At 54.7% G+C, this 69,040-nt stretch overlaps 1 protein-coding gene and 1 long non-coding RNA gene across 3 annotated transcripts; one reads left to right on the forward strand and one right to left on the reverse strand.

The window, feature by feature from the left end:
- Window positions 1–24,947: 24,947 nt before the first annotated feature.
- LOC132355368 (uncharacterized) lies at window positions 24,948–48,030 on the reverse strand. Of its 2 annotated transcripts, XR_009499596.1 has the most exons (4): window positions 47,892–48,030; window positions 29,313–29,388; window positions 27,859–27,958; window positions 24,948–26,094 (listed from the first exon to the last, which is right to left on the reverse strand). It is a non-coding gene; the product is annotated as an uncharacterized LOC132355368 (long non-coding RNA). The 2 variants fall into 2 exon arrangements; XR_009499595.1 differs by lacking the exon at window positions 29,313–29,388 and having other exon boundaries at window positions 47,892–48,026.
- An 8,790-nt stretch (window positions 48,031–56,820) lies between these two features.
- TAC4 (tachykinin precursor 4) lies at window positions 56,821–60,468 on the forward strand. Its single transcript, XM_059907691.1, has 2 exons — window positions 56,821–56,919; window positions 60,367–60,468. The coding sequence occupies exons 1-2, from the start codon at window positions 56,821–56,823 to the stop codon at window positions 60,466–60,468; spliced, it is 201 nt and encodes a 66-aa protein (XP_059763674.1).
- Window positions 60,469–69,040: the final 8,572 nt, after the last annotated feature.

Here is a 69,040-nt window from a genome sequence, read left to right on the forward strand (position 1 = left end):
GGATCCACCCCTCCCACCTGCTGCTTCCCCATCAAGGATGCTGAGTCATGACTTGATGTTGGACTCAGTGATGTCGGACTTGGTGACTGGCTGAATTATGGACCCTGTGAAAGCAGGGTTTAGAGTCACAAAAGCTGCAGTGAAGCAGGTAAACGAGCAGGCTCTGCAGTCGGACAGACCTGGGCTGGGCTGCCTGTCCCAAGGCTCTCGGGGATGAACAAACTTACCCCCTCTGTGCCTCAGTTCCCTCACTGTGGAGCAGTAAATGAGACCATGCATGAAAAGTTTTGTAACAGTGCCTGGCGCTATTATTATGATGGCAATTATTCCAATCCCAGTATCTCAGGACCACATCAGCTCAGGATTTTAGACTCTTAGGATCATAGGACCACAGTCTTAGCTCAGAAGGAGCCTTGGAAATCATGTGGGGCAACTCACCTTCTCACTTTCTGGGTCTCCTCCCCCAGCCTACCCTTTCTAAAAGCATCAGACATGAGTTCCCGAGATCACGGACTCCTCTGTGATGGCCGTTGCCATGGCACCTACCCATGGGTACTTTAATGACAGGAATGACCCAGGTGGACGAGTAAGCCTCTTCCTGTCCCACTCTATCTCCCAAAAGTTTTATCCCTGGTCCCAGGGAAGTATTTGAACCAGGAGAGTCACCCCCAACCCCATGCTGAGCCTGTCAGCTGGGGCCCAGGGCCTGTAGAGGCCTCAGCCTCAGGACCCTCTCCCTCCTGCTCAAAGCTCTGCTCTCTAGGACCCTAGGGCTGAGCAGAGTAGGATAAAACAGGATACTGCCTCTTTCAGGCCTGGCCCATGATGGGGGCTGGAGGCCAAGACCCGTGGGTGTCTGGCTCTCCCCTTCCCAATCCCTGCCCAACCTGGTGGGTTTCCTACAAGAAGTGGGCTTGGGAAAAGCTTGTTTATGGTCTGAGTGGTATGCAGCATATGCAGAAGCCAGTCTGGGCTCTAAGGAGGTGGGGGCACGGCAATGGGCAGTCTGCAGTGGGAGGGATGCGGAGGGAAGGGGGCAGGAGAGACACCCTCAGAGGGCCTCTGGTGGAGCCCTCAGCCTGGACGAGGATAGAGTCCTGTTGGTATCTGGCTGCTAATGCAGAATGTGGTGTCCAGGAAGCCTCCAGTCCCTGCCCCCCGGGAGAGGTTGTGTCCAGTGGGTCCCAGACCTGGGGGTCAGGGATGTTCCTTGAGCCTGGCCAGCTCTCGGGACAGGGGTGGCCCAGCCCTAACCACTCAGGTCACTCTGGGCAGTCACCACCCCTTGTTGGGCTCCCTCGTTCTTTTCCTATGGCATTCCTGCCCTGTGACCCACTGGCACGAGCATGGGACATGCCAGGGGGGTGAGTGAGGTGGCCTGGGTGGGTGCGTTCAGCAGCTGCTCGGGCCAGGGGAGGAGGTGAGAGGGGACAGGCAGAGCTGGCAAGTTGCCCCCCCGCCCCGTCTGTGCCCAAAGCCCACTTGTAGATCTCATCCCACTTGCCAGATCAGAGCCCTCTCTGTGTAGGCCTTTGAGGGGCTTTGGGCTCTGGAGGAGGGGTTGGGGCCCCAAGGGGGTGTCAGAGAGGACTGGGAAGAAACTCTACCTGACAACCCTGCTCCTCTGGTGGAAACACCTGGTGCAGCCCCTCTGCCCTCCCTCCCTGCTTGGCCTCACCCTCTTCTTTCCTTCCTTTCCAGGGCGGCTCTTCGACTTCCTCTTCGGGCACCCTTACAGATTCCTCTTCCCTCTGGCCAGGCTCAGCTCTCCGTCTTGCCCCCAAGTGTGTACGTGTCAGGTGCCCATAACAGGTACCTGGAACTGTGGGCTTTGCCCTATCCCTGGCTGCCCACTAAGGACCTCTAGAAAGTAAAACAGAAACATGCAGCTCTGCCAGGTGTGGAGCAAGCGGGTATGTCCCTGGGCATCAGGCCTGGCAAACAACCTTCCACTGCTGCTGCTGGAAGCAAAGGAAACAAGCCAAGCTCCCTGCACCTGGTGCCCAGAGCCCTCAGGAAAAAGAATAGGAAGGGGCCAAGGGGAGCACACTCCCTAGGGGCAATAGGCATTCCCTCCCAAACATCGGGGGCTGCACCAGGCTCTGCCACCAACCTGCCTTCCCAGGAGACATGCCACCCACCAACTGGGCAAACAGCCGCTTGCCCCAAGCCACTTCTCCGGCTGCAGCCCGCGGGCAGGACATGTTCATCTTATAGAGACCGGCCTCCTTCCTGGCTCCTGCCTCTCCGTCCCCTGACCTTCCCCTCCAGGAGGCAGAGACACCCTCTCCTTTTTCCAGTATTGCTCCCTTCACTCCTTCTTAACCCTGCTTGCTCCACATTCCCCTCCTCCGAGAAGTCCACCGGGGTTTCTCCCCTGCTCCACGCTGTTGGCTGCTTAACTCCTCCCCCATCCCATCCCCAGCACGCTGGATTTCCAGCACAAGCACACCTGTGTACAAATGATCTCTCATGGTGAAGAGTAGGGAGTTGGGGGAGTTATTCTTGGTATTTATTATTCCTCTGACGGTTTACAGTTTTCATAACACTTTCCCTTACATTGGCTCAAATCATCTTTAACATTACTAAGAGAGGTAGGCAGAAAGAGTAAAATATCTGTATTTTTGTAGAGGACACTGGGGCCCAGAGAAAGGAGGAAATTTGATCAAGGTCACCGAGCCTATTAGAGGACTCAACCCAGATCTCCTGACCCTCTGTGACTCCGGGACACCCAGACTGTCAGCGTTTGTCAGTCTGGGAGGGCCTCCTGGAGGAAGTGTACGCGTGCGCTGCCCGAGGAGGGGAGGCAGAGACCCAGGTGGAGAAGGGGCGCGGGCCTCGGCCTGCTGGGCGGCGTGGGAACAGAACGGCCGGAGCGCGGGGAGGGGGCGCCGCGCTCACCGCAAGGCTCCGCCCCTCGGCGGGCGCAGACAAAGGGGTCGCTGTGCCCGGCCGCCCCCTCCCCTTGCTAGGCGCCCTGCGCCCGCCCCCTCTCCCCAAAGCTGCTTTCAATTTAAACGCCTCCAACCAGCGGGCGCTGCCCCGGGGGGCGCGACCGCAGCGCCAAGCGCCCCTGTAATTTCCGCGGGGAGCTGACCGGCTCAAACACGGCCCCGCGGTGCCCCGACCGCAGGCCCAGAGACCGGAGACAGCGCCCAGACGGCCTTGCCCGGGTCGTGGGAGCGCCGCTGGGGCGGCCTCCTCCGCGCACCCAGCCCGGTCCCGCCGCCTCCTCCAGGCAGCCCAACGCCACCAGGGAGCCTGCGTGCCTTCCCCAACCGCTGCTGCCTCGCGGTCCCTCGCACCTCTAAAAGCCCAGCTCCCTTTTGGGGAAGGAGGGACTCAGTAGGAGATCGGGTCAGGAGTGTCCATTCTGTTTGTATGTTGTGTCTCCCTCATCAGACTAGAGGCTCCCTGAGGGCAGGTATTGGTTCTCTTCAGACTAGAGGCTTGTGAGGGGAGGTATTGGGTCAGGGCTTCCCCCATCAGACTGGGGAGATCTCAGATGGCAGGGGTTGGGGTCTCCCTAAAAGACAGAGAGCCAGTGAAAGAATGTTTGTAAAGCATGGAAGCCTGGTACTCAGACCTGCAGTAAATGTTTGTGTTTTAATTGTTAGCTAATACGACTACTGGTTACATGATAGTTTCCCCAAAGCTGGGGTCACAGGAAGCAGTCATGTCCCGCCTTTCTTCTCTTTCCCCCAGTCCACAAGGGCCTACTCCAGAACAGTCAGGAAAGAGAGGACACTTTTCACATGCTGCCCCCTCTCCAGGGGCCTTCTTGGAGGGTGAGTCTGAGTGACCCGAGCTGTAGTTCCTACTTGCCTGGTGAGGAAGTGGGAGGGAGGGTCCTGCCCCCAGGTTAGAGAGGAGGGGACCCCAGCCTCTTGGCCTCCAGAGAAGGCCCTAGCATGGATTGTCTCAAAAGGAGTGAGTGGGTGAGGGCCATGGACATGGCAAATTTATCTGCAGATCCTCAGCTTAGCACAGATCAGGCAGAAAGGGCAGCTGGACACGGGGAAGAACTTTCTGAGTCCTGGCAGGGAGCTCTGGGGACTTCTCCAGGTTGGGCCCTGTGTTGGGATGGTGGACATGCCTGCCAAAGCTCCCTTCTGGCCTGAAGGGCTTATTCTGTTTCCTGCTCCCCTCTGCCTAGAAGCTCTGCCCACCCACCTTCCCTTGCAAGAAATCTGGAGGGGGCATTTTGAGTTAATACATATGGGTGAGTTGTCTAAAGTGCCTGATGTCCCTGGATCATTGCTACTCTCAGTAGATGGGGCTCCATTGGAATTTTCCAGATCATGGTGTGTGTATGTATGTGTGTGTGTGTGTGTGTGTTGAGCTGTGGGGAGGGAACACAGCTGGGGGCCCTGCTTGTCCTGAGTGCTCTGCTCTACCTTGTCCCCTCCCCCATGTCCCAAACACCCCTCTTTCCAGCCTGGCTTTTGTGGTGAAGCTAATCAGAAGTAATTATGGGGGAAGGAGGGATCCTTAGAGGGACCCCACAGAGACCACCTCATCCGCCGAGGCCCAGCCTTGGTGGCCCTGGCCCCCAGGGCCTAGGCCCAGCTCAGCTCCACCTGGTGAGGGGGAAGCCACCAACGCCAACCCTGCCCACTGCTCTCCCCTCTCCCTGCTGACCCAAGCCCCGCAGCCGCAGGTAAGCTCACACATCCGAGTTTGCCTCAATTGGCCCCCAGCTGTTCCATCCTCAGTCATTCATCCAACATTTATTGGGCACCTTCTCTGAGCCAGGGCCCGTGCTGGGCACTGGAAGCGACTGGTCCCTGCCCTGGGACGTGGGTCAGTGTGGACACTGCAGAGGGGAAGGCAGAGGACCCCCTCCAGGATCACAGGCCACTTCAGGGAGGCCCTCCCTGGCCACCATCTTGCCGCTGCTGCGGGGACTGGGGGGACAGAGCCCACCGGCTCCAGAAGCCTGTGAGGACTTCCTGACTTCTGCACTCCTGACCCGGCAGGCCGCCCAATCCCGCCTCCCACCCACTGTTGACAGGTGTCAGGCCAACCCCGCTCTATCTCCCTGTCCTGGCCCCCTGCCCTCCTCTGGCAGCCTCCTCCATCCACTTCTGTTCTCCCTGCTTCTTTGCTCAGGGGTCCCTCAGCCGTGCAGAGACCCTCAGTTGGCACCTCACAGTCACCTCCCTGGGGTTCAAGGCCCCAAGCGGGAGAGCCTTAGAGACAGCTCTCCTCTCTTTCATGCACAAGGAAACTGAGGCCAGGACGGGTGGCGGGGAGAATGCAGGCAGCCAGGGCAGCAGAACTAAACCCTGGTCTTCTGACTCGCGGTCCAGTGCTCTTTCTGGGGAGTCCTCCCTGACCTGCACCTGAAGGCAGTTCGGGTCTGTCCTTCCTCAGTCCCCTTACTGTGCCCAGGAGAACCGAGGAGCAAACAGGGGTCTCCACCATCTTGCCTCCTGCCCTGCCCCAGTAGCCTGGGCCCAGAGACTGGGTGGTGGGGTGGGAAGGCCCAGAGTGGGTCTCAGTTGAGGGTCTCTCATTTGCTCCTGCCCCTTGATGTCCAGAAGAAAACAGGCCTTCTGTGCCCAAGGGACTTCCAAGCAGAAGTGGAGGTCAGTGCCCCCCGCCCAGCCCCAGAGGTGCCAAGGTGGTAATTAGGCTTGGGGGTGGGTCCTGGAAGGATGGGGGTGGGGCGGCCATTATCCCTGGGAGCTGAGCCTGGCAGAGGAGCTGTGTGGTCCGGGCAAATGGGTGGTTTGTAGGTGGTCTGGGGAATGAATGAGTGAGTGTTTGGGAGGGAAGCTGGTGGGGAGGGAGCAGAGAGAGGGGGCGAGCAGAGAGAGGGGGGGAGCAGGCGGATTGGAGAGCAAAGCTGGGTAGTCTCTCCCTGGACTCACTGGTCTGGGTCCCTGCCCATGTTCTGAGGCATCATCAAGGAGAGGCCCGTGAGGCACCTGGGGGGTCTCAGGGATGCTTGCCCTAGGCCTGCAGCAGTGGGACGCCTGGGCCACCACACAGGGCAGGGCAGGAGTGGGGGCACCAAGCTCTCCGCTGAGGTCATGGCTCTGGGAGCCACCATCTCTCCACCTGCTCCCTCAGCTTCAGGAGGAGTGAGGTGAGGAGGTGGGCGGAGGTTGTTCAGTGCAGGGTCCCCGGCATGCTGTGGGGTGCTGGCCTGCGGCCCCTCTGTCCGCACCCCCAGCCCATGTCTAATCCCTCTCACTGTAGGGAAAAATTCCTTCTTGGGCTGGGAAGGGTCCTCTGATTGAATCCCTGCCCCTGTCTCAACCTCACAGGAGCTAAGAATCCAAGAGAAGACCTCTTTCTCTGACCCTCAGGATCTCCCATCCACTGCTTCTCCACGTAGGGGCTGCACAAGGTAAATTCTATCAGTGACTTCATCGCCCTGAGCTTTGGTTTCCCTACCTGTAAAATGGCAGTAATACAGTATTTAACTATGAGGATTAAATAAGCCAGCCCAGGGTCCATGTTCCTAAAATGGCAGTTGTGGCAATGACTAATGCCCCACAAGATGTCCCTTGTGTCTGGAGGCTAATTCTCCGCCCAGAATGGCTACCTGGAGCCCAGGACCTGGCTGTGACTCCTGGCATAGGGACCAGGATTGTGATAGGCAGGAAGTGAGGTGAGCAGGTCACTGGGAAAGGGTGGGGTTACTGGACTGTCCAGTGGCATCTGCCTGAGCCTGGGGCACATTCCTCCTCCCCTGCTCTCCCCACCTGCCAGCTGCCACCTGTGCTGCCAGCGCCACGGCTCACCTGGCCTCTGCAGCTGCTCTGAGGGAAGGACTGAACTGAGGGAGCAGCCCAATCTGTAGAGCCGGCTGGGGCATCTTAGCAGCTGGCCCTCATGGCGGGGCTAAGCGTCTCTATCCCGGTTTCATCCTGTGACCCTCAGCACCCTGGGAGTACCCTCACAACAGGGGCTGGATCTCCACTCTCAGACTGGGGTCTCCCTGAGGCAGGGGTTGGGCCCTCACCATCAGACCAAAGGATTCCTGAAGGGGGAGCTTTCCCAAAGAACCTGGCCCAAGGGGACTGGGCTGGGATTTGATGGGTCGGCCTGGAACCTTCATGGGTTCAACAGCCTTACCCCACTCCTTGTTCACATCCAAAATTTTCCACTGATGGGAAAGTCTGCAGGGAAGCTGGAGAGAACTAGAAAACCTGGGAGATTGTCTGCTGCCCTGCGATCTGGAATGGCTGAGGTAGGGGGAAGGGCAGTTTTGTATGGAGAGGCAGCCTCTAGGGTCATTCCCGAATCAGTCTCCCTCCTCCCCCCTTCCCTCATCAAAGCCAGGCAGGCTAACCCCTTCTCTCCCTCTGTGCCCTGCCCCCAAGGAGCTAGAGCGGGAAGGGACTGCTTGGCATTTAGTGGTGGGGGTGAGACCAAGGGGAAGAAGGCACCTGTATCCCCCAGACCTGCAGTCAGGCTGGCACTGCAGCCTGCAGGGCGTGCTCCTGGGTGGCTGAGACCTTGGGGGTGGGGGATGGTAAAGCCCAGATTTGGAGCTGATGACACCCATAGCTCCTAATGTCAGCACCCACTCTCCCAGCAGGAAAAAGAGCCCCTTCCCCACCATTCCACACTCAACCCAAATATGGATCATCTAGGGTTAGGGGATGAAGGGGGAGGGGGAGCTGGGCGAAATGGAATGCTGTTTCCTAGGAACTGGGAGGATTCTGAGGCACGTTGGGAAGTATCGGTTGGGAGTCATTTAGACAGAGAGAGGACAGAGCTTTGGAGAGAGGGGACGACTAGGAGCCCATTGTGCCCACCCCTCCCTTCCATGCCAAGCCTCACTTAAGTCCTCTCAGAGAATGTCTCCTGTTCTCAGGTCTACCTCCATATGCATTCAACGCAGAAGTCTCCACATCCTCACTTCAAAAATAAAAACACTTTCATTGAAGGCCTACCATGTTCCAGGCCTACAGTGTGCTGAAGGGTGGTGTTCTAAGCATGAATGAGCGACACGCCCCTCCCTCACCTGCTCACAGTCTAGGGGCTGCAACACACAAGACAGATTCCAGTTCAAGACAGAATGAAATACAAGCTAGGCAGAGACGCCAAGAAATCTGGGTGTGCAGACAGGGAAATTCGTCCTGACAAAAGATCAAAGATAACCTCCCCAAACATCCAAAGGGTAATGCAAAAAGTAACTTGGATCCAATACCCTGAAGTGCCTCTTCTGCGTAGAAGCCTTCTCTGAGTCCCCAGCCTAAATCTGTCCCACCCCCATTATAAGTTCTCCTTGAGTTCCTAAAGACACCCTGAACTTATCACAGTTTGTAAGGATATATTTATTTATGAGATTATGTGATTAATTCTTCTCCCCCACAGCACCGTAAGTGCCAGGAACAAGCTTGTCTGTGAGCTGAAGTGGTGGGCCATGAAAGCATGCAGCACGACTAGGGTGAAACAAGCCACTGGATATGGCTGGAGTTGAACGGGGTGAAGTATATAGTGGCGGCCCAGGCTGGCAAGGGAAGTTGGCACCAGATCAGGGCAGGCTGTAAATGCCAGGCAACGTTGGGACTTTATTCTGCTGGCAGTGGGGAGCCATCAAAGGTTTCTGAGCATGAGAGTGGCATGTTCCAACCTGTGTTCTGAGATCCCAGGATCTCTAGTATGATGCGGAGGAGGGATTGGGGGGGTTGGGGTGTGCCCCCCTGGAGCCAGGGGGAGCAGGCCTTGTTGCAATAGTCTCAGGGACTGGTTTAAAAAGGCCTCAGTTGAGGGACTTCCCTGGTGGCGCAATGGTTAGGAATCCGCCTGCCAATGCAGGGGACACAGGTTTGATCCCTGGTCCAGGAAGATCCCACATGCTGCGGAGCAACTAAGCCTGTGCACCACAACTCCTGAGCCTGTGCTCTAGAGCCCGCGAGCCACAACTACTGAGCCCATGTGCCACAACTACTTAAGCCTGTGTGCCTAAAGCCTGAGCTCCGCAACAAGAGAAACCACCGCAATGAGAAGCCCACGCACCGCAACGAAGAGTAGCCCCCACCCAATGCAGCTAGAGAAAGCCCGTGTGCAGCAATGAAGACCCAACGCAACCAAATTAATTAATTAATTAATAATTTTTTAAAAAGGCCTCAGTTGAATCCAGAGCAATCAGAGTGGGAAGAAAAGTGGGCACTACTAATGCTGCTAATGCTTGAACTACTAATGCTGCTGAAAGGATGGGGATTGGTGACCAGTTGGGTGGTGAAGGGAGTGGACATTAAGGATGACTTGCAAATTCTAGTCACACTGCCTTGGAAAAGGTGATGCCTTCACGCTGGATAAGACATACCCAAGGTACCAGTTTTTGAGGGAGATGAGCTATATTTGGACACATAGTCCGTCCTGATGTCTACTCTCCAATTCTCCTACTATAGCCAAAGCCGATGTTCTCTTACCCCTCCGTGCAAGCTTCAGGGTGGCGTAGCTTCCCCCAGGGTGATGGTGCTCAGAAACACCACGGGGAGTGGGGGGTGGGAAGGTGGGGGTTGGAGCTGGGTGCTGGGCCTCCTCACTTCTTGCCCCCACTTGGCACTGCCTCCTGACTGGACCTCTGACTTCCTGCCCCTCTTGGAGCTCCCACCCCTCCTAGGTGGCGAGGAAGCTCCCCAGGGAGGCTGGATAAGATGGGGAAGAGATCTGGGAGGAGAGATCTGAACTCTGAGGCAGGTTTAGCTCCTAGAGGTTTGCCCTCCTCACCCCTGCCCACCAGATACCCCTGTGCACATCTGGACTCTTGGAACTCTTAGCACAAGAGAAAAGGGGTGGGTGTCTGAGAAACACATAGGGTTGTGGGGAGGCATTGGGTCCAGCAACATGTGGAGTATAGAGAGGGAGTGCAGCCCCAGGACATGGACCCTGAGCGATAAACACAAGGTCGAATGTGCAGCTCTCTATGGAGGGCTCAGGACACAGCCCCCAGACCCTGGAAGTGGGAGCCCAGACCTCAGGGCATCACGGAATACCCCACAGTGAGCCCTGTACACAGAGCAAATGCCTAGTTGGCAAGGCCCCCAATGCACAGAGATGCATCTGCATCACCCAGCAGATGCAGACAAAAGGAAGCGAAAGCTGTCAGAGCCAAAAAGGATCTCACACCTTACCTAGATCTCAGAGCTTTCCAAACCGCATTCCCTGGAATCCTCCCTAGGTGTTCTCCTGAGATGGATGGGAAGGAAAGGAGACCTCACCCCCTACTCCAACCAGAAACTCTCCACTTTGTTTGATTTATATACTAGGCATCTGCCTGAGACTCTGCTTGGGGGAGAAAGGTAGATTGCTACTAAAACAGATACAAATAAATAACCCCACATTTTAAATTACCGACCTTGTAATTCTGCACACTGGAGAAACTCAGAGCCCACTTTCCCTTAGTCTAACAGCTGAGCTGACCCTCTCAGCTCTTCAGATGTATGCACTGCATGAATATATGAAATCCTGGACTCTCGGTCCAGTGCTCAAGAGCTACAGCGACTTTCCAGGAGAGGGCACAGCAGCCTGGGAGGTTGGCCCGCCCCGCGTAGAGTCCTTGTGGGGGAAGGGGGAAGAGGCATCATCTGTTATTGGGAGACCTGTCTCTTAGGTGTGTCAGCCCTAGAACCAAAGAGGCCTGAGGCCAGCGGGGTTGGCGGGGTTGGCGGGGAGGTGGGGGGGAGGAGTGGGGGACCCCCCTCCAGCGTCCGCACGCCCACTCATTAGCCGGCGCGCCCAGCCTCCGCTCCAGCCTCCCGCCCCTCTGCCCCTCGTGGTTGGCGACCACCCGGCAGCTGGCGGCAGCGAGGGGGTGCGGCCAAGAAAGGGTTAATCTGCAGAGCCTTTCATCAGCAGCTTGGCGGGCTCCCAAGGCCCACAGGCTGGGTACCTGGGCGCCTACCTCCGTCGGTGGGGCGGAGACGTGACCACAGGGCAGCCCTGCCGTCTGCATTCCTCCCGCGTGAGTGCGTGAGTGACAGCCGCCGCCGCGCCTGAGCCCCTCGCCGGCCCGCCCCACCCGCCCGCTGCGCGGGGCAGAGGTGGGGGCCGGCCCCCGGGGAGGGGAGGGCCTTGCCCCCCTCACCCCCCACACCCCTCCACACATACACCCCCCCCACACACCCGCACCCGCGCCTGCTCTTTTCTCTCCTCTCCTCTTGCTGTGACCCGTGCTCTGGGGGGAGTCCCAGGCCGGGAGGGAGACCAGGAAAACCCTGCTGGGGACACAGAGGAGGAGCAGGGCTCAGCCTCTGCCATGAGGTCAGGATCCAGGGATGGAGAGGTGACCTGGGCTTCCTGGAGGAGGGGGCAGGACAGGACAGGCACAGCCAGACCACGGCCGGGGTCCCTTGGAATTCTGCCTCTGTTCCCTTTATCCTCCTCATGCCCCAGCTCTCCACATAAATTTCAACCCTCCCATTACACAGTGGCGGTACAGGCCAGCCTCAGTTCCTCTTCCCTGAACTCAGGGCTCTTGCCTTTGATCTCCCCTGAGGCCTGTTGGTGGAAACAGGAAGTCACCTTTGGCTTGAAGCAAACTCAGACAGGGTGTAAACAGGCAAGCACCCCATCGTTCAGGCTTTCCCCAGGTGGAGACCAAGTATCAGGACAGTGAGGCGCATCTTCGCTCTGACACAGTGGTGGCAATGCGCTCCCCCCCCCCACTAGCCCTGGGGGTTCTCCACAAAGGCCAGTGGAATTAGAGAGGGGCTTCATAGAAGGGTCCTCGTCTTAAGGAAGAGCCTGTCCCCAAAGTGGAGCCCAACCCAAGGCCCAGCACCACTCCACTCCACCAGACTAGTGTACAAGGCGCCACTTCTGGGAGAGGAACTCCCCCCAGGGGACAGCTTGTCCACCCAAGCCCTCTGGGAAAGGGGCACTTAGGGCTGCCCAGAAAAAGGAACTGGGCAACCTAGCCCTAAACTACAGCTCCCCAAATGCCTCAGTAGCCCCAGAGTCATCAGACCCAGGAAACCAGCAGAGAATCCTGAGAATTTTCCACCTCCCCCTTCAAATTGGCACTTCAAGCACAGTTTGAAGCGCAAGCTCAGCTGTTGCTTCCAGCCTCTCTCTGTTTGAGCTCCAAGGGCCCTGAGCTTGTGAGCAGAGGAGAGGGAGGGAGGGGCTCAGGGGGGAAGAGGCATGTGGAGGAGAGGTGGGTCAGGGCAGGAGCAGGTGGGGACCAGCCCCAGGGCAGCCCTACTTCAGGACCACAGAAGCACCGCTCTGCCCACTGGTCTCCAGGCCGCTCAGCCATCTCCTTTACATCTTGGCTTCTTCCGGTTCTGTCTCTGGGATGCCAGTTGCTAGTGTGAGAGCAGGTAGAAGTTTGGTCCGATATCTAGATTTTCACAAGTCTTCTCTGCCTTTGGAATCCTGCCAGGGTGACCTCCTCCCGCTCTCTGTCCTCAGTTAATTATGTAATTAATGTCTGGGGAGTGGGGTTGAGGCCACTTTCAGGGGAGGAGCAACCGACTCCCCGACTTGGGGCAGAGGGCTTATTCCTGACCTCAAGAAAACAGCCGTCTTTGCCTGAACAGGAGATGGGGTGAGGGAGCAGATATCCAGGAGACCTTGCTTCACTCTCCCCCAACTCAGCCCTGAGGCCAATGACTCCATCTCAGTTCTCGCATCTCTGAAATGGGATCATAACTCCAGAAACCACACACAGGGGGTGTTCTGAAGGTTCCTCTGTTAATTAGAGATGGGTGTTGGGTGGTCGGTACCCTGGGAGAGCAGGCCAGCTTGGCTGCCGTGATCATACCCCAAGCCTGTGGTCCTCAGCGTGAATGAGACGAATGACTAAGCTACGCACCGCCTGCCCCAGTGCCCCCCCCCCCAAGTCAGGGTATCCTTCCAACACCCCAGGCACTACCTTGAAAAGAAGGCTGAGGAACTCACAGATAATAATAAGGCATCAGGCAAAATCAGGTAAGAATGAAATAAAATCAAATGAGAAATCAGGCAGCAGACCTCAGAAGAACTGGTTTCTTCTCCATCTCTCTGCCTGGTCTCTGTGACTTGTGCTTAGGTAGGGTGATCAGCTGGCCCAGTCTGCCCAGGACTATTCTGGCTTTAGCACTGAAAGGCCACATCCCTGGAGACCTCTTAGTCTGGGGAAAACTGGGACAGTTGGTCACCCTTTCTCAGGGGGATTTGGAGGTTGGAGACATCACAGATGTCTGATTTCCTTCACTCCTCCTGATTTTCTTTAGGTATCCGTGTAGCAATGAAAAAATGCAGGAGGCCTGAGAAGCTTCCTCTGCCAACCTCCCAAACTATATGACATCACGATGGAAAGCAGTCCTCCCCCACGCTGCCGGCTAGGACCCATTTCCCCAGTCATCTTTCTTCCAGGAGAATTCTCATCCAAGGACTGAGGTCCTGAGCCCCTGCCCCCCTTCGCCCACTCCAGGCAACAACAGAGCTCTGGTGCTGCTCCTGGCAACCAGGGAGAACCTTTGAGGAGACAAGCCCCAGGTTGCCATCTGGTGGTAATTCCCCAGGGAAGAGATTTGCCCAGGTGACCTCTAGGTCAGGCTCCTTTAAATAGCCCCAAATTGCCTTTGACACAGGCAACCTGGGGTCACTGCTGGGGGAGGAAGACCCAAGACTTTGAAGGCCATACCCCCCAGTGGTACTACCTTGAAGCCACTTGTAGGGCGAGCCTTCCAGCTGCACAACAGCCATCCACAGGCATTCCTGAGGGGTAGCTGCTGCAGCCATCTCTGCGACGGGCAGGGAAGGGCTGAAGGAAGTGGGGGCAGGCCCTCCCTTATACACGCCCAGCTGTTTTCTTTTAGGAAACACCAGACCCCTGCCTCCCCCACCACACACACACACACACAAACACACACACACACACACAAAAAATCTCTGTTGATCTCAAAGCATAACCATCACTGCACAAGATGAGAAACCAAGGTCCAAGGGAGACCTGGTGGAAAGCTTAGAGAATGCTGCTCCCCAGGCCCCACCCAGCTGTTCATCTACACGCACACACACAGAGCAGAGATACGGGGCATACAGGTGCCTGGGCCCTGTTTGGAGCATGGCATCCCCCGTGGAAGCAGGTTAAGGGGGTGGTGGGCAAGCAGCCTAGCCTTGGGCCTCTCACTCAGAGCCAGGCCCCCCAGGCTGGCCAGGGAGCTGTCAAATCCCCCACTACAGAGACAAATGGAGCCGTCAGAGAAAATAGCTTCTAATGGGGAGCAGGAGCCAGGCTGGGCTGGGGGTGGGGGGAGGACTCTGCTGGCCAGATGTGAATTCTTCACTAATCACACCAAATTGGCCCAATTTGTTCACTGACACGTGGGGGGACCGGCCTCATCTTTCTCCCACCGAGCAGGCTCCCTCCCTCCCGCATGGAAGTGCTTTTGCTCTAGGGATGGGGCTGGCCAGCTGATAGCAGGCTGGGGGGAAGGGGATGAGTCCAGATTTACACACACCCCTCCCTGTGGGAGCCCAGAAGTTGGCTTGGGCCTGCCTCCCCTCCATCTCTGCCAGCCCACTAGGCCCTAGGTGCTGAGGGCCACAGAGTTTAGGGACCCTGGGGAAGGGGGTGAGGAAGAGAAGGGGGCTAAGGCATCTGCTCCCTTGGAAACGGGTACCATAGGCAGGAATTAGGGAATTAGAGATATTCTTGGGAAGAGTGGGGAGGGGTCTTGGGAAAGGCTAGGGGATCACTTCAGGCAAGATGAAGTCACTTCTTGGAAGCAGTGGAGTTTACCAGGTCCCATTAGGGCCACAGACTCTGAGCCTGCTGGTTGCGGGGGGGCAAAGGAGGGCCCTTCCCCCTCTCTCCAACTCTGAAGGAAACTGACCCCTTAAATGCTTCTACAAAAATCATGTACTGAAGGTAGGCCTAGCAGGAAGGCTGCCAGTGAGACTCTGAGAAGAACTTTCTCACCTTCCACTTCACGTGCGCCTCTCTTTCTCCATTGCAGATCAAAAGGCAATAATGAGATGAGCATCTACTGGGGTTTGGGGGTTCCAGGAGGTAGGATAGGGGTGGTGATGGGGGCTCAGCCAGGGCAGGAGCATAAATGGAGGCCCCAGCCTCTGGACTATCTCTCTTCTCTGCCCTGCACCAGGAAAGGGAGCCACGCACGTGGGTCTGGGTGCCCTAGCCCACCATCCGAGGTCCACCCTCCCCCTGCCCCCTGACCACACACCCCCACCCAAACAGCCACCCTGGGGCCTCGGAGTTTCAGTGGGCCTGGCCTAGGGAAGATGGAGTGAAGGGGAAAGCCTGTGTAGACCCGGACAGCAGGCTCAGGGCTGCTCGGGCAGGGGATTCTGAGGTTCTGTGGTCTAGAAGGAATTGTGCCGAGTCTCCCCCTTAATTTCATGGAGTCCTTACTCTTGGGGAGGGGGATCTGGCTGGAAGAGGGCCAGAACAGGGCTAGTAACCTTGGGGCCTAAGGCAGGGACCCCCCATGCCCAGCCCAAGAGTAATACTGCTGCCAGCACTTACTTCCTGCCTGAGGGCTGGGGAGAAGGTGAAGGGCATCCAGGTGCCCCAGCCCAGCTAGCTCTGGGGAAGAGGACACCTCCCATCCCCAGGCCCCCTTCCTTCCTCTTGCTCCCGCCCACCTCTGGGCTAAGCCATTGCTGTCTCTGGGGATGGCCCTTAAGAACTCTCCCAGGTCACCTTTCACCCCAAATCCCAACCTTCCCAAGGCCCAATCCTGTTGCAATCCGTGCTACTCCCTTAGGGGGAATTCCACTCGGGAAACCAGGGAGGGTGGGGCCAGCCCTGAGGGGGAGAGGTCACCTGGTGTGATAACCTGTGGGACCAGGTGTGGCCTGTTCCAGGAGGGAGGAGCAGGACAGAGTTGGAGCCGGGGTCTCAGGAGACGGACAGAGATGATGGAGGCAGGCAAACCCTGTAGGCGGAGTCAGGGGGCATCCTGGGGAGAAAGGGCAGAGGGAAGAAGGAGCAAAGGGCTGAACAGAGTCCACCCTGCTCCATCAGCAACTTAATTTTGTTTTTCAATAATTCCTACTCCTCCCTACCTTACCTGCCTCCCTAGCTGTCCCTGACTAAGCAGAGTGCCCCCTGCTGGCAGGGTTATCGACCTGGCTTCCAGAGAGCAGAGCCCAAACAGGCAGGGAGGAATGCAAGAAAGTCCCTTTGTTTCTTTTAGAAACACCCTCTACCTTCTGTTTTCTCACACAGTTCCTAGTTGATTTGTGGGCTTATCTTCCCTAAGAATAAGACCTCTTCCTCCCACCCAAAGAGTCACACTGACCCAGGGGTGAATTCTAGCTCTGCTACTTACTTATTCTGTGAACATGATCTATTATGACATAACTTGGAGCTGTTTGTTATGTAACCTCTCAGAGCCTCAGGTTTCTCATCTGTGAAGTGGGAAACCTACCACAGAGGATGCTGTGAGGACTATCGGAGGTCATGGAAGCCTCTGGCCTAGTGGCACCCAGCACACAGAGCTGCTGGGTCAGTATCCTTGAATGGATGGATGGATGGATGGATGGACAGACTTGAAGAGTTGTTTATGTCTTTTGCCTGATTTCCTTACAGATTCTTGGGCACCATCTGGATTTCCAACTTAACCCCTCCAGGTCTCAGTGTCCTCAGCAGTAAAAAGGGTGATAATGAGACTCCCTGCCTGGCGGGGTCACTGTGAGGCTTGGATGAGTGAACCCAGGTGAAGATCTTCCAGCAGCGCCTGGTACTTAGTAAGAGTCCACTCAGTGTTGGTGTTGGTCCACTAAAGGCCACGTTGTCTCTCCCCCAGCACAGAGCAGGGCCTTCCCTCCAGCCCACACCACCTATCTTCAAACAGCTAAGGAACAAGATGCCCCAGGACACTTCCTCTTCCCTTTATCTTATTGCCCACCCCCCACAGGCCCAGTCCTCCCCCCTTGGAGATCAGAAAATCCTTCCCTCAGTACACTCCTTCTCTCAGAAATACTCTCCCCAAGACTGGAGAAACTCCAGACAAGTTCCACTTCCTCAGAGCCCTCCCGGCCCCACCCAGGACCCAGTTTGGGCCACCTGCCCTCCCCTCCTTCCCTGTCTCCAGGACTGATCCTTCCCGTGTCCCTGCCCTGCTCTCAACCAAGGACCTCCCTCTCCACCCTCCTCCCTGTCGCCCCTCCGCCTGGCAGTGGGGCCTCCCTCTCCTGGGTGGCGGGTGGCAGTTGTGTGCAGACTGAGTCTGCAGCAGGTCTTGGGAGGAGCATGGGGTGCCAAGACCAGCCCGGGCCGGCGGCTCAGGCCTCCTCTTGCTGAAACCTGCCACCTCCCAGCCCCTGTGGACACACACTCATCCCCTTTCGCGGCCGCCAGGAAGCGAGCTCCAAACACCTTTACCTAGAAACCAACACTCCCTACCTACCAGATCCTGTCCTGGGACAGCTCTGCCAGCTTGTCACCTCAGGTGGGGCCTGTGGTCTTTGCCTGGGCTCTGGCCCTCTCTAGACAGTCCTTCCCCACTGTGACTGACCTGCCCCCTTCTAAAGTGGGCCCTATCCCAAATGGCAGAGAGGAAATATGGTGGCTATTGGCAAACAGTATTTCTCCAAGTTCCCCGTGGGGGACCTGTGAGAGCAGGATCCACAGGTGGGCGGGAAGGCCGTTCAGAGCAACTCACTCATAAATACTTTCATTTCAGGCCTCTGGTTTACTTTTAATAGACGTGTACATATGTACATGCACACTTTACTCTATGTTATGTCCAAGTTTGCTTTAATATAAAAAGCATGCTCTTGGGAATTCTCTGCTGGTCCAGTGGTTAGGACTCCACACTCTCACTGCTGAGGGCCTGGACTCAATCCCTGGTTGGGGAACTAAGATCCCATAAGCCACGCGGCCAAAAATAAAAAATAGATAAAAAATAAAAAGCGTGCTCTAAAATATATAGTTGAATTATTTTTCTCCAAAAATCTTTAGGTCAAATAGACATATCAGAAAGATGTGCAATGTCTGGGGTATCCCCTGGCACAGCCCGTGTGGCGTGGGGCACATCAGTTCCTCTATGGGAGAAGCTAGGGCTGAGGGAACAGGGAGGAGGTGATCTGGATGGAGCGTGTGAACAGGTGGTCAGGGAATTTTGCGGGAAATTCTGGTACCTGTTCCTTGGGGCTGGCCGGAACATCATTTCTTCCCTTCCCTTGCTAATCTGACCTTATCTGAGACCAAGTTCTCCAGCCCTAAGTCCCAAACATGCCCCATTTATCTCAGATTTTTCTGCAGTGGGGTTTCCCTCAAGGCTTACCATCCCCAATTCCAGCCAAGCCAAATCTTCGCTCTGATCCAGAGACGAGCCCTTGGCAGTTCCAATCCTGGGGAGCAGCAAAACACAGGCTTCCACCCCAGAGCACACCCCGACGCCATCCCACACAGCAGCGTTCTTCATCTTCCATCGCTCCACGCCTCAGTCTCCTCATCTCCTCATCTGCAAACCGGCAGGGTTGAATTTTGGTCTCTGAAGATCTGCCTACAGCAAGAATCTTAACCTCCTTATAGAAACTATAGGCTTCACTAGAAAATCAGTCTCTTTACTTCAAAACGAATATTCTTCCATTTATTCCACAAACACTTATTGAGCAACTACTATATACCCAGCTCCGTGCAATGTACCAGGGCTGCAGGTAAAGCATGGTTCCTGCCCACACAACACGCAAATGTGGGGATTAGCGTGATGTTGGAAGCCTGCCTTTCTTCATCACTTAACAAATCTTAAAGTACCAGAGCCTCTGGAGGCCTGGGGAGGTGACCCAGCCCTGCCCCTGCCCCTGTACTGAGTGAAGACCCCACGCAGGACACAGGAGAGCACTGTGAGTCAGCACTCAGGCTTCAGTGGTGCGTATCCAGTCTCTGCACTCACTACTGAACCTCTCAATCCTCAGTTTCCCCATGTAACATGGACTTAATAATAGTACTTCCCCATAGACTCCTCTCCTGCTGTGCCCCTCACCTCATCTAACCTCCTGCCACCTGTGCTCCCCTGAGCCCTCTCTGCTCCCACACGCTGGCCTTCTTGCTGCGCCACGTGCAAGCAAACACCCGCCTCAGGGCCCTTAAACTTGCTGTTCCTCTTGCCTCCACTGCTGGGCCCTCAATATTCAAATGGCTGGCTCCCTCTGGGAGGCCCATCCCACCACACTCTGTCCCCTCATGCTGCTCCAGGTTTCTTTAGAGCACTTACCCAACATTATATGTCTGTTTTCCCACTTGTTTATTTTCTCCCTCCCTCACTAGAATGTAAGCTCCAAGAGGGCAGAGGGTTTTTTTAATAATAATTTTTTAAATTATTTATTTATTTATTTGGCTGCACCGGGTCTTAGTTGTGGCACTCAGGATCTTTAGTTGCGACATGAGAACTCTTAGTTGTGGCATGCGGGATCTAGTTCCCTGACCAGGGATTGAACCCGGGCCCCCTGCATTGGGAGTGTGGAGTCTTAACCACTGGACCGCAAGGAAAGTCCTGAGGGCAGGGTTTTTAATCTGATCTTTTTTTTAAATTCACTGTATCCTCAGCTCCAGTATCTGGAAAAAATGCCTGGCAGATAGTAGCTGCTCAATAAATGTTTCCTTGAATGAATCTTGAATAAATAAATAGGGGAGTAAACAAGGCAAAGCCTGTAAAGTGCTGCCCAGTCTCTGGCACAGGGTGAGCAACAATAAATGGAAACCGTTAATGTTAAACACACACCAACCAGCCTGTCTGAGAGAGACTGAAATTTCATGAGGAGAAAAACAAAATTCAGCCAAAATTATGCATATTACTTCATGCAATAAACACTTCTGTTGCCATTTCTGTCATCCATCTTGATTAGAAGATGGTTTACTCCATGTGCTCCAAAATCAGCCTGCTCAGCAATCATTAATTCTTCATGTTCTTTAAGCACCTGTCATCCAACCTCTGAGGGAGCAATTTGGAAGAAATCAGTGAGATGTCACTTCTATGGCCACCTGGGCCTGGGGGGGCGGGGGAGTGACTCCCCCAGGGCTGCTAAGTGATCATAAGAGCTGAGACAGCCATGACCATGAGCAAATGGAGCCATTTCTCTTCCCGCAGGGGCCCTGAGTAAAGAGAGGGCCATGGAAGAAGCCCCATGAGGGGACTCCTGCCTCTCATTGGGAGTCCTCCGCCCCCAACCTGCAGTCATGTCAACCTAGGGCCTGGGAAGAAGGATGCTACACCCCATCCCTACCTTCCCAACTGCTGAGAAGCCCCCAACCCCACATGAGGCCTTTCCTTGTCTCAGCCAGTGAGGACAGGAGATACGCCTGCTTCCAATGTCTGGTATGACCTGTGAGGCAAAGGGGTCCCCCGCGGTCCTCCCCCCCTCTCCCAATGGGCCCGTTGTGGACTCAAGCTGGAAGGTGACAATCCCTGACCAGTTTGAAGGTAGAGACAGGTCCCTGCCCTTCGTGGCTCCACCATAAGATCATCAAACACTTACTGGGTCAGGCTCATCTACCACCATAACGCGGCAGGTGGGGTTAATAGTCCTATTTACTGCTGGGCAAACAGTCTCAGACAGGTCAAGCGGCTTGGTTTGTCCAAGGCCAGAACCAAACCCGGGTCTCTGTGACTCGGGCTGAGCATGCCACCCTTCCATCGCCGCCACGGTGTGCGAAGCGTGGGCTCCGGGAGAGAAGGTGTGGCCCTCTGGGCAGGCTTCTCGGAGGGCTGGGAAGGGGGCGGCGAGGGGCAGAGAGGCAGGAGGCCGAGGTCGGGTTCGGCCTGGGCTGCGGGATCCCAGGATTTGAGGGCGGCGCAGGGTGAACCCAGCCCAGGAGGGGCCCCGAGCCAGCCCCGCGACCCGCCCGGCCCACAGCGCGTCCCCGGCCACCCCCAAACTGGCGGGACTGGAGGAGGACGTGGCGGAGCCCAGGAGCCTGGACGTAGGGGTGAGCTCCCTCCTGCAGCGCTCCTCAGCGGCTCCCCGGGACGCGGTGGGAGGTGCGGTCCAGCCTCGGGCCGGGTCTAAGGCATATGTGCGCCCGCAGTAGAAATCAGGCGATGGAGCCAAAACCAAGGGGTCCGCCTGGGCCCGGCGCCCAGGACTGCAGGGTTGGGGCGGTGTCGACGGGAGGTGGGAAGTGGGGGTGGGGGAGGCCGGGTTGGAGGCCCGCAGGGCTGGGGCCCTGCTGCCTAATGGTTTTCCGAGGAGGCTCCTGGAGGATTAGAGGTCTGCTCTGAGCAGGGCGGGGCGGCGGGGAAAGGACGCGCCGGAGCCGCTGGGCCGCGGCGGGAGAGGGAACCGGATTTCGAAGTGGGATAGGCCAGGGCCCTGCATGTGCAGAGTCGGGCCAGGAGTTGGGGTGGCTTTTCGTGCTAACCCAGCGCGCGGTGGCGGCGCTGACAGATGCTAGCGCTGCTGGCTCGAGGCACTGAGAAGGGATGAAGACCCAAATGAAGGTGCTGGGGGGAGGGGATATCACGGGGCTTGTCTTAAAGTTGCGATTGCCCGGTACTTTACATAAGATACAGATGCCAAGTGCAGAGCAATACATGGGGCAGAGGCTGGGGGACTAAAATACCCCAATGCCCTGCTGGAGAGGACTTTTCCATGTGTTGAGTGGGTGAGCGGTTGGGGCGTGGGAGGGGGATGTCTCCTCCCCAAGCCCCCATCGCCGCTAGCAGAATCCCCTCCCCCTCACTGGGCTTTCCCCCACTTTAAGCCTTCTCCCTTCATTAGCCCCCCTCCCCCTTACCAGCCTCCTCCCTCAGCCTCAGCCTCCCCTCACATGGCCCCTCTGCCTCGGCCCCTGCCAATCCCTGCAGAGACCCAAACAAGGAGGCTGACACCTCCTCCAGCCAGGCCCAGGCCTGCCGGTTTCCCCCTCCCTCGCTGGAGCTGGCCCCAGGCAAGAGGAGCTTTCTCCTGAGAGGACCCCAATTCTTTTCAGGGAGTTGACCCAGAAGAGGGGCTGGGCCTTGAGTGCAGGCTGGATGACTTCAAAGGGCGGTGGGTGGGGTTGGCGCCTGGTCACAGGTGCCACTCAGGGTGGGCCAACCTGCCCAACCAGGTCAGGGCTTGCACTGCACCCCGCCCTCTGCCCAGCACATCACGACACAGACCTGACAGCAGCTCCACCCATCAGAGACTTCCCCAGGGCCTCAGGAGAAAGACCTGAGACACAGGATCCAGGATTCAAGGCACAGAGGGCCTGGCAGGTCATCCCAACCGTCCTCCCACCCCAGCTCCCTGAGCCTCCACACACCAATTCATCCATGTGCACACCCACAGAGCTCTCTGACCACATAGGGACACAGACTGGATCCAGGGCCTCAAGAGGCTACACCTAGCTTTGTCTAAAAGTTCTTCCTGCTGTCTACCCTTTGCCTGGAATTCTTAGGAAATGAGCAGAGGGTAAGCCAGTCCCCAGTCTGGCACCAGCTCCTTTGGACTATGGAGCCCTTGGACCTGAGAGAGGAGGCCTAATCCCCCTTCTCTGCATGGAGGTCTCTGCCCCCCTACCCAGACCATATGTCAGATGAACATCTGCACATTCCTGCACGCAGCACCAGGTGCTCAGGACCATGCTAGGTGTGAGGGCTTAAAAGAAGACTAAGGTTTTTTTCCTTCCCGTAGGAAGCTGATAGCCTCAGTTTGCTGATGTGTAAAATGGGAATAATATTAGTATTTACCACATAAGATTATTGTGAGAATTAAATGAAATACCATGTAAAGTTCTCAACACAGAGCCTGGCATATAGTAGGTGCTCAATAATTGGCAGGTGTCATTGATATGAGTATTAATAGTATTCAGGGAGCCCACACATGGAGAACCACATAGGCCATGGACCAGACTGGACCTTTGCAAACTGAGTGGGTCCTGGTCTTGTGCGAATCAGTGTTTGCCCCTGCACCTGCTGCTCCACGTGCAGCTTGCCCCAGAGTAACCCCCAGGATTCAGACTGACCCAGCCATCTACTAGAAGGGACTCCAAGCCCCCAGGCAGAGGCAGGAATGGTCGGTGGGGGCACATGGCTACATATGGTGAAGACTCACAGGGGGAGAAAAGGGCACCAGAGAAAGAGTCTCAGCCAATCAAGTTCCAGAAAGGCCTCAGGGAGGAGAGCACTCACAGGGGGAGAAAAGGGCACCAGAGAAAGAGTCTCAGCCAATCAAGTTCCAGAAAGGCCTCAGGGAGGAGAGCACTCCCAGGAGCAATGGGAATAACCAGAGGGAAGTGGCTCTGTTTGTCCTGGACCAGAGATAGGATGGGGACAAAGGGGGTTAGGAGAGGAGGATGCTGGGGGAATGCAATAGGGGGTCGGGATAGTGAGATGAGAGCAGCAAACAGGGCAGGGGGGAGGGCACCTCACTCTGGCTCTTTCCAGACCCTATGCTGGCCAGGATAGGCTGGGTACCAATGAGCCATGTCAGCTCATGTCATGTGCGGGGAGCCTGGCTTCTCAGCCAGTCCATGCCTCTGCAAGATGTATTCATCTCCATGCATTTTATTCAGCAGTTTGGCAGGCAGGTGGGCATTATTTACTGGGCACTGACTGCCAGGCCCTGAGCATAGGCACTGACTGAGATAGTCAGGGTCCCTGAGGCTGGGGCACCTATAATCTGGAAGGAGCAGTGACCCCTCAATCTGAGAAGCCCTCCTAGAGACAGGGAGGGTAAGGAGGCAGGGGCACTGGCTGGAGAAGGTAATGTGGGAGGGCAGAGCAGGCCAATCTGAGGACCTCCTCCAACCAGGGGGAAGGAAAGGAGGGGTGGCCTCGCCAAGTGCAATGGGATCTGAAAGGCCAGGGCCTTGGGTAGAGTAGGGGAGGGGGCTGGTGGTGGGAGGGATGCTGCTGGCACTCATTCCTGGCCTGAGTGGGAGGGGGTGTCTCTGGATCCGCCAGCCCTGGACTCGGGCTACATCCGACCTCGACCTCGCTCAGCTAGGCAGCAAGAGCCGGATGGGCCACATTCCACAGAGGCCCAGGTTGCCATCCTACTGGGCTTGGATGTGCCCCCAGGGGCAGGCTGGTCTCAGGGCTGGAAAAACTGGTCTTCCTGCCCCCCCAATACACACCAGCCTGGAGTTTGAGGATTCAGGAGAGGGTGTCACAGGGACTGGAGGTTCCCTACATTCCACACTTACGGGCCTGGGAGGGGAGTTGGGAAGGAGAGAAGGCAGGGGAAGCACATGAGAGGAGGAAGCAAGACAGGAGCTTCTCTGGCCAGTGAGGAGCGTGGCTTGACTGGATGGTGGGAGCATTTTTAATAGACTCCGAAGCCAGATGAGATTAGGGTCAGATCCCTTTCCCTCTCCCAGTCTGACAGGGGAGGTGTCCTACTTATAGGCAGGAAAGCTTGAAGATAGACATCAAAAAGAACTTTCCGCCTGGATGAATTAGATGGCAGTGAGGGAGGAGTGAAGTATTCTCTAAGGAGAAAAGGAGAGAATGGCTTTCAGCCTGGGATGAACCCAGGAAGTGCAGCCTTAGGATGTGCTGACTGACCCCACACCAACTCCTCCTTCCTTACCATGGGGGGCGTGTGTGTGTGGAGGGGTGCTCTCCTACTATCCTCTTGGACCCCTGCTGCTTCCCAGGACCCTAGGCCATGTTAGACCTAAGAAAAGCTCCAGCCCCTAGTGCTACCTCTATAGGAATATCCTTTGCAGCAATAGAGATTTAGTGTAGACCCAAAGAAGGAAACTGGTGACCAAAGGTAAGCCCCAAAATTGGCCCAGGGGACATGTCAAGCCCAGCTCTCTTCTCAGAACATTCTCACTCGGTTACCTGGGTCCTTCTCCCGTCTCTGGACTGTGAGGGCCCCCCGCCCCATTCCTTCCCCGGGCCTGCTGTGGTGGCTGGTGCAGAGTAGCCCCAGTAAGTGTGAGGTGGGCGCTAGAGCAGCGCGGTCCCCAACTTTTTTGGCACCAGGGACCGGTATCGTGGAAGACAATTTTTCCACAGACCCGGGTGGTAGGGTGGGGGGATGGTTTCGGGATGACTCAAGCGCATTACATTTATCGTGCACTTTATTTTTATTATTATTACATTGAAAGATATAATGAAATAATTATACAACTCACCATAATGCTGACAGGAGGTGGAGCTCAGGTGGTAATGCGAGAGATGGGAAGCAGCTGTAAATACAGATGCAGCTTCACTCGCTAGCCCGCCACTCACCTCCTGCTGTGCGGCCTGGTTACTAACAGGCTGAGGACCGGTGGTTGGGGACCCCTGCTCTAAAGGACCATGCCTAAGCCCCCGAAGTTTCCATAGATCCACAGAACTTCTTCCGTAGAAATAAAACCCAGCCCTTCTTGGAGCGAAAAATACCAAATTTCTGCTCAAGGTCATTTCTTAGCATTCAGGGAGATAGGCACTGAGCTTTTGTTTCTCAAAATGTAGACCACAGATCACCCACCTGCCTCAGAATCAGGGGAGCACTTGTTCAAAATGTTCCCACAATCTCCCCATTGAAATTCACTGAATCCAGAAGCCTGCATTTTATACTGCTTTCCCCATCAAAGTCCCCACCCCAAGCCCATCAGTGATTCTGAGAAGTTTAAGAATTTCTGCAAAGGACCAGCCCAGTGAGCAGTTCCTAGAGGGTGGGGCTTGGGGATCTCAGACCAGGGGAGCAGAAGCCTTCAAGCCTTCTATAGCCCCAGGGAGAACAGTGTGACTGGAGGCGAAACTTCCCCCTGACAAGTGACCTGAGTAACAAAGACCTTTCCCCAATGTCTCTATCCTTTCACTTGACATTCACTTAATACTCTTTGTTGCGAGCCCACTAAGTGCCACGTGCCGTGGCTGGTCATTTTATTATTTTTTTTAATTAAAGAAAATTTTATTTATTAATTTATTTGTTTATTTTTGGCTGTGTCGGTCTTCATTGCTGTGCGTGGGCTCTCTCTAGTTGCAGCAAGCGGGAGCTACTCTTCGTTGCAGTGCGCGGGCTTCTCATTGTGGTGGCTTCTCTTGTTGTGGAGCACGGGCTCTAGGCACTCGGGCTCAGTAGTTGTGGCACGTGGGCTCAGTAGTTGTGGCACACGGGCTTAGTTGCTCCGCGGCATGTGGGATCTTCCTGGACCAGGGATCAAACCCGTGTCCCTTGCACTGGCAGGTGGATTCTTAACCACTGTGTGTGGCTGGTCATTTTAGAAGAGGTCCTGCTCACCTGCCCGAGGGACAAAGGAGGGGTGAGGGCTGGAGGATGTACACGATGACCTCTTAAGGTCCCCTGGAGACCCAGCGGCATCCCTGCCTGGCCTTCCCACCCCGGCTCTCAGGATGGGCCAGGTTTCTCTCTGCTTCCTCACAGCACTGCCCAGTCCAGACGAGAGTGAAATTTCCTGAAGGTGCCAGACCTCATGGAGGGGAAGGGGCCTCTAGCCTTGTAGTCTGATAACCCGCTGAGAGGTTCCTGAGGAAGCACTACTAAAGTGGAACTCACTGATGGCTTCATCATTCATTCACACATTCATTTATGCACCAGGCCCTCCTCTGTTCAAGACTGGGACTCAAACATGGATAAGACATACTCTGTGCCATCAAGAGATGCTCACATGAAATAGACACTTGTGATCCAGGGTGTTCAGACATTCAATCATTCACTCACTCATGCACCACACGTGTACCGAGGGTCCTTGTCCTGACCCTCTCCAATCACCAGCATTGTTGCCTGCAGTAGAAGGATGTAAAGAGCAAGGGCTTTGCAGTCAGAAGGTTTGCAGTTCAAATCCAGCCTTCTGGCTCCTGGTGAAAACCACCCAGGGCTTTGTCCCTTGCACCTGGGACTTCCCCTGGCTTGTTAGCATGCCAAGAACAGTGTCAATTAGGGGTAATTGAGCTAACAGCACATCAGTGAGTGAGTTTCTAATCATTCATTTCTCCTGTTGCAGCTTCTCCAGTCAAAGCACTTATCACATTGTATGGGCTTGGTCTCCTGGACGCACACACAATACATACATGAGACTGTGGATCTCAGCACCTGGGTGTGAAGTAAGGGTTTTGCTGTATGAATAAGTGCTCAGCGCAAAGATTAAGAGTGAAATCAGTAACAGCCTCCAGAATGGGTTGGGTGTTGCCCTGAAGGCTCTGCCTTTGATTAGATCTATTGGCTTGTTTTTGGCTGAGGACCCACAGCCTTGTGGTTCAGGTTAACACATGAAGGGTTAATGCTGACTCCTCTGACCTGCTGAGTCCCAAGAACCCAGGTATTCTGAGTTGCCAGGTGAGTGTGGAGACAGACATGCACATATAGGACGACTCCAGTCTTCCAGCTGGACCAAAGGGGCAGGGCGGGGGCCAATGCCAGAAGCAGCTAAGGAGAGAGGGACACCTGGCTCTGCTCCCCCCACCACCTCCCCACTGTGGAAGCGACAGTCCCCCCATCTCCCAAGAGAAGCTTTTGTAGTGTCTGGGAAGTGCTTTGAAATTTCTAGCCTTGGAAGGACTTCTGTGCACTTCCCAGACATTAAGACCCAGCAGGCGGAAAGGTGCCTCCTGGGCCCACAACCCCCAGCCCTCCGTGAACATGCCACTGCTGATTCTCCAGACCTTCCTTGGTCTTTCTCCTCTTTTCTGCAAGAAGCTTCCAACAAGGCGAGGAGAGGAATGCTCCCTTACTTCCCAGTGCACTCACACCACTGTATAGGGAGAGCAGAGCCTTCCCTAGACCAGCCAGCCAGCTGAATGAATGGTGCCCTGAAAAGGAAGACCCTGCCCAGGAGATGTGAGGAGGGAACAGCTCAATCCACCCACTGGGATTTGGGTCAGACTTGAGGAAGGTCTTCCTGAATGGGCAGACCCTGCCCCCAGGATCAGATCACCAAGGGGGAGACAGGATGCCTTCCTCTAGGGATGGTGACGCATGTGCAGCTGTTCTACAGAAGCATGCTCCCACCAACACGAAGGGACAAGCATCCTTGTTCGGCGTTACCTGTGATGAGACTGCCCGGATGCCTCCTGGTAAGCAAGGTTCACCAAGTTAGATTTCATCCGCACGGTGGGTGCTCTGCAGCCTTAAACATGAGATCGCTCTGTGAATGCAGATGGGAACAATGGAAACACAAATCAAGGAACTGTTTGTTTTATTACTATTTGTTAGTAAAGTCCTGTTTGTGTTGAAAAAAATTTTTTTGAATGCTTACAAAGGTCTGGTAGGAAGCACACCAACGTTAACCACAGTTACCTGACGGTGGGATAGGATTATGGAGTACTTTGTATTCTATAGACTTCCATATTGTTTACAGAAATTCCGTACTCCAGGCATGTAGCAGTAAGACCACAGCAAAGGCTGGACTGGAAACCCACCCAGGGCTCCGTCCGCTAGGCACGCCCTCCCCTCTCTCTCCTCTCTGCGGCACTAAGAGACCAGAACAAACCAGGGTATCTGCTTCTCACACACAGGCATTGGAGGCTACCCCAGTTCTGCAGGCTCATTCTTGTCTTCCCAAGGCTTTGTCAGGATTCCTCACCCTTCCGTGGGACCCTAGGCGAGCCACATGGCCCCCCTGTGCCTCAGTTTTCCCATGTGTAAAATGGGAGTTGGCAGTACTACTAACTAGGATCAAAGAGATGATGTTTATGAAAATATTAATATTAACAGCTGCTTCTCTTTTCTGAATGAAGGTGGCCCCTTTTCGGGGGGCAGGAGGAGGGTTGGAGTGAAGGTGAGTACCCGCCAGGTCCTTCGGTGGAGGGCCAGCTACAGCTGTTGGGCAGCACCCAGAGGTCTGCGTGGGAACTGCATGCCTCCCGCCTGCTGGCTCACTCCACAGACAGGAGGCTGGGGGAGCGGATGCGAGTCCAGCTGTCCAGCCCCACCCCCAGTGGGCAGCTCTCAGGTCCTCTGCAGGCCTCTGAGGGTAGGGCGGGCGGAGGAGGTACAGAGCGAGAAGCAAGTGGGTCATCCTCCTGCAGAGGAAGCTCTGCTGCTCTGAGGGGCGTTTGGACTTGGGCTGCCATAGTGGGGACCCCAGGGCAGGATGGGGAGGAGGTGCTGGGAGGGAGCCAGGTCCACTTGAGAGGTGGAGGAGGGCAGGGGCCAAGGGCAAGGGCAGACAGCAGTGTCCATGGAGGAGGCAGGCTGAGAGCTGGAGACATGGTCGCTGCTCAAGGGGAGAACTGGACCATTTTGGCCAGCCCCCTGCCTCAAAACCCCTCCCGAAAGGGATGAGTTGTAGTTGGCAGTGGCATTTTTTCCTGCGAAAATCCACCTGAAGCTGAGCTCCCAGCTGCCACCCTTCCCCATTCCCCCACCCCAAGGTCGGCTTCCCTGGGTCCTAGTCCTTCTTGGGAAGTTCCTTCTGGAGCGTGACCTCAGATGTCCCCCTCCCTCCTGCCCGGGCTGGGGGGAGGGAAACCACTGCTTTAGTCACGCCAGATAATCACCTCTGGTCACTCACTGTCTGGCCTCTTCCTCCAAGTAACTCCAAGTATCTCTTAGACATTATCTCACCATGCAGGCCTGGAGGGGGGGGCAGTGGGTAGGGAGGGGAAGAGGAGGGGAGACAGCATTTAAGAAGGAGAAACTGAGGACAGAAAGGACCAACATGCCCCCTAGCCTGCTTCCCCACATAGGCTGGGAAGGTGACACCGCGTCGTACTCTGAGGAGGGGTAGTGGGCAGACAGCAGAAAGAACCTCCAGGAGGGCTGTGAAAATGAGCACTTGAAAGGGGCCTTTGGAGGAACCACTAGAGCCCAGTGGGTGCCAGACTCTGTGAAAAGAGCTTTACAGGAACTATATCATCCCTTCTCCCACTCTCATTCTTATCCTCATTTTACAGATGGGGAAACTGAGGCAACCACTTGTCCAAGACCACTCAGTAAACAAGGGGGGATGCGAGGATTCCAGCCCAGGGGCTCTGACTCCAGAGGCAGCCTCCGGTGGAACAGTCCGGAGACAGGAGCACGCCTGGGGCGACCTCCGGTGAGTCCTCTTGAGGGGCCAATAGAATGACCTTTAGGTGTCCATTAGGGTGAGGGTACACCTCTCGTAATCACTGCTGAAGGTGCCAGGCCTCAGCTCACCGCACTGTTGGCCTTTCTCTCCCCAGTGTTTTTATAGAACCTGATTTTTATGCCTGGGAGAGGAAAATGACCCAGAAGAGGACAAGGGCTATTTCTTTTCGTGTGTTCATATGACCCTCAGGTCTTTTTTGGTGCTAACTCTTGTGCCTCCTTCCCTCTATTGTCCACTGCCTGCCTGCCTTCCTAAACTGCTCAGTGCCACACCAGCAGGGCGGCCCTCCAAGACCTGGAGCAGGGGCTTAATTCCCTAATTCTGCCCCATTGCAGACCTGGATCTGGCAGGTTTATTGTCATGTACCCCCATGACCTGAGAGGTTCTTCCCGGAGTCTGACCCAAAGCCTTCTCTAACAGCATGGCGGAGGATCTACACGGGGTGAGAAAGGCAACCACAGTCCCTGCCTTCAGTTGGAGGCGGGAGGAACTGTCGTAGGCTTTCTTGGACACAGGACGTTGGGGGACCCCAGAGGTCATCTAGCCACACGGGCCCAGCTCAGCCAAGATGAGAAGGCAGGTGCCATGTGCCCAGCTAGACCTGGACCTGCCGGTCCCTCAGCTGTGTCCCTCATTAGAATAGCAAACGGAAGGTAGTGAAGGACTGACTTATCTGATGGGAGCCCACTCAGGCCCCCTCCCCCGGAAAAGCCTCATTACCAGGGCCCCACTCCAGGCTCTGCCTGCCTGTTTACTCTGTCCTAAGAACAACACACTCTGCAGCACTTCAAGGCTGCTGGGAGGGCGGGAGGGAGGGAAGGAGCGGGGTGGGCAGGCAGAGAACAGAGAGGGCCAAGGCAAGGGCAGGGCTCAGGGCCTGGGGCTGTGCTCTCAGTGGCAGCTGAGCATCCTCTGGAAGCAGGAATGGATCCACTGAGGCAGCAGTGCTCCTGCCCTCAGGGAGCCCCCAGTTTACGGGAGAGATAGGCCCTGCCGTGGGAGCCCCTGGTCTGATGGAAGAGGCAGCTCTCTCCTCTCTCAGACACACACGCACGCGCACGCGCACGCACGCACACACACACGCACACACCAGGACATGTAGACTTGAATGTGGAAACTGACTCTCCTGCACACCAGGGCTGCAGACCTCCGGCCGCAAATTGAGGAAAGCAGCCCAGCTGTCCCCTCACCAAATCTGTCATCCCAACTTGAACCCACAGTAGAGCCTGAGGACTCACCGTCTGACTGGCCGCCTAGATTCTCACCCAGGTCTGACCAACACAGCTATTCCCATCCCCTCAGAATCCCCCCTGAGCCCCTCTACCCACCCTGGTCTGGTGGGAAGTCTTCCTGCTGCAACGCCAGCTTTCTATCCTGAAACCCTGCCTCTGGGCAGAGCTTCTGGAAGGTAGAGGGCCTTCTCCCCTCCACCACCCCGCGACAATCAGGATGTGCTCCCATGGGTCACACCTGGGAGGATGAGATGGGTGCTGGCAGGCGCCATCTCCTGCTTCACAGGGGGGCCTCCAAGAGAAGTCCTCGCACCCTGGCACCTTCAGGGGTTTCTCTTCCCACCTGCCTTCTCCACTGCCCCCAGCTTCATTAAGGAAGGTAGTTAACCTCAAACAACAAGCAAATTAAGGTCCTCAAGCCAATCAAATAGCCCAGAGGGTAAATTGAAGGTAACCTGCCCAGGCCTCAGAATTATCCTGTTCCCATTCCCAACTCCCGGGCTCCCTTTTCTCCCAGGTTCATGAAAGGCAGAAGGTTGAAATGAGGGGCTCAGTTGGGACAGGGCATGGAATCTCTGGGATCTGGAGTAGTTAATTCTGGGAAAGATCCCTAGCACAGATGGCCCACCTGCTTCGGTGCCTCGTTGGGAACAGCGACTTCCCACGGATAAGCCGGGTCACAGCGAGCATGGGATCCAAACAGCGCTGACATCTCATGGCAGAGGTACGCTGACAAAGCCATGGTGACAAAGAGGCCAATAAAGATGCGATGATGGTGCCCCCAGGAAGAGAGTATGGGCTACAAATGGGACTGAATTAAACCATGTAAAATATACTTGCACCCAGACAGCATGGAAGGTTCATTTGGGACAATGTCCCACTGGCGGTATGGAAGATCATTTTATACTAATGGTTCATAGTTTTCTCTATTTTTTTTTGGCCGAGCTGGCAGCTTGCGGGATCTTAGTTCCCCAGCCAGGGATTGAACCTGGGGCCACAGCAGTGAAAGCACTGAGTCCTAACCACTGGACCTTTAGTTCCCTATTTTAATGTGTGTGAGAAAATCTAACTGGTAGGCTTCCCTGGTGGCGCAGTGGTTAAGAATCCACCTGCCGATGCAGGGGACACGGGTTTGAGCCCTGGTCCAGGAAGATGCCACGTGCCGCGGAGCCACTAAGCCCGTGCACCACAACTACTGAGGCTGCACTCTAGAGCTTGCAAGCCACAACTACTGAGCCCGTGTGCCACAACTACTGAAGCCTGGGTGCCTAGATCCGGTGCTCCGCAGCAAAAGAAGCCACCGCAATTAGAAGCACATGCACCGCAACGAAGAATAGCCCCTGCTCACTGCAACTAGAGAAAGCCTGCACGCAGCAACGAAGACCCAACACAGCCTAAAATAAATATATTTTTTAAAAGTGAATGTTTAAAAGGTAGATAAAATAAATTCAAGAAAAATGAGTGAGAGCATGCTGAGAAAACTACTTTCCTCTGTCATCCTTTGTTTAGAAGTGAAGTACTATCATGTATGTCTATCATCGCATATCACTTTTTAAAGATTGAGTGTTAATTGTGGAATGGAAGGATAATTAACATCATCGGGTTTGTAGTATGAATTAATCAGTTGCTAATGTTAGCATTAAATTACTAACAAAAATAAATAAATAAATAAAATAAAAGTGAATGTTTAGAAAAAGAAAAGAAAAGAAAATCTAACTGGTGCACCAAGCCACGACTTCACAGCTGTCATTGCTCAGAAGTGTTTATTTACTCATTCTATCTAACAAACATTTACATAGAGCTTTCCATGAGCCAGGCACTCTTCCAGCTGCTTTACAAACACTAACTCATTTAATCCTCACGATAACCGCATGAGATAAGTACTATTGTTATCCCCATTTCATAGGTAAGGAAACAAACGCACAGAGAGATCAAGGGATTTGCCCAAATCACACAGCTAGGAAGGAAGTGGTGGAGAAGCTAAGTTTAAAAAGTGGGTTGATATCAAATCAGTCAACTTCAAAGTTCTCACTGCAGAAATCGGGCCAGTGGTGTTCCCACAGCCGAAGTGTGGGAAGGACTGAATTCAAGGGACATAATTGGAATTTTATGTCCAATTACTTACCTGTTTAATTGTTTGTGAAGATTAATTTAAAAATAAAAGAATGTTTTTATTCATATCACCACCCATTTCCCGTGCTTTCCTCTGCCCAGTCCCAGCTGATGAGAAAAGACCCTGGGCAAGTGATTCATTTTTGCTGGGTCTCAAGCCTGAGTTCACTCCTACATCTGCGCCCCTGACCCATCACAAACTCCATCCCCATTCCTGTCCCGACTTCCTTCCTCACAGCCCAAGGAACTGGATCCTGGCATTAGGTCATCAGCAGAAACCATAGAATTCACATCCTTAGCTCTATTTATGAATTCAAATAATTACTGAATGTCTACTACGGGTCAGGCACTATACTCAGAGCTAGAAAAAGAATACATGGGAAGGAGGGAGAGGGAGGGAGGGAAGAAGAGAAGGACCAAGCTGCTCTTCTACCGATTCCCACTGAGGACAATCCCCTTTTCCTGCAGCTGAGGTCCTGTCCAGCCCCCCTCACCCCACTACCCCCTGACCACCATCAGGAATGGCCACGTGCCCCTCAGGGACACCTCTCCAGCTGGGGTCACCCAGGAGACCAGCCCCTTGCGCACAGCCCCATTCCTGGCTCCAGCTGGGGGTGGGTGGGGCATGCTCCTGAGTGATGAGAGGGGGACCGGCCAGGGAGCCACGAAGCTCGGGGGAGAATGCCCCAGCCTCTGGAGGAGTGAGTAGGGATTAGGGGACACACCAGGGTGGTGCGGGAGCCTCTGTGGACACTTTCATCTCTGCACCTGGGCGGTGGCAGTGTCTCCACCAATCTGTTCACCAAGCCTCCTCTGCCTGCAGGCCTGTCCTCAGCCTCCCACCCCAGGGTAGGTTTCAATCGCGTCCCCCGCCCATCATTCACTTGCCCCCATTCCCCCACCCCTACCCCCACCCCCATCCCCCACCCCCGCCTCTCCTTCTCCTACCCTTCCCTCCTTCTCAGCCCAGCTACCCCTGTCCTCCTGCTGGAAGCCAGCCTCAGCTCCTCCTCACCCAACACCTGAAGACCCTCCACAGCCCGGACAAGGAGGCAGCCCCTTCGTGCCCCTTCTGCACCCTGGCAGCCACGCCCATTCACTAGGAAGGCTATTTCAGACTTTTCCATTTTGCCCCCTTTTCCCCATCTGAGTCAAGTATACATACCTTCTGCCCACCAGGCACCTAGCGGCCATAGCAAAGATGGGCAGGGCACATGGGGGCCTGTGCCCACGGTAGGTCACGGGCTCAGTTCCTTGCTCAGGGCAGCACTTCTCATTCCTCAGAGAGGATGGTGGGTGTGGGACAGGGCAAGGTGGTGAGAAAGGGAGAAGGAAGGGGTCTGGCTAGGAGCCACCAGCACTAATGCAAACACATGGTGCATAATGTGCAGCAGGCACTGCTCTCTGCCCAAAGCACCTTAGGCTCATGAACTCTATCCTCCTAGCAAGCCTATGAGGTTGACACTATTACCATTTCCTTTTTACTAATTAAAAAAACTAGGCACAGAGAGGTTAAGTAACTTGCCCAAAGTCACACAGCTAGGTTTCAGGGCAGGATTTGGACCCAGGCAGTCTGGGTCTCTGCTCTTATTGTGTAACTTTCCTGTTTAAAAGCCCTTCACCTACGAAATCAAGCTGAGGCTTCTCATCGAAGTAGTCAAAGCCCTTCCCAAGCTCCAAGCTCCCTCTGCAGCATTTCTTCCACCTACACCCTCCGTGGAGCTTGACAGACTGAATCCCACCTCTGCCAGCAACCTAGCTGTGTGACCTTGGGTGAGTCACTCTACCTTCTTGGGCCTCAGCTCCTCATCCCTAAAATGGGAGCTAATGATACCTTTTCCCCGGCAGAGTTAATGAGATCACCTGGGTAAAGTACCTATTAGGTGCCAGGCATTGGTAGCAGCTCAATACAGAGCAGGAAGGGAGAAGGAGGAGGGAGAGCTCTGAGGTGGTGAGTTGAGGTGGCTGGGTTGTTGGGTGGGCCTGAAGAGGAGGGGTTTCTTGCCAGGGGCAGGGAGGGAAGGAGGCTGTCACCCAGAGAAAAATGTGCTCTTCAGTGGCCTGGCCAGTCACCAGCAGGGGGCCACATTGGCACTCAGCCTCCAGGGTAAGATGGCACCCGATCCCATCTCCCACTCACCCATGGAGGGGCAGGCCACCCAGTCTGGGGCCACACCCGGACCCCATGCCTCCCACCAGCCCCAGCAAGCCCCAGAGCCAGGATGCAGCCCACAAGATGCTGGCCGGGGCCACCAGGCCCTGTCCCTGGAGGAGAGAGGGCAGCAAGCATGCAGAACTTCCTCAGAAGGGGTCCTGAGTCCTGAGACTGCCGTGGCCCCAGCCCTGAGGGGCGAACGGCTGTGCTGGAATGGGAAGGGGTCTGCACTCAGCCGAGGTGAGCCCATCCACTCTTCCCTGGCCCTGTCCCCCTGGTCTAAACCAGACGCACAGCCTACCCACGAGGGACCCAAGGCCTTCCTGGCTCTGAGGACCAAACCGAATTATTTCCCAAATGTGATAAATAATAAGAGAGTGGGGAAGAGGGGGCCTGAGATCCCAGAACCTGGCACACTTCCTGAACGAGAAGGGCTCTCCTCCTCCATTCCCTCACCTGCAGATGGGGGCACGGCCCCACTCCTGCCTGCGTCTCAGGATTGCCAGGGGCTCAAAATGAGGTCGGGTGTGTGAATGTGCAAACTGTGAAGTGATCACAAACTGAAGTAGTTCCTACTTGAGATGTGTTGCGTCAATCAATTGCAAATATAGCTATTGGAGCTACTGCTATACAAGCTGGTTTGGATCAGACGAGCTTTCAACACCTGGCAAAGGGGCAGCCCACACTCAGCCCTCCAGAACCTTGATCTTCTACTAAGAAGGGAATGGGCTGATCTACCATCAGGATTTAATTCTAGATCTGCCTATCCTTGGTCACACATGCCTCCTCTTCCTGGAACCAGTCAGAGGGGGGCACACATTCCCTGCTTCCAGAGCTTCTCAGCTGATGGGGGAAGACCAGCCTCAGGTCTCAGGACCCGCTCCCACCAGCTGGAGACAAGGCCCACGGCATAGAGCAGGGCACAGGGAGGCAAAGCAGGTCCACGTGGGGGTTGGGATGGTTCGGGGGGCGGGCAGTGGCCTGGAATCTGCTTTCCACCCTCCCACTCACCTCTGGAGTTCTCTGAGCCTGGTTTTGAGGCTGCAGCCAAGCAGGCTACCTGGGAATGAGTGGGTGCCAGACACCCCCAGGGGCTCCTGTCCTTCTGAGCTCCCCAACAGGACCCCCTACAGGGATGACCCAGGGGCCCTTCCCATTGGCATTCACCCCCTTGCCTCCCTGGCTGGACCCGCTGGACAGTGTCAGGGAGCAGGGGCCCGCCCCAAGATTTCCTGGGTCTGGGAGGGAGGGAGGGAGTGGGCCCAGGGGAGTGAGTGGCTGTTGAGAAGGTAGGGAACCCAGGCTGGCCCCGCCACCCCCTGCTGAGGACACTGTTTCCTCTCCTAGGAGGGGCAGAAAGGGGACCCTTCACAGCCCTCTGGGCTTCCAGGAGGGGGTCTCCCCAAAATATTAGTGGGAGACTGAGGCAGAAAGAGAAACGAACTAAGCAGGGCTCCAGGGTCCTGGAGAGGCCTCAATGCTCAAAATAAATGCCAGAGGCCTCAAACATCCACAGTTTCAGGGTGCGGACTCAGCTGTCCCTGTATCCCAGTTGCCTTCAGGAAGCTGCCCAGGGCCTCCCAGCTCAATTCTGTCTGTCCCCTCCATCCCTTCCCGCTCTGATGTCCTCCCTCTACCCACCCTTCCCTCCTTCCTTCCTCCCTCCCTCCCTTCCTTTCTCCCTTCCTTCCTTCCTTCCTTCCTCCCTCCCTCCTTTCTTTCCTTTTTTTCCTTTCATTTTTTCAAAGAATTGAGTAGCTGTCTTCAGCCCAGCCCTCGGTAAGTACTGTGGATCTTGTGGTTCTGGCTGGCTGGGAATTGTGTCCTTATTTCGCTGTGTGGATCCAGCTCTCTGGGTATCCAGTGTGTCGCATCACTCCCATCAAACTGAGGGGTTCCCCGGGCCACGGCTGCTCCTCCGCCTTCAGATTGGGGCTCCACAGAACCAGTGCTGCAATGTCTCCCTCAGAAGGCCGCCCCGGGGAATCCATCCCCCCTTGCAGCAGAGGTGTGCTAGGACAAGTCCATCTGGGGAGAGCACACCCACCCCAGCCCAAATCTCCAGTTTCTAAAGGCAAAGAAAACCCTCCCTCACTCCTCCACGCTTCTCCCCTGCCAAGGACCTCAGACTGGGGGCCCTGCCAAGTTGGCAGCTGGGGGAGAGGCTGAGACCCAGGCAGCAGGAGGAGAAGCTTCACAGGTGAGGAACTGAGGCCCGGAGAGGCAGGGCCCGGTGAGGCTCAGGCAGAGGCTGGCAGGGCAGAGGCTGGAGCCAGCGCCCGGGCCTGGGAGCCGCCTCGCTGACCAATGGGACCCAGACACTGACGCTGGACAATCACTGACAGCCCACTCCCACCCTGGGCCTCAGGATGGTGAGGGGAGAAAGAGGCCAGGAGGCACTTCTCCACTCCTCCTCCGACCCAGGCCTCAGAGGCAGGGGCCGCCACGTCCTGCGTCCTGAACCAACCCCCCCTGACCCCGGCTCTGAGGACCCCTTCCTGCCGGCAAAGGGAGAAAAAAGTGTCCCCAGGGTGCCCCTGGAATTGGGGAGTGGTCCTGGCACTTGATCCCCAAAGGGTGGCTGAGCAGGGAAGGGAGAAAGAAGGGGACGGGGAGGGAGGACAGAGGAGGGAGGGAGGATAGAGGAGGGAGGGAGGGGGTGATGCTGCTGACCCGAAAGATGAGGAGGAAGCCTGGGCGTCATGACGCTCACACAGCCGCGCACGCAGGCACACACACGTGCACACGGGCCCACACCTGTCTGTTCCCTCCTGCTCTTGCTCACGTTTATATATAAACCTGTGTACGTAGATCCTCCCGCATCAGAGACCCAAGTCAATTCCCACACACAAACATACACACACACACGCACACACACACGTCACGCGTACTCAGGACTCACGCCGACACAACCCTCTCACTCATTCACATTTGAAATGACCTCACAGGATTGCAGGCACTCACGAACCACAGCCTCTCACACCCTTATCCGTGGAGTCACGAACCCTCGCTGCCAGGCACACAGCGTGTGCACGCACACGCACAGTCACTCATGCTCGTGTACACACCCTCACACTCGCACCCGGAATCACACACTCCCTCACAGCCGTGCACACACACGCACACACACAGCCACGCATGCTCGGGCTGCCAGTTCAGAGCGGGTGTCCCCCCAGCCGCTCGAGCTCCTGATCGCCTGAGCATGCCCCAGGCATGGCCTCTCCTGGGTCCTGTCCACAAATGCCCCAAATCGGGGTCCCTGCTGAAGTCCCTTGACTCATGAGTTCGCAGCCACGCAGTGGGCGCCCATCTTTGCCTAGAACCTAGAACTGGCCAGAACTACCCAGGCCTGAGGGACGTGAGGCCCCAGCCAGGGCCATGTGTCCTGCCTGGCCCCCACTGTCTGGAGCCCGGACTCCCACAGGGTCCTGAGCCCCCAGTCCAGCCAGCTTGCCTTCCCCCTGAGGAGGGGTCCTGGATAGGGCACGTGGCATCCCTGTGCCTCAGTGTCCTCATCTGTAGAAAGATGGGGTCACCTCATTCCACGCCCCTGTCAGGGGTCACGAGGCTCCCACATGACCAGGAAAGGGCACTGTCAGCTGGAAAACGTGGAGTCCAACCTAGGGGTTAGTCATGTCTTTCTTAGTATCACCCCTCCTCGTGGCATCCTTGCGAAACAGGCCCAGGGAGGCCCCGGGGCTAGTCCAGAACTGCAGCGTCAAGGAAGGGCTCTGTCAGCCCTGGGGGTCTATCCACACCAAGACCACTCACTGCCCAAGCCTTGCCCCTCAAGGCCAGTTTCTCCAAGAGGACCTGGGTCTGTGGCACCAGGTGCCCTGGGGTTAACAGTGAGAGGAGTGTGAGCCTCTTCTCTGACGGGGATGAAGCCCTTAAACCTGATGGGCAGATGCTGCTAGAGATACCTGGGCCCCGGCAGGGGTCAAGGTGCAGCCCAAGCCCCAGTGCCTTGGAGGGGAGGGGATGTGTAGGGTTCTTAATCCCCTATTTCCCATATTAGGCCATGGAGAGGCTCCTAGCAAGCCCCGCCCTCTCCCGGGAAAGAGAATGGACATGGCATTGCCTGCCATAGGGCCACAAAGGGGGCCCGCTGAGTGGGAGGTCGGCCTGGCCAGAAAAACCAGACGCGGGAAGGGCCTGAAAGAAGTCCAGGGAGGGGCAGGAGTCACGGGGGCTGTGCTGGGAGCTGAGGGCACCAACCAGGGAGGAGGCGGACAGCCTGGAGCTGGCCCAGCTCACGACCCTGCGGGCTTGCACTGGGGCAGTCTCCACCAGGGAGGGGGTGGGGCCTGAGCCCCAGGTTCTGGGTGGGAAAGGCCCAGATGAGGACAACCTTCAGGGTGGTGAGGGGATGCAGATCACATTAGAAATAAGGGAGAAAAAAAGGAGAGAGATGGAGACAGAGCTTGGTAGAGATGGAGAGAAGGTATGGCAATAAAGACCGAGAAGTCAAGTCTCCAGTCAGAGTGAGAACACACAGAAGGAGGCAGAGAAGGGGAGGATGCGGGGGAGAGAGCGTGCATCCATGGGAACTGCAGCCTGGGGCCCAGACTAGAGCTGGTCCCTGATCTAGACAGAGGATCAGAGACACAGAGAGCCGGAGAACCAGGAAGAGAGGGAAAGAGAGAGATGGAGAAAGAGAGAGAAAGTAGAGAGATAGAGGCAAGACAGAGAGCCTGAGCCAGATCAACAGCAGGGAAGGGAGTGAGGGTGACAGGCAGCCTGAGCCAGGCTCTAATTATGGGCGGGCGGGCAGAAGCAGAGGGCAGCCTGTTTGAAGTCTGTGGTGAGAAGCATCAAAGGGAGAAGGGGGAGGCCAGCAGGCGAGGGGAGACACAGGAGGGGCCACCCTCTGCCACGGCCCACCTGGACCTCCCAGTCTCCACCCTTCCCTGCCCCAGCCGCCAGCTCCCCTCCACCCAGCTGCTCGGGACTGGCCAGAGGTCTGGTCACCTGGTCACCGGTCTGGAGCTCAGGCTCCCACGAATCCCTGCTGCCTTCTCAGCATCCCCAGGGGCAGGGCAGGCTTCTGGCCTCGGGGACTGCCTGGCTTGGGGAGGGGCAGGCTTCCCTTCTGGTTCCTGCAGCTACCCCTTTCCTGTCTCCCCAGAAATATGTCCTGGTATCTCCCAGCTCCCACTTTTGGGATCCTGAGGTGGGCTCCAAACTGCTCCAGCTTCAGCATCCCAGCACCAGTCCCCATGATTGGTCTTTCCTTGGATCCAGAAAGCTCCAGCTCTCAAGACTCCCAACTCCGACCCAGGCCATTTTGGCCTCTTTTGGCTGCAAGAGGATGTCCCAAGAGGACTTCTGGCCACCCTTGCCTCAATCAGCAAATCAGCTGCGCTGGAACCGCCATAGGTCACCTTCTCCAAAGAATGTATTTTTCTGCCCTTCCTCTTCTGCCCTTTTCAGAGTTCTACAGCCCTCTAGGCCAGAAAGTCCTGCTGGTAGTCTCACCCAAATCCTTCATGCTGCCTCTTATTTCAAATAGAGGCCAGCAGGTCTCTGTACAAGAGCCCTAGAAACACTTAAAGGTCCTTGGCTATAGCCCATCTCCTTGGTCTCGAGCCCTCTCATTCTCTGGGGGCCTCACCTACATCCCTCTGGTGTGTCCTTCCAACTGCTGCTCCTTGAACCCGTTCTAACCAGCTGGACCAGACTGCAGGGAGCGGGTGGTGGGCTCAGACATGAGAGATGGCATGTGGCAGAGAAGTTAGGTCGACTTGAATAGGAATCCTGATTTTATGACCTCCTTGATGGGTAATACCAGGCACATTCTTTAATCATTCCGGGCCTCAGTTTCCTCATCTATAAAATGGGAGAAATACTCCCTGCCTTGAAAGGATATTGTGAGAATTAAACATGATGATGTATGTAAAGTGCCTGGCACCCAGCAGGTTCTCAATGCGTGAGGCTCCTTTAATTGTCATGGAAGCCAGGCCATCCAGAGTCCCCAAGGGAAGATTTTCCCCAAGAGAAGGGCAAAAGAGAATCCTCTTGAAGCCAAGAATAAGCCTGATACCTGGGAAGGGACAGAGACATGATTCCACAGCCCACCCCTCCCACCCCCCCAGCCAAGCACACCCCCTCCTGGCATTTAACGTCCATGTGTCTTGTTACAGCTTCCGTTTGCCTCCTCTCATTCGGGAAAGCAGGTCAGTGCCCACCTTCTGTTGTCAGGGCAGCACTGCCGCTATCAAGTTCATGTCAGCATCCCACCACCTGGCAGATGCCAGGCTAATCTCTGTGGTCCTGGACTCCTCCAGTGCTGACTAAGCCTCAGAGAAACCGGAAGGAACAGCCCTAGACCCTCAGGAAGTCCAGCCACTGTCCCTGACCCTAGAGAAGGAGTGAGCCCACCAGAGAGCTACAGGAGAATCACAGCACACTGACTGCACTCTGTAACTGTCTGAGAGGAGACGCCGTCCTGCCCAGCACGGGAGGGAGAAAGATGATGGCAGGCTGAGAGGAAAGTAGGAGCTGGACTCCCAAGATGAGCCATACCTATGCGTATGACTGACACGTCATACACAATGCGCAGACCCTCAGACTTCATAGGGAAGAGCCAAAACCCACCCCTGAGTGTGATGTAAATCAGGTTGCAACCAACCAGCATCTTCTAGATTTTTCCATAACATGGTTTCTCTCCGTCAGTTCAGATGAATTGAGGGCTGACCAAAACCAAGATACTTGTGAAAAATTCATTCCCTGTGTATAGCCTGTGTTTCAAAGGCTCCTCCAGGCTCCCAAATCTCTACCACAAATCCACTCACACACCTATCTACCCACTTTCCCATCTCTACCCTTCCACACATCCATCTATCCATCCGTCCACCCATCCATTCACTCTTCCATCCGTTTATCCATCCTTCCATGCATCCCATTCACCTACTCTTCCATCCATCTATCCATCCAACATCCTCCACACACCTAATAATCCATCCGTTCAACCATTCACTCATATATCCATCTATCTAAATACCCACCCACCCATCCATCCTAACACCACCCACTCACCCATCCACATATTCCACCTGCTCATTTATCCATCCATCCGTTCACCTGCCAGCTGACACATGCATCCCCCACCCAACTCACCTGTGCATTCACCCTCTTCTGTATATTCATCCGTCCACTCACCACTATATGTCCATCTTCATATATTGATCATCTCTTATACCGGAGGCACGGAGCCAGATCCCTAACCTCATGCCCTTCCCAGTCATTGGGAAAGCCCAGCTTCCTTCTTGGCATGTTTGGCAGCTGCCCTTCAACGGAAGGAATGGGGTTGGTACCTCATTGCCTCCACTGAAGACCAAATAAAGGAGACAGGAGGGGACTAAACCTCAGAATAATATTTTGATAGAGCATCCATAAATACCTGCAAAAACACAGGATGGATGCAAGGACTGTCCATGCCATGGGGCCCTGATTGCTTCAGGATGGGGTGTGACTCAAGGCGGGCCCAGGTCATCTCACCCAGCTCCCACTGGCCTATCTCCATTCCACAGTTTCCTGAAACAGCAGACTCTTCGAGGGTGACAGGGACAGGGTACTGAGGAGGCAGAGGCCCAGCCGTGGGGATTAGGAGGGGTCCAAAGGGTCTCCCTTGACACTTACAGAGCAAGACCCTGGGCTCCGTCCTGGCTCTGTTGCTCACCAGTTGTGTGATTTTGAGTAAATCCTTTAACTTCTCAGAGCCTTGATCTAAACACCTCTGAAATAGGAAACACAGCAATACCTGCCCCACCTGTTGAGAAAATCCATGAGAGTAAACGAGAAAGAACTTTGAAAATCACTTCTGGTTTTGCACAATACAAAGAAAAGGCTAGACTTAAAGCCTCAACGTCAGGAGGCACGACTAACAGACTAGTCACGCTCCCGATGGAGAAGCCACAGAAACACGAGACCCAATGTCATTCCCAAGTCTCCTGCATCGAGCTCCTTTGACCCCACACCGAAACAGACAGCTTCGCCTCGCTAGGGTGCACCGAGCCCTCACCAGAGGGGCGCCCACTGCCTTCTCTCTCTTGCTCAGCAGTGCTCGCTGGCCGGATCACGCCTTCCCCCAGGAATGCAAGGGGAAGGATGGGAGGTCGGAGCTGCAGTCAACTGTGGGGGAGGGGCGCAAGGGCCAGGAATGAGAGGTTCAAAGACAGAGGGGTGCCGACACACATGTAGGCCTGCCGAGCACGTGCTGAGTGACAGAGAAGTAGAAACCCAGGGGAGACATGGCCCCGCCAGCAGTGTGTGTACCCCAGGACCCACTTCTCATGGGGGCACCAAGGTGTGGGGGCAGGGGACACACACACACACACACACACACACACACACACACCCTCCGGGGCTGGAGAGGCTGCGGTGAGGGCACCGCCCCTGGGCTCAGAGGTGTCGGTGCCAGCCGGGTGGGCTGGCATGAGGTGGGGAGAGGGCGGCGCGGGCAGCTAATCCCCCCAGCGTCTCCCAGACACCCACAGAGACCAGGGTGAGCTCTTTGTCTGAATGCAGAGACGACAGAGGGGCGGCGGGCAGGCGGGCAGGCTCCTCTTTCTCTCCCCTGCCTCACACCCTGGGGCAGGTAGAAGCCTGCCGTCTGTGGGGATGGTCGGAGGGAGTGGGGGTGAGAGGATTAGGAGAGAGACAGGCGCTTACGACTTGTAGGGTTCCCTCCCTCAGGCCCAGAGGGCCTGTGGCTTTGGGGTAGGAGTCCCCAGAAGGGCAGTGGGGCATGACGCTCAGTGGGAACAGGACTCATTTGCAGTGGGAAGCGGGTGGGTGACTGACTGGTAGCCCCGCTGCACATTCACATACCCAGTCACACCCAGAATAACAATACACACACGCACACACACGCACACACACACACAGCCTGAGTCCCAAACTCTGCATCCACACATGCGTTTACTCCCAGGCTCACACACAGAGACCAACATCCCGGGGGATAATTACACAGCCCCACAAGATCAGAGCTGGACAGTTTAAAACAGCCCTAGTCCCTCATCTACCACCATACTCCTAGGCTGCCCCACAGAAACATCATGATGGGGTCACATGCTGTCCTAGTCACCTACAGTGGAGCAATGCCATAGCCACCAGTGGGTCGTCTCACACCAGAGCCCAGCCACGCAGGCACCCACACCACACGGGTCCCAGCCCACCGGCCCCAGCACACAGTGAGTGCCCACCACCCCGAAACCCGCGGCAATGAGGCAAACACCTGTGTGCCTTCCGCACGCCCAGCTCCCCCAGCACCCAGCACCACTTGGCACCAGGAGGCTGCCTCTCTGTGCGCCTCTCTTTCCCTCTTGCACAGTATCCCTGCCCCCCACCCTCACCTTCTCCAAACATTGATGCCCAAACATGTCAGTCTCCTTAGAGAGAATGGAAAGGCCACCGCCTTCCTGTCCCTGGAACTCTGCCCCCTGCCCACCTCCCTGATTAAGCACAGGCCCCCAGACTCCCAGGCCCAGCTAAGCCCCGTGCCACAGACAAGCTAGGCCTCGGCTGGGCCTGGGCTCAAAGGGGCAGGCAGCAGGTCTTCCCCCAGGCCTGCCCTCCAATGCCTGTAGGAGCCTTCAAACCTACAGACTCATCCTGAGCGTGGCATTCAGAACTGAGTGGTCCTGACTGGCGTTGACACTCCCCCGACCCCAGCCCCAAAGATGGGCACGGCCACATTTGCCCCTTCTCCTCCCTGACCCCACTCCCTGCCCGAAGCCTGTCTGCCCTGTAGCCCAAGAGCCCAGCGTTGGCAAGCTGAGTCCGGCTGTGGCCAGCGCCTCCAACGATGAAAGACCTCTGGCTCCTCCAGAAACCAGGGCTAAATATACCCCTCGCCAGCTTTCTTGTGCCTAACTGGAACCAGCTGGGCAAGACCCACCCTTCCGCCTGCAGGACAGGCCATGGGCCACCAGACCAGGGACAGGCAGATTGACAGGCTGCTGCCCAGGAGCCGCGCCGGATATAGTGTTGGGATCCAAGGAGTGGAGCCTGGAAGTAGATGAAGAAGAAAGCCGTGTCTCTCAGCACCCCGCCCCCAAGCCACCATCGGACAAGATCAGGATGCTCCCTGAGCCCGGCACACGAAAAATGGGCTCCTTCCAAGCCTCAGTTTTTCTATTTGTGAAATGGGGATAAAATAGCACGGACCTCGTAGTGTCGTTGTACACAGTAAATGAATTAATACAGGTAAAGTGCTGGGTCGGTACCTGGCACAGTAAGCACTTAATAAATGGTTATAAACACTCTGGGCACCCCTCTGGGACGACACTGTCCTGAAGGTGCTCTGGCCGCACCTTCTTGGACACACACAGATGCAGGCCCAGGGCTAACTGCCTCAAATCAGCAGCGCTACAGGGAGGGGGCAGAGGGATGGGCCCAGGGGGGCAGATCAGTGAGGGGCCCAGGGAGGGGTCAGATGAGCCAAGGACACGCCCCCACCCCACCGGGCCCTGCCCCAGGCCTGGCCACGTCCCCGTTCCCCTCCCCCTGCCAGGACTCCGCCCCAGGCTGTGGTCTGTGCTGTGGCTGCAGCTCCCACGCTGAGGCCCAGTTTAGCGGCTCCAGCCCTCGGCCCCAGGACAGCCCACTCTCCGGCCCAGTCCAGAGGCCTGAAATAGGAAGGAAGAGGGGGCTAAAAATAGCCCTAATTACAGAGGGGCCCAAGGGGGTGGGGGGGCGGCGGCTCCTCTCTGGCTCCTGGGCACTGCCACAGCCGGCCCAGGATCCTGCTCCGGCCCTGGGGAAGGGACCCCACCCTGGGCCTCCTGTCCCAGCCCACAGCAGGCCTCCCAGTGGGACAGGGGGTGAGGGGTGGGGCGGGGGGATGGGCCAGTCGGGGAGTTTAGCCCAAGTTAGGGCCAACGTGGGCCCTTCCCCTGACTCCAGGGCTGTGACAGCCCACCCCCTCTGCTCCCCATACATGAGGATCACTCAGCAGCTGCCATGGAGGGCATTGCCCTCACTCAGCCTACCTTTCCCTAGTACTGGCCCCTGCCTCTTCCAGGAAGCCTCCCTTGAATACCTTCACCTGGCTCTGGCTCTATACCAGTAGGGGCTCCTAGAAAGCTACACCTCTGTGTCCCCCTTTCAATAGGCTTCTGGGGCAGGGTTGTGTTTCCCACTATCCTGGGGGCTCCCCAGAAGGCAGAGAGGGGCTGCCTCGTCTACATTTCAGCCTTATTAGAAAAGACAGAGCATGAATATACATAGAGAGACAAAAAGGAAAAGGAGAAAATGGTTAGTGTAAAGATGCCTCAATTCTGAGAAGACCCAGAGGCTAAGATAATAGCAGGCACTTCCCTGGGTGAAGGATCATTCTGTGTCAGGTTTGAAAGAAACAAACCAAGAGACACTAAAGGGACAGTAACGGGGCCTTAGCATGGGAGAAAGTGCTCAAGGGCCTCACCTGCTCTGCGGACCCTCGCACCATCCATTTCCACCCACTCCTGCCAGCCCAAGAACCCCAAGTGTTGGGAACCTGCAAAGCTGGGGTTCAAGTTCCCTCCCACTACACATTTGATGCCCCACCCTGGGCGACTGACTTCATTCCTTTGGGTTTCACTCTCTTCACGTGCACAGTGCACACTACCCAGGACCTCACGGGTTTGAGGTAGAAATGCTGTGATGTGTGCGAACACCCTTTGTGAGGTAGGTGTTACCCTGAGGGGCATTAGAGCCTCTCCAGCTCCGGGCCCCCACCCTGGCCCTGCCCATATTTTGTTGCATCTGTTTTCCTCCACGTTTAAAGTCCCAGGAAGGCGTTGGGCAGGGTGTGGATGTTGTGAAGGGTTAAGGGTGTTTAATCACCCTGGGCTGGGGGGAGGGGGAGTGGTACTCTCATCTAGGATGGGACACGTGGTGCACTGGTGCCATCTGGTGGCTACAAATAGCAATGCTAGTTACTGGGTTGAGAGAAGAGAGAGAGGAGGGACGGGAGGGCAGAAAAGTGGGTGTAAAAGGAAAGGAGGGAGACAGAGACAGGCATCAGGGAGAGAGAGGGGAGGAGGGACTGAGATGGAAGGAGAGAAGATGGGGCCAGGGGCCCACAGCAAGAGGGGGGACGCCAAGGACCGTGCCTCTCAGACGTTGCCGCGGGCTCCGACAGCCCAGAACAGCAGCCCAAGAAGATTTGCAGTCTCTCAGAGGCTCCCAGGGGCCATAGGGCCCCAGCTCCACCCCCAGCACCTGAGTCTGATCCATGAGACCTGAAAGTCAGGAGGCTGAGAACCAGCAAGTCAAACGAGGTGTTACTCCACAGGGACCCCCAGTTCTAAGGCCCAGCCTCATGAGCCTTCAGCTGTTGGCCCCCAGACACCAGGGATGGGGTGAAAGGTCCCTTGCTCCGTGGCCAACCTGGTCCCTGGAAAAGGTTGGCCACAGCTCCTCCAAGGACACATGTGAAAGCAAACACACTTCTGTACATGTCGCCCACATGCAAGAGCCCAGCACACATCCTACAGGCCCCGTGGACACCCATGACACGCACCTGTGTTATGCAGATGGCTTGGGCCTGGTGGAGTGCTTGTGGGCCCCCACCTCACTCTCTTCCTTGCTTCCTCTCAGGGGTGGGAGGCAGAGGGCAAACTTGTTTACCACTTCTGCTCCGGGCAGTGGTGATGAGCTCAGACTGGCCCATTGCCCTCCAAGGGCAGGGCCAGGCCTGAGTCATGGGGGTCAGATGACTGCGGAGGCTAAACGGGTCCGATCCTGCAGCCCTCAGGAGCTGCTGGAAGCCCCACCCTACCCCCGACGGTGGGCTGCCCTTCCAAAGCAATCAGGCACTCCCAGGCAAACAGGATGGGGGGGTTGGTGGTGGATCCTGAGGTTCAGGCCCCAACTGGCCCCTCCCCTGACCAGAGGACAACAGGGCAGATGACCCCCTCCATCTCTGCCCAGCCAGGCCCAGTCCTCTGAGCACCCATCCAGGAGCAGCGCCTGCCCTCTGGGGCATCCTGGTTCAGGCCAACGCCCTCCCAGAATGCCAAGCACTCCCAAACACATCTCAGAAATAAATGGAATGTTGCAAAAATGGTCATGCTGGAGAATATGTTACTTCTTCCTGGACCTCAGTCTGCTCCACTGTGAAATGAGAGGAGGGGGATCAATGTCGCCCAGGGGCACTTCCCAACTGACCTCAGCCTTGGCCTGCAGTACGTGTTCCTGGGCCTCCAGCTAATGACAGAGCCCTCAGCTCTGTCCCCCAACAGACCTGCAGGCCTTGGGATTATCTGCCAATAGGAGGGACCCACAGCCTGACCCCCCTGGACAGCAGAGTAACCAAGGTCAGCTCCAGGTACTTAGCACTCACCTTCATGATGTATTTTTGTCTTGTAAAATCCTTTCTAGTACTGTGGGATATTTGAGTTCCATTGAACATAAATTCCTAATGGTTTTAAATACCTCCCTATTTTTTGGAGTTCCACCAAAACTACAATTTCCATGGAATCCCTCTCAAAGGTCCCAGCTCACAGGAGGTGTGCTCCACTATTGACCCAGAACATTTCCCCAGAGGCGCACATGGCCTTCCTCTGCTGCCTGGGTTTGGATGTGTTTGGCCTCATCTCCCCAAGGACCACTGGTCTCCTTGGTCAAGACTGGAGCCCTTCACTCTCGGCACCCCTCACCTTCCAGCTCCCCACCCTACACCACACAGGTGTGGCACAGACTTGGACACACAGGCAGGTTCCGTCCAGTTCATGTCTCTAGACTCACTGGGTAGTCCTAGAAAGGCCAGTGCCCCACTGTGGACATTGCTGTCCCCATCTGTACAAAGAAAGAATTGGAAAAGATGACCCCAGAGGCCCCTCTGAACCCTGAACTCTAGGGTTTGTAACTCACCAGTAAAGGCCTCTGTTTTTATTGCAAAGTGAATGAGACCTGGGGAAAGAATAAGTTTGAGGGCTCCCTCCCCCTGCCCCCCAGCCCCAAGATGGCACTGACTCTTTCCCATTGCTCCTTTGGCACTGCCCCCTTCCCCCCGGTGACCCTCTGTCTTCACTGATCTCCACACTCCACCCACCGCCACCCTGCCCCTGGCGGCCTCCTGCTTCAAGCCCCGACAGCGCCCCGGCCCTCCCCCATCCGCTCCTCTGATCTCCAACCCTGGCAGCCCCTAGCCCCAGCTTGGCATGGCATCTTTCAGCCTGCTGTCTGCCAAGCCTGGGCATCGCCCGCTCTCCATGCCTGGGCACCAGGATTTGGCTTTTGCCTCCCCAAACCTTCAGGCCTCAACACTATCCTCGCCCCCCCACCCCATGGGCACCAGAGACTTGCTGACTCCTGCCAAAGTCAGCATGGTCATCCCCCTGCCTCGGGGCCAACCTACACCTCCAGCAGAACTGCCTGGCCTGGCCACTGTCACTGCTTTGGGTCCTCAAACAAATCTCTCCCAGAGTGATGACTCCATTTACTCTTGGGTAAGAGACGAGGACAGCTTCACTGTATCGTCAGCAGCAACATCAAAGGCTCCTCGCGTGTCCCAGAGGCGGCAGGGCTGAGACCACAGTGGGAAGTCCCCAGGTGGACCACTGGCTGACGATGGGCTTCAGGTCCCTCTTGTCAGGACTCTTAACAGGAAAACCGAAAGCAGACCCTGAGCCTATGGGCCCAAAACACTAGTGGGAGCTCGCCTACCTCAGGCCAGTCCAGGCTCTGCCCCCAACTCTGTCACTGCAGGACTTGCTCTGCATTTCATACTGTTGACCCTTCCCTCTTTCTTATAACCCCTCTCCCCATATTTTTATATTTCTCTTCTAATTTGCCTTTTTCAAAATGTGTTAATTATATTAGGAACATAAAAATGTATACATAATACTACAGCAAACCTGAACGCTCATTACCTAGTTTTTTTGTTTGGTTGGCCGCGTGGCTTGTGGGATCTTAGTTCCCCGACCAGGGATTAAACCCGGCCCTCGGCAGTGAGAGTACAGAGTCCTAACCACTGGACTACCAGGGAATTCCCTCACTACCTAGTTTTTTTTTGTTTTTTGTTTTTTTTAAAACCAAGTTAAGTAACTTAGCAACTGTTCTTTTGTTTTGTTTTGTTTTTTGTTTATTTTAATTAATTAATTAATTTATTTATGGCTGTGTTGGGTCTTCGTTTCTGTGCGAGGGCTTTCTCTAGTTGCGGCGAGCGGGGGCCACTCTTCATCGCGGTGCGCGGGCCTCTCACTATCGCGGCCTTTCTTGCTGCGGAGCACAGGCTCCAGACGCGCAGGCTCAGTAGTCGTGGCTCACGGGCTCAGTTGCTCCGCGGCATGTGGGATCCTCCCAGACCAGGGCCCGAACCCGTGTCCCCTGCATTGGCAGGCAGATTCTCAACCACTGCGCCACCAGGGAAGCCCACTACCTAGTTTAAGAGAGGAATCATTACAGAGAAAATTGAAGCCACCTGTGTTCTCTCCCCAACCTCCTCCCCATGTATATTTTCACTACATGTGTATATATCCATTTATAATATGGATATATGTTTTTCATGTTTTTCAGTTCTACATAGATGGACTCATACTCTAGGAATCCTGCTGCAACTTGCTTTTATTAGCTCGACATTCTATGAGTTTTATCCACGTTGATAGACACACTCTAATTCATTCGTTTTCACTGCTGTGTAGTATTCCACTACCACAATGGACTTATCCATTTTCCTGTTAATGGACATTTAGATTATTTCTCATCTTGTTTTAGATTGTAAAGGTATATTCTTATCGTAAAACATTCAAATCATATAGGGTACTGAATAGATGATGGACACCTCCCTTTACTTACTTGTCCATCTCAAAAGTTAGCACCACAACCACCTATGTGTATTCTGCCAGCCCTTTTTCTAGACATTAACATACACATGTTTGAGGTGAGGAGGATTTGGAAACCCATGAAGGGAAAAAAACAGAATCCCACATAACGCCTTTGTTCTAAAACCTTCAGTGACTCCCCAGTGTCTGCCGGATAAAAGCCACACTCCCCAGCCTGGCATTCAAGGCCTCATCTCTTTGTTCTCCAGTCCCCAGGCAGCCTGTACAGAGTCTCACTGAACTCAGCAATCCTCTGAGAGCCCAGGTGTTCCAGACCACGGTCAGGGAGAGCAGGACAGGAGTCAATGCTGAGTCTCGTGCCCCGCCCCCACCAGCCAAGTTACCCCACCCGTGGGTACCATCTCCATCTCTGAGTGGCCGGCTCTGGCATCCTCCCTGACTTGAGAAACAAACTATTCTTCAGACAGTGGTGTCTGGAGGCACCACTTGGTAGACAAAGGACAGTGCATTATAACTATATTTTCAATTAGTCGTTCACTTTTCTGCCACACTCGCTAACCAAGATCCAGGAAGAAAAGGCTGATTGGAATCATGAGCTTCACCTCTCCCACTAATGGGGTCAGACTCTGGCGGCCTTTATTGCACAGAGGCTCTGGGAGACACAGGCACACAGGCGAGACTTCACCGCCACACATGAGGCAAGGGCCGGGCAGGACCCACATCCCCTTAACAAGGGGGGCTCCACAGGCCTCCCTCAGCACCCAGGCCTGAAGCTTCTGAACCCTAACTTTAAGGTTGGGCTCACTGAACCTTGTCTGAGAGACCTGGCTGCAGGGAGCTCCTAGTCTGATGGGCGAGACCCAGTTCCTGTCCTTAGGAAACTCTTCACCTGATGACAAAATATCAGGGAATGCCGAAAATGATTTTTCTTAATCTGGCTTTCCTGTAAAATAGGGATGAGTGTTATTGTTTATATTATTAACAGCAATAATAATTGCTACCATTTACTAAGACCTACAATGTGCCTGAGGCCGCATGAAGTTCTTTTACGCATTATCTCATTTAAACGTCTCAACAACCTTTTTAAGAAAGTATATTATTATCCCTATCTTATGGTGAAAATCAGAAAGGTTAGGTGCCTGAGGTCACACACTGGTAAGTGGTGGGGTCAGAATTCGAACCCAGAGTCTTATCCTTAGACACTACACTTTGCTTCTACTCTTGACTTAAATCCTTCTTATGGACAAACAACCCCCCACCATGCACGTTTGTCTTTCCTTATAGAATCTAACTGCAAAAAGGATGTAGGTAGGTGGGGGCCAGGGCCCTGGGAAGAAAGGTGATGGAGAAGGAAGGGAGATGGTGTGAGAACCTCCTAGGGCCATAGGCCTGGGACAAGATGCACCTTTGGTGGGGGGGGGCAGGGGCCCGATGAAAAGGGCAAGGACAGGGACTGTTTGGAATCATCCTCAGGACTCTGAGAATTTCTGAAACTGGGCTACCTATATCTTCAGGCCCTCCCAGAGATACTTGGGATATTATTAAGAGGCTAGAAATGCCAAAAGTAAGGCAGGCTTGAGCCAAATTGTCTGCCATACCTACACAACCTGTGGGCACAGAGGATTATGGCTCCGTTTGCTCCATCTGCAATCTGTGTGTAGAGACCCACTTTTCCAACCCAAAGTGTTCTGTCTAGGACAAGTGTCTGAAGTGTACCCACACTGTAAATGTGGATAAAGGGGGCCCAGGATTCTTCTTCTCTCCCCAGATACCCCCGCCATGGCACTTTCCACACTGTTAAAAGTGTTATAATGTTTGTCTGTTTCTTTCACCTGTGTTCTGGGGCAACTCCTATGTTGTAAGGTCTCAGCAAATCCAGAATCAATGAATGAATGCATGAATGTAACCTCAAAGATTCGCAGTAGAATTAAGCCATTGCCACCGAAAGGGTCCTAGCACAGGGTGCAAAGACTATTGCCCCACTTACACACTCCGAGCTACTTTTACCCACCACCCTGCCCCCTCCGTTGGAAGGACCGCGCTGCCCACCCGAAGGAGGCTCACCTCCTCTGGGGGCCCAGCCTCCCCTTTACCTCCCGTCTCTATCCAAGGGGCAGGCCGTGAGACCGGACCCAGCTCTTGCCCCTCCCGGGTCAGCCAACTCCGAGTTCTAGGAAGGGGCGCGCAGAGGCGGGGAGGGCGGGGTAGATGGGGCTTCAGAAGGAGCTTCTACACGGGGGCGCTGGAAGGGCGCGGGGAAGACGGACGCAGGGTCCCTGCGGCGTCACCTGGGGCGGGGAAACCCAGAAGGCCGGCGCCCCCGGCTCCCCTTTCGGCTCCTGCCCGCCCCGCCCTTCGCCCGCTCGCGTTTGCGTTCTCAGTCGTGGGGAAAGAGGCTGATCAGGCTCCCGACTCTGCTACTTCGCAGCTGGACGCCTCGTCCGAGGCACGCAGCCTCCCCGAGCCGGCCGGTAAAGTGGGGCCAGTCATCCCACCTCCTTTGGACGCAGTCGGCGCTCAGGAAACGTCAGCTTCCCGCCCTCATCCCGCCCTCGGCTTGTGTTTCCCTCTTCCCCGCTCTCCTCCCTCCTGCGCCCTTTCTCCTTTCGGCTCCGCAATCTTAGCCAAACCGCAGCCTTTAGCAATCGTGCGCGCCCACCCGGCGCCCGGGCAGCCTCGCCGCGGCCGCAACTCACCCTGCGGCCCGCCCGCCGCCCGCGCCCCAGCCCCGCGCGCCATCCGCTCCCGCGGCCTTGTCACCGCTCGGCTGCGGCGTCCCGACACCCCGCCAGGCCTCGAGGACCGGGCGAGGCCGGACCCGCCGGCCAAGGCCGAGCCCGGGTGGCCGAGGGCACAGGGCGGGGCGGCGGGCTCGGCAGCCGGGCCCGCGAGCGCCGGCCCGACCTCAGCCCAAGGGCAAAGCTGCAAATAGCCGCGGTTTCCAGCCCGTGCCCGGCCTCCCTCCCGGCCTTCCGGGTCTTTGGGATTTTCTCTCCCTTCTTCCCGCCGCCCTCTCCTCTGCCCCGTGGCCCCACCCCCTCCCCGCTGTGCACCCCCCCACACCTTGTCCCGCGCAGCTGGGGCCAGGAGACCAGCGCTGAGGTCCAGGGTTCCAGCGGTCGAAAAATCACAAAACTTAAGTTCGGATTAATTGAGCACATACTATGTGCCAGGCACTCTGCTGAGCTCTTTAAGGGTGGGCATTTATGAAACCTTTACCACCACCAGATAAGGGGTGGCTCCAACTTCCAGATGGAGAAACTGAGGCTCAGAGAGGGTCCTTGGCTCCTAAGGTCACCTGGTTTGGATCTGCAGAATGGGAAGGCATCACCCCTATCCAGAGGGCCATGCTGTTACTCTGCCTCCACCCATATGCTGCTTGCCCTTGTGGGAAGGTGGGAAGCAGCTGACTGGGGACCCGGGACGCTAGTCCGCCACAAATTCTCAGTGTAACCTAGAGCAAGCCCAACCTGCTGGCTTGTGAAACCCAGTGCCAGTTTCCACATCTGTAAAGTGAAGGGGCCGTTCATCCCTGTAGGGAAGAACTTGTTAACAACAGCGGAAAAACAAAGTGGATTGTGAGCTATTAAGTGCCCTGCCCTTGGGAAAGTTCAGCCAGGGGCTGTGTAGATTCAGACCCACAGACTAGGGTTGGCTGTGTCAAAAAGGGCTGAGCTGGGGGACCTGCATTTTAGCAAATGCAGGTATTCTGAAACCATCAGGTCGGGATTCACCAAAGAGATTCCTGGAAGGGGGTGGACGTGGTGTGTATGAAGCTGTCCTCCCCCAAACCTCCACACTTGTCCTTATTCACCTCTGCCTTCACTGGCCTGGACTCAAGAGTAATTGCACGTTTCTTAAGGACCCACTGTGTGCTAAGCACACATATATCACAGCCCCGCTCTCAGAGCATTTGTGACATAATACAGCAGCCTAGCAGGGCTGTCCTCAGCCCAGCTGGCCCCTCTGGGAGAAATGGAGCCAGGAACCTTCTTGCAGGGGGTGAAGCCTCTCGCCAGGCTGTGTGGCGCAGTGAGCAGAGCGAGGGCGGGTTTCCACCTTCACTCCCCCGTCGGCAGCCTACTCTGTGCAGGACACAACCTGCACAGCCTCTGACCACAGCCTGTGCAGAGCTGCAAGAGATATGAGTAGGAGATATTGGGAAAGCCTAGGAAAGGAGCCAACTAATTCTTGCTGGAGTCAGAAAAGAGACAGAGAAACTCTACTGGGGGTGATCATTAAGCAGACCTTTAAAGATGAGTGGGAGTTCACCAGGTAGAAAAGGAAGTCTAGGCAGAGGCAACAGCTGAGGACAAAGCATAGAAGCAGGGAAACTTGTCCTGTCTGGGAGCAGGTGGTGAAGCTGTCTGGGGGCAGGAAATGGGCAGACTAGGAAGGGGGGGGCACGGCCTTCTCCTGCCCCCACCTCTGTGCCAGCACAGAGCAAACTGAACACAGCTTATCTGCCAACCAGAGGTCTCCTTTCCTAGAGACTGTGAGATGCTGTAGGACAGGGACAGGGACAGTGTCTTATTCATCTTCTGTGGCCCAGTGCCTCACCCAGTGTCAATAATAGTAACAGGAATGATAGTTAATGGGTATTAAATATTTACCATCATGTACTGTACTAAGTGCTCCACATGCATTATCCCATTTCATCCTCAACTTTGGAAATAAGTGCTATTAATAATCTCATTTTACTGATGAGGATTCCAAGGTTTAGAAAGGTTAAGTAACATGCCTAAGTTCACATAGCTATTTAGTGGGGGAGCTAGGAATGGAATTCAGGGCTCTCTGACCGCAGGACCCTTGTTCTACACTAACAGATGGACAGATGGATGGATGGGAGACAGGGAGGAACTAAGTGGAGAAGCGCCCTGAATGCCATGCCAGGGAGCTTGAACTTTACGCCACGGGCAGTGGGGAGACACTGGAAGGTTGTAAGCAGGGAGAGATAGGTCAGGTTAGGGCTTTGAAAAGATCCCAGCAGGGGGAAGATATTTTAGAGCTGATGACACTTGAGCAGGAGGCCATTTTTCTGGCAAATCCCAATTCCTGCCTGTGAGGAGCCTTATTTCTTTAGGTATTGCCTTACCTCTTAGGGCAAGACGTGTGCTACCATGTTCACACGAGGACTACTGATGGCGGGGAATGCCGAGGACGGGGTGCAGTGACCAGAAGGGGAGACTAGTGGTAGAATACTAAGCTCTGGGGAGAGGCCTCTCTTACCGGGCAAGGGAGAAGCCAGGCAGGTCCCCCTTCCCATTTCCAAGACGATGCGGCCCGGCAGGAAGCCGGAAGCATCAGGCCCCACGCACTGCTCCATTGTGCACCTGCCTCCCAAGGGGAATGCAGCCAACGGTGAGGCGGTGTTGCAACAGAGATCAACTGCTGGGGGGCGGCAGTGGAGGAGACCTGGTCCCTTCTCTGGGCGTCTCGTGGTATCATTGGCTTTTCCAGCTGGTGGGGGTGGGGGGGAGTCACAGGAAATGGCCCCGGGGGTCAGATAAGCTGAAGGAAGAAGCCGAGTAGCTGGGCGGACAGAACAGGTGGAGTTTCCCCCACCTGCCGAGAGGAGCCAGAGAGAGAGGACAGAGCCTGCTAGTGGCGGTCTGTGGACTGAGAGGGGCTCCCCGAGGGTCCCAGGACAGAGCAGTGCTCACCATGCTGCTCTGCCTCACCCTGCTTCTCCTGATGGGGTTGTCTGCTTGCACTGTGGCAGGTGACAAGGAACTGGCACTTGATGCTGAAGCTGGGTCCTGGGTGACCGTGACCCTGGAGGTAGGTACCTTTGGGGAGAAGCAGGGGATGATACATGGTGGAGGGGGCAGAAGATCCCCTTTATGGCTGCCAGGAGAGCAGGTTGTACACTGCAAGGCAGGGTGTCTGCCTCCCCTCTCTGGGCAGGTTCAAGGTCATGGCCCCTGGTCTGGCAGACCTCCAAAGAGGCACATGCATATGGAAGCAACAGTGTGTGTGTGTGTGTATGTGTGTGTGTGTGTGTGTGTGTGCATGCGTGCACTCACGCTTCATTTAACAAACACTTATTTAACATATACTATGTTCCTGGCACTGTCCTAAATGCTTCATAAATATTAACCCATGTAATCCTCATATCAGCCAGTGGGAAAGGTATCATTACTATCCCCATTTCACAGATAAGGAAACTGAGGCACAGAAAGGTCAAGTAGTTTCTCCAAGGTTATGCAGCTTCAAAAGCACAACTGTACAGGGACTTCCCTGGTGGCGCAGTGGTTAAGAATCTGCCTGCCAATTCAGGGGACACGGGTTCGAGCCCTGGTCCGGGAAGATCCCACATGCCACGGAGCCACTAAGCCCATGCGCCACAACTACTGAGTCTGCGTTCTAGAGCCCGTGAGCCACAACTCCTGAGCCTATGTGCCACAACTCCTGAAGCCCACATGCCTAGAGCCCGTGCTCCACAACAAGAGAAGCCCACGCACCACAACAATGTATAGCCCCCGCTCACCGCAACTAGAGAAAGCCACACGCAGCAAAAAAGACCCAACGCAGCCAAAAATTAATTAATTAATTATTTTTTTTTAAAAAGGCACAATTGTACACCTTGCCCAAGGTCTGATTCTGTGTACTTGTGCCTCAGAGGACATTGTCCAGCATTTCCTTTCAAGGGGGTCAGCTTGGGGCGGGATCACTGTTTTGTCTCACATGTAGAAACTCTTATTTCCTGACAAGTACTGGTTTGATTGCCAGTCTCTCCTACTAAACTGACCTGAGTGCTGTCACTGGGAATAAATCTCAAAGTTAGAGACACAGCATCTGCGCCCCACCCTGTCTGGTCAGGGAGACAAAGATCCTGACCTTGGGGAGTTCCAATCAGATAGGGGAGCAAGGCCAGTGGATCAGAGACAAACAGGCTCAGTGCTCAGGGAAGGCCTCCAGGAGGGCAGATGGGACTGGGCTGGGCCTGGCTCCTCCAAGTCCTGGGATGGTGAGGACACTGGGGCCACAGGACGAGCCATCGAATAACAGCCATTCCTGGTGGGTTTCCTTCATGGCAGGTTTCCTTCCTGGTTTGTCTGAATGTGGAAGTGTGTGCCATTGAGAAGACAGCAGGCTGGAGAGACCCAGGTTCAAGTCTCAGCTTCTCCACTGACTCTGTGCGAACTGGGGAAGGTCACATCAGTTTCCTCACTTGTAAAATGGGGGCAGGGGGGAGAAGATGATCCCCAAGGGTTTTTTTCCAGCTTTGACATGGAGTCTGTGCCCAGGCCCAGGGAAGCTGTGTGATGGTGGCCTCTCTACCTGGCCACATGGGAAACATCATCATCAACTTCAACTAGTACTGCTGGGCACCTGCAAGCACCTCACCCTGCAGCTGGGGCTAATGCTTCTTCTCTGCTCACTCTCATTTAACATCCCTCTGCTTCCCGAGACACAGGGCTTGGGATACAGGAACCATTAATCCAAGTGAGGTGACGGGAGGAACAGTGCCTCTGTCAGGGATGATCCGACCGCCTCCCTAGCTCTCAGGTCTCCCGGCCTGCAGTTAGCCCTGGAGCTGGGGATTTGGGTTAAATGGATAAGGAGGGCTTCCGGTGAGGGCAAGAGTCCTTCCTGAGTGAAAGATGCCTTCGAAAGGCCCCCCAGAAACCTAGTGGGTGGGAGAAAGGTGAGTCTTATTTAATTCATAAAAAGCCATTCTCTCCAGCCTGCATTTGAAGACTGCCTTTTACGAAGGCAAAGTGCTTTTCATAAGATTTTCAGAAATGGGTCCAAAGACACTTTTCCGGTTCCTGGCCAGGCTAGGCGACTCCAGGCTGAGACAGCAGCCCCAGCCATTGATGTCCTGGGGAGGAGACAGGTTGGAAGTGACTGAATTCGTCCAAAGCTTAGAAAACAATTCACTCCTGATCCCAAAAGTTGGGATGAACTGTGAGAGACAAAGGGGTCTCCACTGCACCCCAGCCAGGTTCCTGCTGGTCCCCGAAGCTCCAGTTCTGCCCCTGGGGAAACTGGGAATGGAAGAGCAAGTCCCTGACCCAACCCCAGCTGCCAGCCTCCTGGCAGGTGGCTTGTGTTACTCTAGGGCTCTGTTCACCTGTCTCAGCCTTCCTGCAAAAGGAGACCCCATCCTCTTCCCTATTCCCAGACTATCAGAGAAACGGTCTTTCATTCAGCATCCTGTATCCCACACATGCTGAGCTCCTGTGTGTACCAGGCACTGTGCCAGGTACTGGGGATACAGAGATGTGAAGACAGTCTAATGAACGTCACCCACTGTCATTCTCTCCACTAGCGAGCATCTCTCCCTCTCAGCAGAGCTAAGCAGGGCCTTCATCAGAGGCTGCAGTTAAGGCCAGAGAAGGAGAGGACTTTGGCCAAGGTCACAAAGGTTAATGGAGGAATGAGAACTTAAATCTATAGTCCTTGGTCCAGAACTTTCACCCCATCAGCTCAAGGATGAAGATGTCTTTGCCCAGGGGAGTGGCCTCCACCCCAGGCCACATGCCATGATCCTCACGGGAGACCCAGGTTCTAGGGCAGGATAAATCCAGGACAGTGGTGGTAGTGCCGGGGGAAGAGAGGAAAACAGGAGTTAGAGAGGGGGTTGGAGGGGAAGCAGTCTCATCTCGCCAACTGGGTGCCCACCCCAAGTTCATCAGCTGCCCCCTCCTTGTCTATATTGGAGACATTTCCCAAGATGGAGCAGAACCTGTGCTCTGGAGTCAGACTTCCTGAGTGGCTCTACTGGCTCTACTGGCTCTACCACTTCCTGTGTGACCTTGAACAAGTCACTTAACCTCCAAAAATCTCAGTTTCCCTACCTGTAAAACAGGGATAAATCACAGTCCCTACTTCATATGGTTGTTGTGAAGAGTAAATGAGATTATGACCGGAGTGTTTGAGCTTTGAGCCAGATGACATGGGTTTGAGTTCTGGCTTCATCTCGCATCCTTGCTGGTAATTGCTCTATGCTTCAGTGTTTCCATCTGTAAAATGGTGACAGTAGTAGTACTTACTTCATGTGGTTTTGGTGAGGATTAAGTGAATTAATATATGCAAGTGCTTAGGAACATGGTAAAATGTTACCTATTAATTATTATTATTTACAGTATTGTGTAAAATGTGCAAAAGAGCTCATTGCCAGCACAGAGCTTGTGTTATTGAGATTGTTATTGCTCAGGCTGTCTCCTTGCCCCAACTCTAAGGAACTCTCTGCTTCTTCAGGAAGATGTTGTCCCCAGCATTCAGCTCCAGCTCTGGGAAGTGAAGAGGGGCAAAGCGAGCCAGTTCTTTGGACTGATGGGGAAGCAGGTGGGAGGTGAGTGACAAAAGTGGGCGGGTGCCCAGTGAAGAGGGCTTCTGGGTGGGTTCTGTTACACCAAGCAGAGACCCTAGCTTACAGCAGCTCTTACTCCAGTCCAGTAGGGGTCGCTCACGTGATGGGATGGGATAGAGTGTCCACGTCAATTATCATCCAAACCAGGATACTTCAGAGAGTGGTAATTATGCCAGGCAACAGGTGCAAACCAGGGCTGTCTCCAGCATCCGGGGAGTGCAGTCACCCTAAGGGTGGGGACAAATGCTTTGCATCCTGCTGGTGCCCTTCCTTCAATACAATGGATGACTGTGGAGAGAGGTGGTGGTGCTCAACAGCCTCTAGATGTGAGTAAAGGCATGGGCTAAGCTTTCTAGTTGATTCTGTTTGGCTCAAATAGAATTATTAAAATGAACCTATGTTCCCTGAGGGCACGCTTGATGCGTGATTCATGTCCTGGGGGAACAAGGAGAAAACAGTCCGAACGGAGAGCCGTTTTCTTTTTCTTATTGCCAATATTGTATATTTTTTAAAGTAGTGTTGGTGAGGATATGAAAGAACTGGCACTTTGGGCTTCCCTGGTGGCACAGTGGTTAAGAATCCACCTGCCAATGCAGGGGACACGGGTTCGAGCCCTGGCCCGGGAAGATGCCATGGAGCAGCTAAGCCCGTGTGCCATAACTACTGAGCCCGTGTGCCACAACTACTGAAGCCCGCGCGCCTAGAGCCCGTGCTCCGCAACAAGAGAAGCCACCGCAATGAGAAGCCCGCGCACTGCAACGAAGAGTAGCCCCCGCTCGCCGCAAGTACAGAAAGCCTGCGCACAGCAACAAAGACCCAACGCAGCCAAAAATAAATAAATAAATTTATATTTAAAAAAAAAATATATATATATATATATTGGGCACATCCATACCCTTTATGGCCATTAAAATGGATGAGGCAGATCTGTGGAAAGATAGAGAAAGATCTCCAAGACACTGGTTAAGTGGAAAAAGCAAGTTATATAACAATATGTAAGATAGGAGTTTACCTGTTTAAAAAGAAACACTACATACTTACACAGATAAATATATGAAAACATAGGGAGAGTTCCAGAAGGATAAATATCAAACTCTCTACAGTGTTTATGCCTAGGATGGGAAGTGGAGGTGAGGGAGAGAGTTAAGAGGGACTTTTACTACTATCCTCTACATTACCATTTTATAGTGGGCATTTTTTCAGAGACTGCTTTTTTATTCTTTTCTTTTTTTTGTTGGGGGGGGCGTGCCACATGGCATGGGATTGACCAGGGATCGAACCTGTGCCCACTGCAGTGGAAGCACAAGAGTCTTAACTACTGGACCACCAGAGAAGTCCCCAGAGACTGCTTTTGTAATTTTAAAAATGCGTATAAAAATAGAGAAAACCTTCCCAGTACCTCCACACACACACACACACAAAAATGGAGGAAATCAACTTGTGAGCAAACACTTTTGTCCTCAGTTTCCTCCTCTACAAAATGAGTTTTGGACTGGGCCATTTCAGAGCTCTCTTCCAAATCCAGCAACCCATGAGGAAGCAGGGGAAGGGACTATAAGAGAAATATTTACTGAGGAATTCCCTGGCAGTCCAGTGGTTAGGACTACGTGCTCCCACTGCAGGGGGCACAGGTTTGATCCCTGGTCGGGGAGCTAAGATCCCGCGTGCTGCGTGGCATGGCCAAAAAAAAAAAAAAAAAATTTATTGAACTGTGCTCACATGTGATTAAATCTCACAATATCCCCTTTACCACCAGCAGGGAAGCTAAAGCTCAGATAGGCTAAATACTTTCCCAAGGATGCCCAGCTGGTGCCGGGCGCAATGACGCCAAAGTATGCGCGCTTCCTACTACCCCACACTGCCTCCTACCCAGAGTGTACCTTGTGTGGCCCAGCCACACGAGGACAACAGGGAGTGACTGGAGTTCCACTGAAGACCCACCAAAGGTGCGGGATCCCAAAGAGCCATGAGCCCTTTCACCTCACTGGGCCCCCAGGGAAGCGGTGCAGCCCTCATTCCTTCTCTCTCTTTCCCCCAGGAATACCTCCCATCCAGCCAGAGAGAACAGGTAAGTGTTGTCCAGACCGTCCCCCAGCATGCCCCCTGGGGAGAACCGAGATGTCCAGAGAGGCGGGAGAGATGCTCTGGCCAGGGCGCACCAGGCTGGCATTGTGGAGGACCGGGGCAGCATGGTTTGGCCGCATGCTCCCTGGTTGTTTCCTTAGAGAGGTGGTCTGTGCATACCTGGGGAGTAGCTGCAGGGATATGGAAAAGACGGGGATGAATCTAGTTCTGCCAAAGGTCCAAAATGACCTTGGGTCTAAAGCCTGGAGTTGGAGAAACTAATCAATCCAGAAGGACCTTAAAAGTGAAAAGCTGTCCTTTTGGTGAAAAGGGAAAAACAATATCAAAAGAAAACAAACCAACCTTTACCCACCACCCTTCAGTGCTCTCAGGAGCAAACCTAACGCCCTAAGACTCACCACATCCTCCCGGGCGCCCTCACTGACAGGACTGCTAGCTCCTCTCCTTCCCTGCCTGCCTGCCTTACCCAGAGCTTGTCTCCATAGCCTGGGCACGGTGCCCTCCTTGGCACACTGCCTGTACTGTTCTGCTGGGTCACATGGCTGGTGTCCCCAGAGCGGGAACTACCCCACAGGCAGGTAGAGGTCTGCCATCTCCTCTGTCCCCACAGTTTCTATTAGAGGTGCCCACGAGGTGTTTGTGGAAGGAAGGGGAGAATGGAGGAGAAAGAGGAAGGAATTAGTGAATGAATCAGTGAATGAATGAACGTCAGCTCCTAGGTTGATTGAGAAATGACTCCATTTATGAGGCCCCAGCTCTGGCCCTGTCTTTCTTGGTTCCCAAGACAGCCTTCCTCTGCTGCACTCTCTCTTTCTCTTCTCTATCTCCTCTCTTCACCACCAGGGTATCAGCGAGGACCAGTAGTCCAGGGCCACCTGGGCAGGGGAGGACCATCTACAGAAGGTAGATGAGAGCTTCTACTGGATTGCAAGGGCATAATGAGAGAGTGACCAGACACTTTGCTGCCAGTCTCCATGGTGGGGGCCAGGCAGCTGGCCAGACAGAACAGGCTCCCCACAAGCTATTAGGCAGAGGCCCCATGGAAGAGAGCAGTCGAGGTGCAGGGAGATCATGATCCCTTTGATGATCCAGGCCTGTAACAGCCATAGCCCTGAAGCTGCACCCTCTCCACCCCCACACACCCAGGCACACTCTGCTCCCCCCTCGCAGGGCCAGCTGAAGCTACAGAGTAGTGTGTGGTTTTTCAGACCCTGGAACATCCCCCTTATTCCCTTACTAATCGCTGTTAGAAAGTCTTAAGGTATTTTCTGTCTTCAACAATTATAAATAAAGGCAAATCGCCCTGGGAGGGGTAACACCCTAAGTAGTTATCAGCTAACACCTTCTGGCAGGGGCCACAACCCCAAAGGGGTTCAAGGGGACGCTCAATAAATGAACAGGCATGAAAGTAGATAAGTGAATCGAGCTGGGGAAGGATCCATAGCTCAAGCCAGTCAGCTCAAGAGGAAGGGCAGGGGGTGTCACAGCTGATCAAAGACTCCAAGCTCAAGTCTGCTTTCCTAATCCTGACCTCTCCCCCCAGAGCTGCAGACCTGTGGACCCCTCTCTAGCTTCCCTGATACCTGCTCCTTCCAACATAGGCTCTTGGGAATAAAGATGCCAGGGAATAAAGATGGGAAAGTCCTCTATATTCCCCCAAGAGTTTTTACTAAGTGTTTGAGCCATTCCACTTGAAGGGCCATGGAAGTCAACCCAACCCAATGCCAATATGGAAATGAATGTCCCTCCATGCAGAGTGTCAGCAGGAGCCTTAGAAATCATTTATCAGGGATGGAAACAATTTGCCCAAAGTCACACACTGAACTGATAACAGAGCCAGTACTAAACACTGTGTCTCCTGCTCCCTAGGCCAGGGCACTTCCCGTGGCCCCAGGAAGGCCTTTGGAATTTTGAGTGGTGGATTACCACTCCCTTTCTTTAGAGAGGATTAGTGAGGGTTGGCTCGTCCATGCTCTGGAGGCGTTTATGGTTGAAAAATGGAAGCTATGCCAGATGAACCTGTAATTTGCTTTAGATATCTGCAGCTGGAGAAACGCGAGTTAGGGATGTGGAGGGCCTTGGGTGGATGACTAGGGAAGGCCTCCGAGGGTGGAGGAGGCAGACCAGTCTCCCCTAACCACCGGCCACGTGCAGCACTCTTCCCAGGCCGAGAGGATGAGGACCACTGGTCAGAGTGAGAGCCCCCGCCACGTGCTTCCCAGAGGATGAAACCCTTCTCCCTACCTGGACATGACAGCCAACCAGCCCACCTCCGTGTCTCCTGTGCTCATCGCCGGCATGTCCCTCCCACCAGGCCCTCACTGAACTCACTGGGGCTCCTCCCAGGACTCTCGGTCTCAAGCAGCAGTCGTGCATAAGTGCACTGTTGTCACCACTGTGAGCTAGTGACCCTGCCCGCACCCCCCCTCACTTGGACCTCACTGCACAGCAGGATGAGTCTCCCCCGCTCCTCTATCTCCTGTGCCCGGAACACAGCAGGGGCTCAATAAACCAATGAACAGTGGATGGTTTCTTCTCCGGTGCAGGGCAGAGGGCAGGGATGGCCTGGGCTCTGCACCCTGCCCAGTGGCCTGGCATGTCAGCAGTTGGGAGACCTTTTCCAGAGTCGTAAAGGGAAATACTAAACAGTCGTGCTCCCCACCCGAAGTGGGAAAACAGGCTTGGGACACAGGTAAAGGTGACAGCCCCCACCTGAAAGCAGACACCCGCTCCCTACCCACCATCATAACCTCAAGGAGAATTGGGTCCCAGGTCCTTCATCAATTCTTGTGTATGAGGTGGCCCATCAATGGACTGCTCTGCTTTGGGGACACAGGCAGCTAGTCATGCTCCCAGCACTGGGAAGAGCTCTAGAGGAAGGAAACAGGTCCCACCTCAGGGAGCCGCCACCGCCCCCCCACTTCTGATGGGGAGACCATTGTCCTGCCCAAGTGGTTCATAGGCAGGTGGGACACAAAGGACCCCAGGATGCTCAGAAAGAGCTAGAATGAAATCCTAGGGGCCAAACCTAGGTAATAAGCATAAAGGTGAACAAAAGACTGAGCTGGGAGTTGTGTGGGTTCAGCGGTAAAGGGTGATTCATTAATTCACTGGGCTGCATAACATTCAGCTTCTCTGTGTCTCTCTTTCCAAAAAGAAAATGGGTTAGGGGCTTGGGGGGCGCCTGATTCTTTGGGGGTGGGGTGGTTAGGCTGTTTAAAAGGAGGGGAAGAAGGCATTGATGGAGAGGCCAGGCCCTTCATCTGGGTGCCAGGGAAGGTTTTAGTGACAGCAGAGGCCCTGAGAGGCCAGACGGTCTGCACAACCAGTAAGTCTTCTGTTTGACCTGTAGTGAAATAGTCTCCATCTCAAGACTGACTGTTCATCATGAGGCGTCTCTCTTCCTCATTCTCACACCTTACCCGTGTCCAGAAATATGGGAGTAGGGGGCGATGCAAGCCTTCTCCTGACAGCAGGCCTCCCAGGGTCCAGCACCCGCCCCAAAAAAAGTCCAGCTCACACTCCAAAAGAAATTAGCTCTTACTGGAAGGAGTGGCACACACATCCAGAGATGGGAGAAATTGTTGGTGGCCATCTCTGGAGGTGATCTACCACACCTTTTTTGTGAGATAAGGGTATAGGTTCCTAAAAACTTTGGAACTGATTAAACATAAGGCGAGTGGTTTCCAGAAACAAATACCCAGTTGAGAAAGACTGACTTCTTGGAATGGACATGACTTATCAAGGATAAAGGTGTTTACATCTCACATAGAACATCTGGGAGGAGCAATGGAGCCAAAGTTGTGCAACTGCACAGGTTATTTTCTCCACTCTTGGGCACAAATAAACAACCCCCCAAACCCCAAAATGGTAGCAGCATGACCTGCATCTACACATATTGCACAAGACGGAAAAGACAAACTGATATTCCAGCAAGGGGCATTTTTCACCACTGGGCAGTCTTTTTTTTTTTCTTCTTAGTGACATTCATTGGCATTTTGTTGAAGATACCACAAAGGAAGTGGGCAATTAAACTGCCCCCATCAGCAGGAGACAGTCTGGAAGAGACAGTCATACAAGTTTATAGCAGAAAGTGCTGGAGCAAACCCAGAGGTCCAATTCTACAATTCCATATCAACGAATAGCAAAAAGTAGTTTCTAGAATTCCTAGCATACATCATATATATTTAACAAAAGAGTTTTCACCTTATTCTCTGAACATGCAAAACCCTGTATAGCACTGTGTATATATGCGCACCTGTGAGGATCCTAACGCTGAGCCAGTGAGCCAGGCCTTCTCCCTCTGCCATCACTGTACCTCACTTAACGGGACCTGTCATCCTACACAAAGAACTAGTCGTGGGCTGGGAGTGACGGCAGGTAGGTGGGGTTCTTGCCTTTTCACTGGAGCTTTCTCAAACCAGGGCTTCTTATTTATTAACCCCAGTTCAGAAATGGACTTCAAAGGCTCAATTTCCTGAACTGTAGACAAATGTGTGCATATTTGCATTTATGTACATTTTTTAAAAAAGACTTGATGCTTTGATTAGATTCTCAAAAGGTCAGAAGGAAAGTAAAAAGGGTAAGGATCACTGAGAGCTACACTGCTTGATCCTAGCACCTTTCATACAAACTACACTTCTTCAATGTTTGGCAAATCAATTGCTCTTCAAAGGAGGAAAAGGCAGCCATGTTTATGACTACAGTTACTAATATACATTCAAAAAGCTGCTTTTCATTGGTTTCATATTCCAGAAGGAATGTGTGCTGTAAGCAAGCTGTGGTATTTTTCTATACTGGCTTCACATGAACTCCATTAGAGGCCATTCCTAACCCCAGCGAGGCAACCTGCCCAGAACTACAGGGACAAACCAAAGCTAAGGACATGTCAAAAGCATCATCTTCCCTATAAAGGGCACACCATAGTCTTAAAAGTTACTTAATATGACTCACTGTTCCCCCTGTGAGAAATGGGAAAGCAGGCACAGAGGCATCAGATGACTCACAATAGCGTTGTCAGAAGCATGGGATTTGGAATCAGAGGAGCAAGGCTCTCGTTCTGTTTCTATAACCCAGCAGCAAGACCTCTGAGCCTCACATTTTCTCATGTGGAAAAGGGCTACAATACTCACCGTACAGTGGTGGCGTGGTAAGGACTGAAGGAAACCATGTAAGTAAAGGGACAGACAGTGCTTGCTGAACAGTTTATTCCTAAATCGGAAGCAGAGCCAGAATGAAGCACATCTTTGTTTCCTGGTTTAGGTCTCTGGCCTCCAAATGCTGCCTATAGGAGCAACTAAAATCAATTCTTTCATCTTAAAGTTTTCACCAGTGTTGTCATTTTTCTGGCAATGGAAGCCACTAGAAGCATGGGGGTCTACAGTTGAAGCAAGGAAATCTAACTAGAAGGGAGATGATAAATCATTAAGGAATCAAAAAAGCCAAGAAAGCAAATGATATAGGTTCTCAAGCTAGTCAGACCAAAATATTTGTCTTTGACGCTTCCTGCGTCACCCTGTGCTCTAGGTTTCCTTCTGCAAAACCGGTGTGAATTTCCATGGCACCGAGCTAACGTGAGGGTCAAACAAGGCAGTGTGAAGGTACCCAGCACAGTGCTGAGCAGACAGGAAGCAACCAGCACGTGCTAGGGCTCTCTGCCTCCCTCCAGAAATAGAGTAGGTGCTTCCATTTAGAGAGTTTCAGGAGCTAGATCCAGGAACGACTCCAGACTTTTGCTCTTCTAAAGAAGGAGCCTAAGCAGCTGAGCTTCTTTTGTGCAGGTAAAAAGGGAGTCAGAGGGGACAGGCTGACTCAAAGTAGCCAAGGAAGTGAACGGTCTGTTCCCATACCTGTAAGGATTTAAACCAGAGAAATCTTCCTTTGATTTCTAGGTGAGGGAAAGGGGGTGGCAATCAGTGGAGGCTTGGGATCCGCACTGGGCACAAAGCTTCAAGTGCCCTGACCTCTCAGCATCCATGCTCGTGGTCCACATTACCTACCTCAAGTTTTTCAAAATGTGAGAGGGAGCAGAATTTCCCTTTGATGCGAATACCTAGAACAGGGAGATGTGGGCGCACATCTTTCTAAGATGTGTAAGAAGGGTCTTTTTATAAGCTTGAGCTTCTCTCCATCCCATCCCCCACCCCCAGTCAAGTGACACACTGGATTCTAACCTTAGCGAGGAGGACCCTTAGCTCGTCTGCCAGGAGGAGTTCTCAGCACGCCGGCCACAGCGGGCAAAACCGCCCCAGCAAGTACAATTTCCACCCTCCTCCTCTCCACCATCTAGCCAAGTGCCCGGCCACCCTCTTCCTGCTCTAGGTAAATGCTACAGGAAAATGCAGCTCCTTTAAGAAATCATCTCAACCTGAGAGAGACAATGATTAGAGGTGGCACTGCTCACTGCTGGCAACTAAGCCTGGAGACAAGAAGGGACCCACCTTTTCCCACCTCCCACAGCTATCGATTGAACCCCAC

The sequence above is a fragment of the Balaenoptera ricei genome, chromosome 20 (assembly GCF_028023285.1).
Source record: "Balaenoptera ricei isolate mBalRic1 chromosome 20, mBalRic1.hap2, whole genome shotgun sequence".
Taxonomy (NCBI): Eukaryota; Metazoa; Chordata; class Mammalia; order Artiodactyla; family Balaenopteridae; genus Balaenoptera; species Balaenoptera ricei.

Coding starts and splice junctions, on each gene's coding strand:
- TAC4 (XM_059907691.1), top strand. CDS start 56,821: ATGCTGCTCTGCCTCACCCTGCTTCTCCTGATGGGGTTGTCTGCTTGC. Junction 56,920..60,366: donor ATGCTGAAGCTGGGTCCTGG/GTGACCGTGACC, acceptor CTGCTTCTTCAG/GAAGATGTTGTCCCCAGCAT.